The sequence below is a fragment of the Vicia villosa genome, linkage group LG3 (genome assembly GCF_029867415.1).
Source record: "Vicia villosa cultivar HV-30 ecotype Madison, WI linkage group LG3, Vvil1.0, whole genome shotgun sequence".
Taxonomy (NCBI): Eukaryota; Viridiplantae; Streptophyta; class Magnoliopsida; order Fabales; family Fabaceae; genus Vicia; species Vicia villosa.
The window spans coordinates 21,820,743-21,892,831 of record NC_081182.1 but is presented as its reverse complement, the minus strand read 5'-3'; the positions used below and the strand labels follow the sequence as shown (position 1 = coordinate 21,892,831).

General features: G+C 33.6%; 6 protein-coding genes across 9 annotated transcripts; 4 read left to right on the top strand and 2 right to left on the bottom strand.

The window, feature by feature from the left end:
* Positions 1 to 652: 652 nt before the first annotated feature.
* LOC131660621 (uncharacterized) lies at positions 653 to 3,856 on the bottom strand. The gene is made up of 4 exons (XM_058929899.1): positions 3,369 to 3,856; positions 3,115 to 3,273; positions 906 to 2,967; positions 653 to 755 (listed from the first exon to the last, which is right to left on the bottom strand). The coding sequence occupies exons 1-3, from the start codon at positions 3,729 to 3,731 to the stop codon at positions 1,852 to 1,854; spliced, it is 1,638 nt and encodes a 545-aa protein (XP_058785882.1). The 5' UTR covers positions 3,732 to 3,856; the 3' UTR covers positions 653 to 755; positions 906 to 1,851.
* A 17,134-nt stretch (positions 3,857 to 20,990) lies between these two features.
* LOC131660620 (G-type lectin S-receptor-like serine/threonine-protein kinase SD2-5) lies at positions 20,991 to 24,106 on the top strand. The gene has a single exon (XM_058929898.1). The coding sequence runs from the start codon at positions 21,390 to 21,392 to the stop codon at positions 23,853 to 23,855; it is 2,466 nt and encodes an 821-aa protein (XP_058785881.1). The 5' UTR covers positions 20,991 to 21,389; the 3' UTR covers positions 23,856 to 24,106.
* Positions 24,107 to 24,852: 746 nt separating this feature from the next.
* LOC131655115 (putative L-ascorbate peroxidase 6) lies at positions 24,853 to 28,187 on the top strand. 3 transcript variants are annotated; one of them, XR_009299658.1, is made up of 9 exons: positions 24,853 to 25,173; positions 25,286 to 25,413; positions 26,207 to 26,277; positions 26,421 to 26,463; positions 26,546 to 26,642; positions 26,938 to 27,021; positions 27,238 to 27,359; positions 27,487 to 27,668; positions 27,873 to 28,187. XR_009299658.1 is itself a non-coding variant. In XM_058925021.1 (9 exons), the coding sequence occupies exons 1-9, from the start codon at positions 24,902 to 24,904 to the stop codon at positions 27,973 to 27,975; spliced, it is 978 nt and encodes a 325-aa protein (XP_058781004.1). In that variant the 5' UTR covers positions 24,857 to 24,901; the 3' UTR covers positions 27,976 to 28,187. The 3 variants fall into 3 exon arrangements, 2 of the variants coding, with proteins under 2 accessions (XP_058781004.1, XP_058781003.1); XM_058925021.1 differs by having other exon boundaries at positions 24,857 to 25,173; positions 26,430 to 26,463; positions 27,487 to 27,553; XM_058925020.1 differs by having other exon boundaries at positions 24,863 to 25,173; positions 27,487 to 27,553.
* An 8,672-nt stretch (positions 28,188 to 36,859) lies between these two features.
* On the top strand, positions 36,860 to 41,627 carry LOC131660619 (protein WVD2-like 5). Of its 2 annotated transcripts, none has more exons than XM_058929897.1 (9): positions 36,860 to 37,174; positions 37,255 to 37,494; positions 37,581 to 37,838; positions 37,957 to 37,997; positions 38,121 to 38,192; positions 38,692 to 38,788; positions 38,885 to 38,956; positions 39,035 to 39,145; positions 40,483 to 41,627. In XM_058929897.1, the coding sequence occupies exons 2-9, from the start codon at positions 37,288 to 37,290 to the stop codon at positions 40,990 to 40,992; spliced, it is 1,368 nt and encodes a 455-aa protein (XP_058785880.1). In that variant the 5' UTR covers positions 36,860 to 37,174; positions 37,255 to 37,287; the 3' UTR covers positions 40,993 to 41,627. The 2 variants fall into 2 exon arrangements, with proteins under 2 accessions (XP_058785880.1, XP_058785879.1); XM_058929896.1 differs by having other exon boundaries at positions 36,861 to 37,174; positions 37,275 to 37,494; positions 40,483 to 41,624.
* A 4,678-nt stretch (positions 41,628 to 46,305) lies between these two features.
* Positions 46,306 to 50,361, top strand: LOC131657702 (uncharacterized). The gene is made up of 4 exons (XM_058927069.1): positions 46,306 to 47,880; positions 48,030 to 48,442; positions 48,544 to 48,733; positions 48,928 to 50,361. The coding sequence occupies exons 1-4, from the start codon at positions 46,306 to 46,308 to the stop codon at positions 50,359 to 50,361; spliced, it is 3,612 nt and encodes a 1,203-aa protein (XP_058783052.1).
* Positions 50,362 to 60,337: 9,976 nt separating this feature from the next.
* On the bottom strand, positions 60,338 to 63,915 carry LOC131660618 (EIN3-binding F-box protein 1-like). Its single transcript, XM_058929895.1, has 2 exons — positions 63,747 to 63,915; positions 60,338 to 63,040 (listed from the first exon to the last, which is right to left on the bottom strand). Exons 1-2 carry the CDS (start codon positions 63,769 to 63,771, stop codon positions 61,149 to 61,151), a joined length of 1,917 nt encoding a protein of 638 aa, XP_058785878.1. The 5' UTR covers positions 63,772 to 63,915; the 3' UTR covers positions 60,338 to 61,148.
* Between the last annotated feature and the right edge of the window lie 8,174 nt (positions 63,916 to 72,089).

Sequence of the window (72,089 nt, the reverse complement as noted above, 5' to 3'; positions counted from 1 at the left end):
GGGAAGGGTCCATCAAAAGACCCACCTATGTCAGTGCGAAACTCAACCTAGAAATGAAAAGCAAGGTGATCCAACTACTGAAGGAATACAAGGATTGTTTTGCTTGGGACTATGACGAAATGCCAGGGTTAAGTAGAGACCTCTTTGAATTAAAGCTACCTATAAAGGATTGCGAGAAGCTCATCAGCCAGACGCCGAGGAGATTCGCACCAGAGATTCTTTCCAAAATAAAAGAAGAGATCAAGAGACTCCTCCGTTGCAAATTCATTCGGAGTACAAGGTTTGTCGAATGGATTGCAAATATAGTACCTGTTATTAAAAAGAATGAGTCCTTAAGGGTTTGCATTGGTTTTTTGAGACTTGAATTTTGCAACCCCTAAGGACGAATACCCTATGCTTGTGACAAAAATGTTGGTTAAATCAGCTGCAGACTTCGAGTATCTCACCATGCTTGATGGATACTCTGGGTATAATCAGATATTCATTGTTGAAGAAGATGTGCCCAAAACAACTTTTTGGTTTAAAAAATGTTGGCGCAACTTACAAAAGAGCGATGAACTCTATATTTCATGATTTTATCGAGACTTTTATGCAGGTGTATATTGACGACATAGTGGTAAAATATTTATTTGACAAAAGTCATTTGGATTACCTTCGCCAATCATTCGAAAGAATGAGAAAATATGGTTTGAAGATGAATCCCCTTAAATGTGTCTTTTTTGTGTAGGCAGGAGATTTTTTTTAGGCTTTGTGGTCTACAAGAAGGGAATAGAGATTAATCAAAACAAGATGAAGACCATTGTGGAAACTAAAGCACCATCATCGAAGAAAGAGTTGCAGTCCCTACTTGAAAAAATAAATTTCTTAAGCAGATTTATTTTGAATTTAAGTGGGCGAACTCAAACCTTCTCTCCCCTTCTGCGGTTGAAACAAGGAGTCTTCAAATGGAGGCAGGAGCACCAAGAAGCGTTTGACAAGATCAAACAATACCTTGCTCAATGTTGCTACCGTGAAAAAACAACAGAGTCGTCACTGTTTTATATCGGAACCAGAATTATGCTTCATAAACCTACAAAGTTAGCACTTCGACGTCAGTTAACGAATTCAAAAAGGGATAGAGTAAAATTGCAAAAAATATAAATGTATCTTGAGTCCAAAAAGGGATGGTGTAAAATTGCAAAAAATATTAAACGTATGTATCTTGAGTCCAAAATGTATCTCTCGGGCGCAGAAGTATTTATCTTCAGTTCGAGCCGGTTGTTTGGCCTTCTTTGGAGCACTAACAAACCTCTTTTTATTGGGCTTCAAACGACTCATAACAATTCTATATATTGATCAGGTTATAATGAAAAATCTCTAAGTGTTTCTTTTACAAGTATATACTTAAAAACCTACAAGAAATCAAAGAAAATTAAATCAAAATTATTGCATCCGATGATTCTTCTTAATTCCTTATGCATGACTGAATGTCTTCTGATGGTGGAACTTTTGATGAAAAAAAAGTAATTAAGAGTTCCTCTTTATGCAGGTTTATACATCATACTATCATTCACCATGTAAAGATTGCACCAAGAACTAACACAAACTAGTTAATCAATGCACATTTAATGTCTCCCTTCTCTAAACTCTGAACAAATGGAAAATATTCAATGGTGGCTGCTGGACTACATGCTGAAAGATTTTAATTTTCCAACTTCACGCATTCGAAGATCATCGATCGTCCAACAACAAATGAACAACTAAAAATTCAAAATATAGTATAGAGACGAATTTCATAAAGTCAAAATACAAATTATTCGATCTTCGCCTAACTGTCAAAATTCTTTAAACGTGTGATCGCGTCTTTCCTAACTACAATCGCATACTAAAATGAAAATCAATCTGTAATTGCCGATGAAGATTAGGATTCGAAACAATCCATTTCTTCTCTTCTCTCTCTAACTGTCTAACTGATATCGCAGCAAGAAACCGTTTGATAAACTCTTTACAACACTCTTTTCCGCGACAAACTACCTCAAAACTTTCCTCACCTCTTGAATTACTACTCTTCACACCACCAACTTCATCTCTTTTCCCATACACAACACTTGATTCATCAAACTTCAGCACAAATGCTCTCTGACACCCTTCAAAAAGTCTCTCCCCCAAAGAATCAATGATATAGTAAGCATCAATCTCTACCTTCAAAATAAAGAAATGATCATTCCAACTAACTATGTAAATTCTCTCCTCAAAATCATCCATCTTGTTACTCTCTATCTCTTTCCAAATCTCATCAAAAGACATAGCTCCTTCTAAGCAACGAAACTTCTCCGGCGAGAAAAAACCTGTGTATGATTTCTGAGGTAGAACAGTTACAGGTCTCAAATTCGCATCTATGACTGTCTCTAAATCAAAATGTTTATCTGGAAAGAGCTTCGAGTAATAATCACTTTTGCATAATTTTCTCCACTCAGATGAACCTTGTGTGATGAGGCTGTCAAATTGTGTTCTTGTTGGTATACTACCATGATTAGAATGAAGCCAGTGAGCTATTAACGCAACTAAAACCGTGCATGCACTTTCACCCGAAGCCTTTTCACTTCGTTGATCAAAGGAAGCGAAAAACACGTTTGTTTTGAGCTTTGTTTGGCAATCTCTGCTTAAAATATAATTGGTTCCCCATTTACTTGCACTTCCATGGAGTGTGTTGAAATTTGGCTTTTTCTCTGAGGTTAGAAACGTGATTCTTGGCTCTTTCGGGCTGGTGCTAGATGAACTGCCACCGCTTGTTGTGGACTCGTTCGATGAATCGTCCGAGTCAAACACGGGAGAATCGTCTGATTCGAAAGAATCAAAGTTGATGCCATTGTTTTTGTTTGTCAAGCATGTTAAATATTTCACTTTTTCTATGATTCCGTGTTTCTTATCTGGCTTTACCGTGTTTTCAAAGGTTGTTCTTGCTGAGTCACATGACCTTAGACAAACCTGTAAAAAATAAATAAATAAACTAATCGATCGAACCGTACTCCTCTTTACCAAGTTAAGCGTCAATTACTACTGAAACAACTAATTATCGGTAATTTAAAATTACTAATAGTAATATTTAAAAAAAGAAAAGAAAATGGAGCATACCGAAAGGTTAGCTTCGAAGATTAAACCATTGACTTTCAACCGTATTGGAAGCTTCCTTTGAATATTGGATTCGTTCTTCATCTCCTCCATGTTAAGGGTCATAGAAACTTTTCCCACCACCGTCCTTCTATCTTTTGATTCTTCTACACCATCCTCGGACTATATACGTGAATGAAAACAAATAGTAAGACATTAATTGAATTGATGAAAAACAAAGGTAAAAACTAAAAACATAACAAGATGTTACTTCTTACATGATATAAGACATGAAATGCCACGTGGCATACATCTCTGAGTGCAAGATCAAAAACGCAGAGGTCGCGTTCATCCCAAACAAGAGAAGGAGTTTTCGCGGAAGTGATGAATCTACGACAGGGCGTGGTGTGAGTACAAGGTCGTTTTAAGGTACGATGATGAAATTGAAAGGGAATTATGGAACAAGAAGGAGGAGAGGAATTTTGATGATTTTCTTTCTTAACCCATGTTATCTCAATGGCTAATCTGTCGTTTACAGTAGTGGAAACTTTGGCTCCAAAAAGTCCTAGTTGAAGCTTTAATTGAGTCACCTTAACTGCGTGTTTGTTGCTCTGCCCTGAACCCAACCACCACTTCATCATCGTTATCACTCCTTGTTCTTGTTGCTAGCACAAGTTAACGTTATATTTGATCAAATGAACAAGCTATGATTGATAATATATTTGATATATAATGAACTAAAACATATAGGAATGAATAGACAAGTGTTCCAATGAATCTTAAATTGGCCATTCGCAATTACGACCGAGTAATTTATTATTATAGTACATATGTATTTTTTTTCTTTATAGAAAATAAAGAATTGAAGAATGCTATGGTTTGCACACTCTTAGTCAAATGGAACGAGTCACAATTTTTGTTTTCATATTTTCGTGTAAGAGGATCGATATGACCCTACCCATCACACACGCACACGCTTACATTACTTAACTGCTTATATTTAATTATTTAAGTTAGTTTAAAATTTATATTAATAACTTTTATTTATGTTATTATTTAGTTAGAATCTTATTAATATTTGGAGTTATAATTTTATTATTGATTATTGATGTTATATAATGTAGTTCAGAGACATTAAGAATGAATGAAATTAAATGAAAGTTTTTTTTTTGTTGATTAATTTGTTTCTTTCTTTAGTGTAAAATTTTACAACTTTTCTTTAATAATGTTCATATTTTGGAGTCTACCCGATGATGTCTCATTGACTTAAATTAGTTGATAATTGTTTGGACATATTAGATGCAGGGACGCTGATTCAAATTCGTCAACCATAATACTATTTGATAAAAAATTATAGCATTACTCACACTTACATTATTATTCTAACACTCTCCCTCAAGTGTTCTGGATATTTTGATACAAATAAGTTGATCTCGAATCAGGCTCTGATATTACTGTTGGAGAAGTTTTTCACTAGAGAGCATTGATACAAAGTATTGGACTAGACATCTTTGTGAAAGACACACCACTTGTCCACCTAAAACCTTAAGGTGATAGGTGAGTGGGTTCTCCCACTTATAAATGTTCAAGTCACCACATTCATATTCAATGTGGGACTATTTCCCCACTTACTCACACATGCATTATTATTTTAACAGTTTGATCTTATTGAATCTTATAAAATTAACTTGTAGGGACATTCAATTATAAACACATGTTTAGGTCATATATTGTTCGATGTGAGACTCTTAGCACACTCCTTCACACTTCGGACGAAATATAGTGTAAAAATATATGGTTGATGATCTGATAGCGAAAACTCAATAGCAGATATTCCATTAATTTTAAACAATGTTCTTGATACCATGTTAATAAATTGTGATTTACCTAACTCAAACATAAAAAACCGAATTGTAGTGTGAAAATTTCCCCTATTTATAAGCACATGTTCATACCATATATTATTTGATGCGAGACTTTTAACTATCTCTAATTACATATCTAACAATCACTAACATCAACAACATTGTAACCACCACTAGTCACCACCACATACTTCTATTATGACGATCACAAACCACCGCTCAGAACACGTTGATATCCACTCCCAACTACTTCCACATATATCACCATTCCAACCAGAGTAAGATCTTCTTCATTTTTTTCCCTTTTTCATTTTGTGTATTAATAAAATTTTGGAAATATTAATATAATAATGTGAATTAAATAGTTACATTTATTTTTTATACATTACATATGTCTCCAAAATTATAATAATAAAGAGTTAAAATGGAGAAGATCCTATCTCATTTCAACCACACAAAATAACCACTCTAATAACATGTGATGCATAAAACCATCATTTTTAATCATTATTATTACAATTATAATTAAATATTATACATTTGTAATATTTTAATTATTTTGTACGTGAGTTATTACTCTTTTTATATTCCCTCTATTCCTTTATAATTGTCACTTTTAAAGTTTTTCCACATAACAAGATAGCAATGATTATTGTTACTTTTTAAGTAATGATTATTATTTTTCCAATATTTCCCTAAACTTTTTAATACTTTATTTAACTTTTTTTCTTTCTATCATAATGATTAGGGGTAATTTTGACAAAACAACAAAAATATTTTCTTGAACTTTGAAATGTGACAATTAAAAAGAAACAATTTTTTTTTCACAAAAGTGACAATTATAAAGGAACGGAGGGAGTAGTATATTGTAAGTTTGTTATTCTAAAATGGATGTGATTTATTAAATATAAGCAATTATGTCGTCTGCTTTTGGAGGCTCCAAGGAACGATAATAGACCCATATGGCTCACTAATATTATGGACGATATTAAGAGCTAGACAGTTCACATCATGCCAACATAATATGACTTATGATAATCACATTATTAAAAGAATAAAGTTCTCGAGTTTAATTGTCGCACTAATGTCCAATTAAGATTAAGATATCTACCAACTTGTTTTATGAATGACATTTTTTACGGTAATAACAGTAAGTAGCTCAGCATTCTATTGAACATGTTGGGCTAAATCTAGAGCAAGTTGTATAGGTTTGATAGTTGGCAACCCGAAGAGCTAAAAACACAAATTTCACTTAGTAATTGACATTGACAAGACCAAATGGGTAAATAATTATGTTGTCAAAAATAAATATTGTTAACACACATTGGTCTGGTCCATTAAAAAAAGTTATTCACAATGGTTGTGCATTTGACCTTCATGCAGAACAAGAGACACGCACTCTCTCCGGATGCCTCTTTCCTTATTTTTAATCTTCTTCATTATTATTATTACTATTGCAAATATTAGTTCTTGTGAATAATGTTAGTAGAAGAATGTCTGCTTTAGCTTTCCCTTATAATAATCTAAGTGAAACTTAAGTAAAATTATATATATATATATATATATATATATATATATATATATATATATATATATATATATATATACATTTTATTATTTTATTATAACAGATTGTCGTCAAGAACAAATTAAAACTATGAGAAGTATTGAGTATTTTGAATAAACACAAGAAGTCCTACGAAAAAGAGAGAAGAAGGAAAAAGAAGAAAATTAGGATTGGTTAGAAGTGTTTTTTCTATTCACTTTCTCTTTTAGGGTTTATAGATTACAAAGCGAATAACAACAATCAACCTCTCAACAATCTGAGTGAACTAGTATATTTATAAACTACTAAGCTAACTTAAGCTACAAGCTAACTTTAACAATTGGGCTAAACAAACAGACTCAATTCAACATGCTAACAAACATAGCATTTAGACTACTGCATGCTTGAGCGTACCTCGACTACAGCTTTCGACATCAGCATGTGAACAAACTGCGACAACATGCTTAATCTTTGTCGAACCATGAAGCTACCCTTGTCGACACGAGTTCGGTCCAAAATCTCTTAAATCTCCACCTTGGAACAAACTCTAAAACATCAAAGGAACAAACTAGCTTTCTTCATGCAGCTTTATCAACTGTATACAGTGGAAAAAATTGCACCTTGGCAATGTCTTGGTGATCATATCAGCAACATTATATTCAGTCAAAACCTTCAGCACTTGGACTTTTTCATAGTCGATTATTTCTCTGACGAAATGCAGCCCTCACATCATTGTGCTTGATTCCCGCTCATGATAGGCCGAATTCTTCGACAAGTGTATTGCACTTTAGTTGTCTTATTTAACAATGATTGCTCGACCTTGAAGTTTCATCTCCTTAGAAAAACCTTCACGTCACAATGATTCTTTCACAACTTCAGTGAGGGCAATTTATTTTGATTAAGTGGTTGATAAGGCAACAACCTTTTGAAATGCCGCTTTCCAACTGATTGTTGTGCCAAACATGGTAAAGACATATCCAGAAATAGATTTTCTGAAAAACCAATACAACCTGCATAATCAAAGTCGACGTATCATTCTATTTCTACTTTGCTATCATCACAGGTTCCACCATAAATCAGGACTCTGCTCAGAGACCCATTTATGTAACTTATAGTCTAATTCAATGTTTGTCAGTGTTCCTTCCCATAATTGGACATATACATGCTGGCCTCGTACAGACCATAGCATACATCAAAGAACCTACTATACTAGCATAAGTAATGCTATTCATATATATTCTTTCAACTTCAGTACTCGGACTTTGAGTCGTACTTAGCTTGAATTAATGATTTGTAGGTGTCACGACAGGCTTTGAATTCGAATACCAAACTTGTCGAGAATCTTCTCCAGGTATGTCTATTGAGATAAGCATAATCTCGACTGTTTTCTATCTCTCTGAATGTCAATCCCAAGAATCCTACATTCGACTCTCAGATCTTTCATGTTGAACTCCTTATTGAGTCCAGTCTTTACCTTCATTACATTCTCGACACTATTGCTTGCTATGAGAATATCATCCACATAAAGCAACAAAATAACAAGTGAGCTTCTAGGTCAAAATCTGAAGTAAACACATTGGTCGAACTGGCTCCTAGTGAAACCTATTTATTCTATGAACTTGTCGAATCTCCTATTTCATTGTTGAGGAGATTATTTCAATCCATATAAAGATTTATTCAGCTTGCACACATAATCTTCCTTTCCATTCTCAACATACCCTTCATATTGCCTCATTAGGATTATTTTATCTAGATCACCATACAAGAAATCAGGCTTCACATCCATCTATTTCAGCTCTATGTCGAACTTTGCCACCATGGAAAGCATCATCCGAATGGATTTGTGCTTCACAATAGGTGAGAACACATCATTAAATTTGACTCCTTCTTTCTGAGTGAACCCCCTAGCAACCAATCTTGCCTTTCTATCTCTTCGACATCACTCCTCTGATTCTTTCTTTAACCTTGAAATCCACTTACAACTGACTAACATGGCCCCTGCATGGTTATCGATCAGCTCCTAAGTGTTATTATCATGAAGAGATTTCATATCGTCATCCATGGCTTTCATCCATTTAATCTTATTTTGACTCCTCATAACTTCCTTATAGTCTCTAGGTTCTTCATCCAGAACCTCACTTGCAGAGATTTGGGTATAGTTATAAGATTTGCATAACCAAGTCTTTGAGGTGGCTTGATGACTCTCCTCAACCTATCTCTTGCTAGAAAGTAGTCATTCTCTGTTTCCCCAGTTTCATCAGCAACTTTTGCTTCTTCTTCGACTTCATCGGGATTATGTATTTCAGCATCAATATGCTCCCTTCAACAGAAATATCTTCCTGTTCCAACTCTTCTTCATAGATTTTTGAATTTCAACCAGCATCATCAGTTTTCTTGAATGTCATTTCTACTTCATTGAAAACTACATCTCGACTTGTGATACACCTTCTGTAATCTGGCTCTAGGAACCACAACCTATAAGCTTTGACTCCTTTAGGGTACCCCATGAACATGCATCTCAAAGCTCTAGGTTCGACCTTGTCTTTCCTATGAGCATAGGCTACACAACCAAATACTCTAAGTCTGACGAGATTAGGAGGATATCCCGACCAGACTTCTTCAGGTGTCTTCATCCCCAAGGCAGTCATCAATTTATCAAATATGTTGTTGTCGAAACAACCTCAGCCGAAAACACCTTCTTAAATCCAACACTAACCAACATGCATCTAACTCTTTCTAGAATAGTTCGATTAAACATTTCAGCTAAACCATTTTGCTAGGAAGTACCTGTAGTAGTTTGTGCCTTGCAATACCAGATGCAACAAAATAGTTATCAAAAGCCTCATTGCAAAATTCAAGACCATTATATGTCCTCAACCTCTTGACTTTCTTGCCTGTTTGGTTTTCAATTAGAGTCTTTCAACTTTTTAAATTCTCAAAAGTTTCATCCTTAGTCTTCTGGATGAATACCCATAACTTTCTAAAATAATCATCAATTATTGATAGAAGATACGTTGCACCTGAATGTGAAGGACACCTTGTACCCCCCACCCCCCCCATAGATCAACATGAATATAGTCAAGGGATTCATGTGTTCTTTGTTTACCTTTGTTAAACTTCACCCTACAAGATTTACCAAATACACAAGGTTCACAAAACTCCTACTTTTCGACCTTGTCACCACATAGCATATTTTGTTTCAACAATTCGACCAGGCCTCTTTCGCTAACATGGATAAGTCTCTTTTGCCATAACTCAGTCTTCAACACAGGTATTATGGACAATACATCTGCTGAACCAGTTATAACCTCAACCTCAAGGGTATACAGGCCTTGCCTTTTGATGTCTCTCAAGACTACCTTCGACCCCTTATTACCCTTATGATACCTTGCTCTCCTTTGAAAACATATTCTTTCTTGTCTAATTTACCAGGAGAAATCAAATTTATCTTCAGATCGGGTACATAAATGACACTGGTTAACTGTTTTATTGACTCGTCATGGAGTTTGAATCTTACAAATTCAATTCTTGCAATTTTGCAGGCTTTGTTGTTTTCTAGCAGTATTGATCCACTATCTTTATCACAAAATTCCTCAAACACATCTTTGTTTGGAATCATGTGCCAAGTGCAACCTGAATCCATGATCCATTCCTTGCAAGAATTGCTGCTCAAAACTACAAGAACATCAGATGGTTCAAAATCATCTTGCACAATTGTTGCATTACCATTGTCCTTACCACCATGATTGTTCTATTGATCAGGGCACACCTTTCATGTGTGTCCCTCCTTCTTACAGTGATAACACCTAATTGAATAAGTATCACCACCACAAGATTTTTGTTGACATTTACCTTTCTTTTTTTTCAAACTTACCATCTTTCTTCGAGAATTTTCCCTTAACTGACAAACATTCACCAACAGATGATGGTTTATGCTCATTCCTCTCGTTCAAGTCATTTGAATACAAGGGGGATTGAACTTCTTCAAAAGTCAAGCAACCTCTTTCATACAAGATAATTTCTTTGAAGTGAGTATGAGAACATGGCAAAGCACACAACAACAACGATTGATCTTCAACATGAACTTCAATTTGGTTGCTTGAATAGGGAATTCTTGAAATGACGATGCTACTAGGTGAACAAATAGTTTATTGTGTGATTTGGATTATGGCGAGGGAAATAAATTATGAAGATGTTATGAATTGTTGAGTTTCTATATTTTATTTTTTGATTGCTCTTTCAATTTCTCATCTGCAGTGTTTTTTAACCCTTTCTATTTAATTTAATCCTTAGTTTTTATAGAAATTTACCGTTGCTAACTATCAATCATGAAGTAAAAAAAATACTTATAGAGGAATAGTTTCTGCAAAAGATTTATTGCTTAATTGTTCTGAAACTTGTAAATTTAATTGTGATAGACATGTGGATATTGAGAGGATTGGGGCAATGACCCCCCTTTTCCCTTCTTTTTGCAATTCATTTTTCTATGATTTTTGTTTACTTTCATCTTGCACAAGCAAGTAATTTAGCCGAGGAAATAGTTGAATAGTGGAAAATTTCAGGTGGAAATCAAATTTGGTGTGGTATAATCTAATGAATATATGTGAATTTTTTTTCATCAAACAATTATAAAACATGGTGTACTTGTGAGAGATACATTAGATCCCTTACCTTAGAAGTTTCTATGATAATGTCAATAAATTATTCTAGTACTTGCACAAATCCATACGTTATTGCGATAAAATCTAATAAAGTTTTTAAACCACTCTAACCGTACAATGGTTACCGATTAAAAAAACAAAAAACAAAACTTGTAATGCCATGGTGGTTATATGTCCGTAATTCTACCAAACATGGGAGAAAAGTTATGCAATCTAATCTACCATAATAACTCCAAACAAAGACAAATATTAACAAAATTCCTACAAATATTTCTTAAGAGATTAAAAAAAAGTTATCCTAAAAGTAATGTATCTTCATCAATACTTTAACTTTAGTAATCCAATATCGTGACTTTTGAGATGTTTCGAATTTTGAATCGTGATGAACCTATTACAAGGTTACCTTCTCTTGTTTGCAATTGACAATTACACATGGTGTTGGGTGTTTTCCTTAATAAATAGATTATATTAATAGAGAAATTGGAAAGTGAAAAAAGAGTTGTGGGGGCATAAGCATAACCACATGTCATGGTCAGCGCCGGTCCTTTGAATTTGGGTGCCTTGGGCGAATTAAAAGAATGGTACCCCTATAACTTTTTTTGAACAATAAATATATAAGGATAAAAAAACACATTTGACATTGTGCAAAAAGAACACAAGTATGGATCTTTAAATCAATATTTATACTACATCAAAACATTAACCACTATAAAGAGACTTATTATTCTTCTTCTTCTTATTTAAATATCATCATCTTAGCATTTTTTGTTGCAAAATCATTAATAATTTGTTCATAATCAAGTTTCTTCAAAAATTATTTTCAATTGAAATCAACGTAAGATTATTTAATCTATCTTGTGACATAGTAGATCTCAAATAAGATTTAATAACTTTAATTTAGAAGAACTTCTCTCAGCAGATGATGCAACACTGATAGGAATAGTTACTATTATTCTATAAGTTATGTATCATTAGGAAAATAATTAAGAATCTTTAAAGAACTCAATATAATATAGCTTGATTTTGATTCAACTGTTAAAGCTTCTCTAATAACTTTCAATTTTTCAAACAAAATTTCACCATCAAGATCAAGAGAATCGTCATGTTTTAAATAAGTTTCAAGATGTTTACGACATGCTTTCAAGTCCCTATCAAATAATGATCTAAGCCTTTCAATACTAACAAGAATCCAAAACTATTTTCATATGTGTTATACTGCTCTAATCTTCTATCAAGTGAGCCAGTTGTTTGATCTACAATATATAAGAAACAGTGATTTCAAAAAGACTCTTCAGCAGACTCAAGATTTAGTTGTGTGGGTTGAGATGGATTTTCATCATAATGTTGTTTTTTACGAATTTAACGTTTTTGAATAAACACACATTCAATCTCCATTTCATTCCCAATATTTTTTAGCACTAGCCTTAGCATTTATAAAGCTAGATTCTCTATATTCTTTTATTAATTTTGAGTTTGTAGTGCCCCTATATATTTGTTAGCTAGGATTTTTAAAAAAAAATAAATTTTAGCAAATACTTTTATAATAGAAAATTCTCTTTTATTATATATAGGGATAAAAAATTTGATGCCCCTAAAATTATGGGGCCCTGGGTTCCCGCCCCGCGAGCCCATGCTCAGGGCCACCCCTGGTCATGGTTATGCATATTTATAATTTGTTAATTATACTCTTATTTTATCAATAACTCCACTTTATATTTCTATAAAATTAATTATTTTTTAATTAGTTATTAGAAAAAAAGACAGAGTATTATTAGAGTTTGACCTAACTCACCATTCAAAACCGGTTGGTAAGGTGAGGAGTGTCCCTCTCTCCAACCAATGTGGGACTTTAGGATCTTCCTAATACACCCTCTCACGCCCAGCACTCTTTGGGCTTGGTGCGTGGATATTAATGGTGGGCGGCCCATGGTCCGATCGATAGGCTCTGATACCATATTAGAGTTTGACCTAACTCACCTTATAAAACCGGTTGGTAAGATGAGGAGTGTCCCTCTCTCCAACCAATGTGGGACTTTAGAATCTTCCTAATATGATTAAATTTATTTAGAAAGAGAAAATAAATGAGGGTATAATAAAAAAAATAACTCTAACAATCAATTATATTGGTTGAAGAGATTTATTCTAAAATGACACTTAAAAAGAGAAGTATTAATTATACAACCAACACCTTTTTGAAGACATATTTTTTAGTTGCATCAAAAAGTTTAAAATACTAAATTGATTTAGTTTTATTAATACTAAATTGATTTAGGTTTATTAATTAAAAGAAGTTGGATGTTTCGGTATCTTAAATTTAGTTGAGTAATAATATTTGTAAATAAAATTTATTTAAATTTAAAATTATTTATTAACAAAACAATATAAAAAATACACATACTTCAATTCAACCAAATTTTGTTTTACTTAATTATTCATTAAAAAAAAGTTTAAGAATGTTCTAATCAGCTTGTGAATCTAGGCAGCGTGGAAAATGTCAAATAGGAGGCAAAGTAGAAAAATGGACCCACACACTCATGCTACTTGAGTTAATTGCATAAGTTTTAAGGCTATTCTCATGTTTGTCCAACTCTGGCTTAAATTGCAGCGACGAATTTTGAATTAAAAAAAAATTTAAATAACTACTTTTTTAAATTATGTTTTAAATTAATCACTTTTCAAACAACACAAAATCATCCTGAAAAAGATACTCCATTGCATGTGGTGTTGTTACTTTGAAATTTTCGACATATATGTAAGACAAGGTATAAGGGTCAGTATTTTGAAAGCAGAGGTATGGATGCCTATGTTTTTTGTTGAAGGAGTCTTGGCCGACCCGAAAGTTCATTGCGTTTATTTGAGTTCATCAAAATATAGCGCCCATGGGTCTCAGTCGGATCTTTTCTATTGAAGAGCCGAAGTCATGTTGTTCTAAGGACTTGGAAAATTTTTGAGCTCTCTTGTTGCCATGAAGCGCAATCGAGATAGGTTTAAGTGGATAAGGACATACAGTTTTTTCAAAGACACGTGGAAGTTTGTGGGACAAAATTTTGCATGAATCAGAAAACATTGCGGAATTCGCTTAGTCGACCATTATATACAGTTATTTTAGGATATCTATATAAGTAGCTTTTGTTTCCAATTTTAGGGGTTCACATTTGTTACATTTCTTAAGAAACTCAAAGTATATGTGTCAAAGAGAGAAAAGAGTGTCATTTGGAAAATGTATGTATGCATTCCATATTATAAATTTCAAGCAACTTTATTTTTATTGCAAATTTAAAGTTTTTCTTTCTTAATTCATTTGTCAACATTTTACCCTTTTTTCACTTTACACTTTCCAGTCAATTTCCTAGTTTAGTTTTAAGAATTAAGTTTCGACAAATATTTTTAATTAAACTGAACATCTACATCACCACAAATAAACACAAAATTGATATGACTTTGGCACTATGTCCTAGAATTCCGTAGTTAATCCTGCAAGTAACCTTTAATAAAGAGACTAAAGGTTGTTTACCAAAATCCAGGGTAAACAAATTGGCACGCCTAGTGGGATCCTTGTGTCAAAGTTAACTTTTCTTATTAGTTGCATATAAAGTTCTTTGTTCTTAAAATTTATGAGTCTTAGTGTGCATGAGATTAATGAGTGGTAGAATTTCGAAAGATTACCCTAATAAGATGAACAGAAAGTGTACTAGGATGGTAAATCAAAGAAATAACAATAGTGGAGAACAACCAACTAACACAACAGAGAAAGGTACAATCGCTGCGAACTCGACTGATGCAATCGCTTCCACAGCCAGTATGGAAGCTATACCATCGACGGTGCAAAGTGTGGCAATATGGCTTGCTTGAAGTTTAAGGGCTTATCATCTTCAATCGATAGTGCATATTCCACTAAGTTTACCTGTGCATAGGCACCATTAACTTTTCATTAAACGTGACATCATTACTAATCATAAACTTAGAACCTCATACACTCCAAAGACATAGTCTTTGACCCTTTTGCATATCATAGCAAGATAACTTTCTTTGCTCTATTATCAATTTTATTATCCTTGATGTGATAATAGAATGTGTATTCAAAAATTTTGAGTATGTCATAATCAACATGTTCACCTGACAACACACTATAAGGTGTAACTCCGCTATTCTCGACTTAACATAGAATTAAAGAAAATACACCTTACTTTCTCAAGAAGTGTACTATCTGGTCTTTCCATGACTCCATTTTGTTATGGCGTGTCTTTTTCTGTCTAGTGTCTTACAATGCCTCCTCGTTCACAAAACTTTTTGAAATTTCCCTCAGTAAATTTTATACGTTTGTTGGACCTTATAGTTTTCAACTTTCTACCTGTTATGTTCTCAAACATTGCTTTCCAACACTTGAAAAATACCAAATACCTCATTCTTATGTTTGAAAAAGTAAATCCAAGAATACATAGAATGATCATAAAAAAATGTAACGAATTACATGGAACTACCCTTAGTTGGACCCCAAACATTAACAAGCACATAGTCTAACAATCCTATATTTTTGTGCTTTCTTTTAGAAAACTTCAAGTGATATGTTTTACCATGCACACAATGTTCACAAAATTCTATTTATAATTTCTTTGTGTTCTTTAATAAACCTTTCTCACCAAGCAATGATAGACCATTTTCGGACATATGCCCTAGACACACATGTCATATCCTCATGCATTCTATTTCATTTTTACTTCCACTGATTCTAATTGTCAAATCTCTTGTGAGAGTTTCACCTATAAGAGAATAAATATTTGTGTGACGAACTCCCTTCATCACAAGTAACGAACCACGTACAATTTTTAAAACTGCATCTTCAATAACTTTTTTCCAACCATTTTCCTATAGTACACCAAGATAAATAAGGTTTTTCTACAAATTTGGAACATGTCTCAGATTCATCAGAGTTCTTATTGTTCAATCATGCATCTTGATTTTTATTGTATCGTAGTCCATAATTTTGTAGACATGGTTGTTTCATAATAAAATAGTTCCACTATATGTACTTTGGTATGTAGTAAACCACTTCATATTTGGGTACATATGGTGTGAGGCTCATGAATCAAACATCCACTTACCAAAAATAGCATGGTTTGACTTTGAGACAAAGAAACAATCATCCTCATCATTTGAGACATAACTCGGCTATGATAATTCTTGTTGTTTTACTTCGAGACAGGGAAACTAAGGTCGGTCCTGACTTTTAAGAGGCACAGGGAAAATAACAAAAATGAACCCTAGTAAAAAAACTGAGCAATTAATCAAAATTATAGCCGTCTCATACAATTATTTTTTATAATTTTTTTGTGTGTAAAATTCGTTTATTCGCCAAGTTTTGTCATGTCTGAAAATTATTAAATCAATCATATGTGTTAGTTCGTACGAATTAAAAATAAAAATATTTTTAAATTTTTATTTTAAAAGATCCTCGAAATTTTAATACATTATGCTAAAGTTTCAATTACACTTATACAAAATAGACCATAATACTCACTTACATGTACATATATTTTTAGTACAAACATATATAATATATGTTATTTTTAGTATATATCTTCAAAAGAATACTATAGTAGCATAAATAAAATTGAAATAATAAAAAAATATAAAATATTATAAATACTAAGTTAAGAGGTGTGGATATGGTATAACACATTTATTTCAATAATTTTTAAATGAATTAATCGTTTTATGAGGCTTTTTTATTAAAAAAAACAATTAATTGAAAAAAAGTGGAGACAACATTTGAATTCACTACCTTGGGTAACTAAACAATTTCTTTTCCACTTGGCTACGATAAACAAATGATTGACATGAAATAATAACATTTGATTGGTTGAGGGTATCGGTATCCATCTAAACTCAAGGGTACCGGAGTGTTCAATTCTTTGGTACCCATGAATTCAAGTTGGGTACAGGTACCTTTAGCGTAAACTGTTATTAAATATTAATTTATTTTAAAATAAATTAATATAGGTAAGTGACATGACATGAAATAATAACATTTGATTGGTTGAGGGTACCGGTACCCATCTAAACTCAAAGGTACGGAGTGTTCACCTAAATATATACATGCTTAACGTATTTTATATCTTTAAAACAACTACTTCCTCCGTTTTTTATTATAAGTCGTTTTAAACTTTTCACACAGTTTAAGAAAAATAATAATTGTTGTATGAGATTGAGAAATTACGAAGGTTTTTACAAAATTATCCTTCATTAATGACATATGGAAGATAAATTTATATAATTGAAAGGAGAGAGAATAATAAATATTTTAGGATATAATAGGAAAAGTAGCATTAATTATTTATTGGAATTGTAAAATGACTTATATTTAAATACAATTTTTTTCTTCAAAACGACTTATAATAAAAAACGGAGGGAGTAATATATAATCTGGTTATTACTGTTGTTGGCATGTTTCTTAAATAATACCATCTTATTTGGACAATTTGCTTTAAATGTCCAAGAACGCCATATTTAAAGCACATTCTTTTTACATGAGCGCTAGATTTTGATATAGACTTCTTTTCCTACCTTATTATCCTCTTTCATTAGTCCTTCCTCTATTAACAAACAATCTTTGAGCTTGTTTTCTATGTTCTCTTCCACTGCTCGACGTCCCACTTGTAGCAATCTTTCAAAGACCATCTGCTAAAAGTTGTATTTTAGTCTCATTCAGGGTTAAAGTATCACCCACATGTATCAATGTTTGAACCATATTTTCGTAGGACTTTGGTAATGAAAGTAATAACATGAGTGTTTAGTCTTCTTCATCAATCTTAACTTTTTAAGTATGATATAATCCTATCAAACCTGTTTATATAATTTCAGATTGAGGTGCCTTCCTCCATCTTGCATGTATACAATTTGGATTTCAAGTAGATCCGATTTGTTAGACTTTTTGTCATGAAATTATTGTTTAACTTTGTTGTCGTTGCTTCTTCATTTACCAAGAATGAAACATCTCTCTCAATTCATAACATTATGGCGGCTTGTGCTTCAAGAACTATTTCTCAATCCTCATCCTTCATATTCACATGTTTCTTTTTATTTTCCTACTAATGCTTTGTGCTAATATTGTGAAATAAAGTGTTTAATATGCATTCTCCAAAGGAAAAAAATCAATTTTTTCATTGAATTTTTCAAATTTATATTTACCAACCTTGATTGATCCACTAGTATAAGCCATTATATTATATAACCAAATATAAAATAAAAATTTATCATTCTACACTTTTATAATTGACTCTTATACCAATTGTTAGCAGCAATATAAATTTAGTTTTTAATGATAATATGAAATACAACCTTCATTGAAGTTGAACAAGAAAATAATATAGTATGACCAATAAACTGTATGAAGAAATATAAATTTTAAAAAAGAAAGATTAATTTATTATAAGATAAAGATTCACTTTGTTATATTATGTATATTTGTTGTTGTTATCGACAAATGATATAAAAAATTATATATTATAATGATTAATGAATTTTTTGGTCCCCTAAATATTTCAGATTTCGTTTTTAGTCCCTCTAAATATTTTTTTCAAAGAATAGTCCCTTTAAAAATTTTCATCCACACTTTTGATCCCTCCTGCTAACGTCCGTTAACAGAGCTGACGTGACACTACGACGTGACAAAGATGCTGATGGATGTCACGTGGAATTTGATCCCCATTTTAGATTTATTATATAAATTTTATTTATAGCGACAGAAAAATCCATCCGTAACATGAACATCATATAAAAACCCAGAATTTGTAGCTAATCCTTAGTTAATTTGTAACTAATTCCTAACTAATTCAAAGACGTCATTTTTATGATCTACAATTTAGTTTTTTTCATGATTTTTTACAAGAAAGTTTATCATATTATAAGGATATCTCTCACCAAAATTTAATTTTTTTTAGATAAATTAAATATGAATTTTTTTATGAATCAATTTTTTTTTAAAACGAAAACAAGAAAAACTTAGCATATTATTGATTTTTAGGCTAATATTTTTTCAGGGAGTTATATCATAACATATATAAAATATCTTCAAATATTCATGGCATTTCGAATAAGTTTCGATTTATTTTGATTTTTTTATCGAAACACATATAAATGTATTTTTTCAAGTGACGAAATGAGAAATTTAACCCTATTGATTGTAAAATGTTTGACATGCTTTAATTTTTTTCACATTAATGTATCAAGTTATAAGGATCTCTCCCACAAAAATTGATTTTTTTTTTGCATGAGGTTAATTAAATAATAATTTTTTAAACTCTGGTATTCCACGAAACAGAAACAACGCAATATTGAAATATGGTTGATTTTTTAGCTAATATTTTGCAAGGAATTAGATGATAACACATAAAAATTATCTGCAAAGTTTCATGACATAAATCTCGATTTATTAATCAAAATAAATCGAGACTGATTCGGAATGAAATAAAATTTTGTAGATATTTTATATATGTTATGATATAACTCCCTGAAAAGTAATAGCCTAAAAATCAATCATATGCTAACATTTTCTTTGTTTCCGTTTTAAAGAAAATCGACTCGTAAAAAAAATCATATTTAATTCTTCTCAAGTAAAAAAAAACTAAATTTTTGTGAGAGATATCCTTATAATGTGATAAACTTTCTTGTATGAAAAAAAACAAATTCTAAGTCATAAAAATGATGTCTTTGAATTAGTTAGGAATTAGTTACAAATTAGCTACGGATTAGCTACAAATTCTGGGTTTTTATATGATGTTCATGTTAGCGATGGATTTTGCAACGGAATATTTGTCGCTATAAATAAAATTTATTTAAAAAATATAAAATGGAAACCAAATGCCATGTGGCATCCATGTCAGCATCTTTGCCACAGATGCAGTGTCACGTCAGCTATGTTAACGGATGTTAGCATGAGAGACAAAAAATGTGGATGGAAAATTTTAGAGAGACTATTCTTTGAAGAAAATATTAGAGGGACTAAAAACAAAATCCAAAATATTTAAAGGGCCCAAAAAATTTATTAACCCTAGTAAGAGAACCAAATCACACAAATTACACGTAAATAGAAGAGTTTAAATCTACTTTCTTTCTTATTATTTATTACTCCTTAATTTCATGTGAGTGATTTACATTTTTCTTTTCATCTTTTTATATGTAGCTTTTTGTCAAATATTTCCACAATTTTTCTTTAAAATAAAATACAATCAAAACCATTAAATTATAAAAATGTGAATCAAAGCAATAATAGAGAAATAAATACATAAACTACACCTACATAATGGAAATAGAAGAAAACAAATCTCCACAATATCTAAACATTAACTATAACTAAATGTCAACTCTAAGTTAGTTGTGACACTTATAGTCCATGTGTGATTATACCGTACTTGTATAAATGCTTCATTAATAACAATACAAAATAGACTCGTATACACTTTTCAGTTTCCATTCATTTGAGTCTTTTCTCCCGTGTTCCAATAGTGTATTTTCTCCAACCGCAAAATCATGTTGTATTTATCTTGATAAAATTAATAAATAATACTCCACATACACAGGGGTGATGAAATGCAATAGTCACCTCACCTAGATAAACAAACAACAAGTTATTAAAAATTAATAAATTAAAATAATGTAGCCACCACTTTTTCCCATACTCACATAGAAAAAGCAACGGTTCATGGATCCGTCAATTCGTCAACGCGCTCACAACTAGTAAATACAAAAACAATTAAAATAAGAACACTTGTACGAAACAAAGACGACGAAGAAGAATAAAAAGTGAAAACCACTCCCATTAATGTGTTTCACGGTTACAACAAACAAACCACCTTTCAAAAGACGGTGATGTAACTAAAGTCAAAGTCAGATCTATGTTTCATGAAACCCTAAACACAATTCATCTATACAAAACTAACTTATAAGACGAAAAATTTATCTGACCAATCTATGATCAGATGATCAGTCTTATCTCATCTATATAAAACCGACTTTATAACTCATATATTGTCCGAGATGAGTCCTACCTGACAAGCCCGGTTCAAGCCCCAGCCCGGTTCAAGCCCAAGCCCGGTTCAAATTCTCATCTACTTCATTCATTGCGCCCATATCCATCCATTTACTCTGCCAGCTAACACTCTTCTACTTTCTCTGCTTCTCTTCCCTCTTTCAAACTAATTCCATTTTACAAATTTCCATAATCAAAACATGGTAAAAAAACATTTGTTTTCCTCCTACGTTGTTGTTGTTTTGTCTATCTCAATCCTCTTCATGTCAAAACCATGTTTCTGTGGTATTCAATACATCGGCAAAATCTTACCTGGTACACAAGGTTCACAGATGAATTGGATTGACAGAGAGGGTAAATTCCTCCTCTCAAAAAACCTAAATTTCGCTTTTGGTTTCATGACCACCGTCAACGACTCCACCAAGTTTCTACTAGTAATCCTCCACGTATCAAGCTCCACCGTGATTTGGACTGCAAATAGAGCAAAACCTGTTTCCAATTCTGATAACTTCGTCTTTGATCAAAAAGGAAATGCTTTTTTATCAAAAGATGGTGTTTTGATTTGGTCTACAAACACAATTAACAAAGGGGTTTCTTCAATGGTGTTGCAGGATAATGGAAACTTGGTTTTGCTTGGGGGTGATAATAACAGTACGGTGATTTGGCAGAGTTTTGATTTTCCGACTGATACTTTGTTGCCTCAACAGGTTTTCAAAAAGGGGATGAAGCTTACTAGTGAGCCTGGTTCGAATAGTTTGGTTTATGCTCTTGAGATTGAATCTGGGAATGTTGTTCTTTCTGCTGGGTTTAGAGTACCACAGGTTTATTGGACTATGCAGAAGGATAACCGGAAGACGGTTGATAAGGATGGTGATGTCGTGGTTTCGGCGAATCTTAGTGATAACTCTTGGAGATTTTATGATGAGAAGAAGTCTTTGTTGTGGCAGTTCATATTCTCGGCTGATGCGGGTGATAATGCGACATGGATTGCTGTTTTGGGATGGGATGGTGTTATTAGTTTCAAGAATCTCAACAGTGGTGGATCGGACGGTGATTCTTCGACAAGGATACCGCAGGATCCTTGTGGTACACCGGAGCCTTGTGATCCTTACAGTGTATGCACGGCTAATCGCAGTAGCAGGTGTAGCTGTCTTTCTGTTGTTCCTAGTTGTAAACCTGGTTTTGTTTCTCCTTGTGATGATGGTAAACCAGAAAAATCTGTTGAACTTTTGAAAGGTGATGATGGGATTAGTTACTTTGCTCTTGATTATCTGCAGCCATTTTCGAAAACTGATTTGGCTGGGTGTCAAACTTCGTGTCGTGGTAATTGCTCTTGTCTTGCAATGTTCTTTCATAAGAGTTCAGGAAACTGTTTCCTTCTGGAGAGTGTAGGAAGTTTTCAGAAATCTGGTAATGGTGATTCTGGTTATGTTTCTTACATTAAGGTATCGAGTGATGGAGGCGAAAAAGGAAGTGGAGTTAGACCTACACACATCGTTGTCATTGTTGTTATTGTTGTATTAACTTTGTTTGTGATTTCTGTTCTGATCTTTGTTGGGGTAAGATACTACAGGAAAAAGAAAATGTTACCTGAATCTCCAAGGGAGAATTCAGAAGAGGACAATTTCTTGGAGAATTTAACCGGTATGCCAATACGTTACCGATACAAAGATCTTGAAGTTGCAACTAATAACTTCTCAGTGAAGCTTGGTCAAGGAGGTTTTGGCTCAGTTTATAAAGGAGTTCTACCTGATGGAACTCAATTAGCCGTGAAGCAACTGGAAGGTATTGGTCAAGGGAAGAAAGAGTTCAGAGCCGAAGTTAGCATCATTGGAAGCATTCATCATCTTAATTTGGTAAGGCTTAAAGGCTTTTGCGCAGACGGAACTCATAGGCTTTTAGTTTACGAGTATATGGCAAATAACTCGTTGGATAAATGGATATTCAAGAAGAAAAAAGGCGAATTTCTTTTGGATTGGGATACAAGGTATAACATAGCAGTGGGAACAGCGAAAGGGCTAGCGTATCTGCACGAAGATTGTGACTCAAAGATTGTTCATTGTGACATCAAGCCAGAAAACGTACTTCTCGACGATCATTTCATGGCTAAAGTTTCCGATTTCGGTTTAGCCAAGCTGATGAACCGAGAACAAAGCCATGTCTTCACAACGCTAAGAGGAACACGCGGCTACCTCGCACCAGAGTGGATAACAAACTACGCTATATCAGAGAAAAGCGACGTATACAGCTACGGAATGGTGTTGCTAGAGATTATCGGCGGAAGGAAGAACTACGATACTAACGAGACTTCGGAGAAAAACTATTTCCCGAGTTTCGCTTTCAAGATGATGGAGGAAGGTAAAATGCGAGATATACTCGATTCTGAGCTGCAAATTGATGAGCATGATGATAGGGTGCATTGTGCTATAAGGGTTGCATTGTGGTGTATACAAGAAGACATGTCAATGAGACCATCAATGACAAAGGTTGTTCAAATGTTGGAAGGTCTTTGTACTGTTCCTAAACCACCAACTAGTTCTTATTTGGGTTCTAGACTTTATGCAACTGTGTTTAAATCATCTAGTGAAGGAGGAAATTCTTCTGGTCCATCAGATTGTAATAGTGATGCTTATCTATCTGCAGTTCGTCTTTCTGGCCCCAGATAACAGTAACTATAATTCTGTATTTTCCTTTCTTTTTTTTGGTGTTATAATGTAATATATTGAGAAAATTGATATGTAAATCCTGAGCTATTCAGTCTTGGTTACTCTTGTATAGGCTTGTATGTTTGTATGATGTAAATTTTGTTTTTTAATTTCCTCAAATTTTGTAGTATTAGCCTATATTCTATAACATTAAATTAAATTTTAATGCCACTAGATTTATGGCGTTCATCATATCAACCACTTGTGTTTGAATATGGTTTTTCATTTCACCTAACTCGCTTAAAAAAAATTTAATATTGTTAAAAATAAGAATTACTTAGTTTTGTTAACCCACGTTGGATAGCTTGAATTACAAGTTATATATAAATTGAGGAAAATAAAAAAAGAATAAAAAGTACTTGAAAAAGAATAGTATTTTTGAAATGGAATTTGAGTGTGTTACATGTTGTATCATGATCATACTACTAACTAGTAACTACATAATTATAATTAGTAGTAAGCACATGCACATCTCTAATTAGTAATATCCATATGTATAACTATTCACCACATATATGTCTATCATTAACCACATATAATATATGTATAATTTTCAACAACCACTTCTAACTTTTAAAATTGAAATACACATCTAATACCATGTTAACTAGTGTGTCTAAAGTAAAATATAATCTCGTTAAATTAGTTAAGTAGTTAGTTAGTTATGCACTGTTTAAAGTAAAATATATTTCTCGTTAAATTAATTCAATTGATAGTTATGCAAAAACATCAAATATAATAATACAGTTTCGAATCTACGACATCCGACTTATTTCATCTTTAAAAGGTAAAATTCCAACCAATAAACTAATTGAAAAAAAAAAAAAACCTAAAATCAATTATTGAGTGTGCATTAAGAGATGGTACACTACCCACTCTAGAGTGCATCCCCATGTAGGTAAGAGATTATTGCAAGTAGAGTTAAAAAAAAAGGAGATGGCGGCTTATGAAGAGTTAGATATATATAATATCCAATAAAATAAAATAAAATAAAAAAGATAGAGATAATGCGTTCAATTGTGACTAACCGTATTGTGCAGTGCTCCATCGCTACCGCACCAGGTGGTGAAACTAATTCTCCCGCCAAATTGCAACCACCCTCTTTCTCAACCCTAAAGTTCCGCTCCGATAGGTCCAACGACCATGCTTCTTCAGGTGATGTAGGGGTTTCGAGTAGTAGGAGAGGTGTAATATGCAGCATCGCCACTTTGCCATGTCTTCTTCCATTCACTCACATCTTTGGTTCTCTCCCGGCCTCCGCCGTGCCGCCGCCGCCGCCGTAAGCACCCAATCATATTCTGCATTCAAATGATTATTGGAGGAATTCACTAACATTCATTGCTTGTTTGATGTAATATTTGTATTTTGTTTTGCTTTTTCGCCTAATGTAGACCGGGTGGAGATGAATATGTTCGAATTAAACAAGAATTGGGGAAGGTATTGTCAAAGGGAAAGGCCGCCGGTGTGCTTCGTTTGGTTTTTCATGATGCTGGAACTTTTGAAATTGATGACAATACAGGTATTTATTTCAGCTGAAATTTAATAGTTGTTCACTTGATTTCTTGATCACTTAGTTTTGCATTCAGCACTAGGCTCCAGAGTCGTCTCAAACATCTAAGAGGTCCTGTGTAAGAAGCTGAAGTTAGATTCAGTTGAGTTGTACATTTTTAAGGGGTCCTATTTAACTGTTAATTAATTGTGGAATATGTTTATGGAGACCCTTTTTGCATAGCTTAATCATGAAAAAGTGTGAGACCCTGTGCTTTAGGTCGCTTTGCACACACTCAACGACAGCCCTACTAGGCCCTAAACTATGTAAAACTCCAGTGTTAATCCATTAAGTAGTGACTACTTGTTCAAATGTAATGTAAAGTAATTATTCTCACGGCTGATTAGTTCTCAAACCATGTTATCATGTGATTCAAGCCTTTGCTCAGTAATTGCTCGAAGTCTGGGCAAAGAAATTAAATTTGAAACACTGGTCTTTTGTTATGCTTTCTGCTAGAGCCAGTTGATTTAGTTGTTATATTTGGTTATAGGTTGTTATTAGTTAGTTAGTTAGTTAAGATTTGCTAGTTGGTCATGATCACTATATAAAGTGTATCATGTATTCATTGTGACAACCATCTTATCATTGAATCAATACAAAACAATTCAATCATCTCTTATTTTATTTCTCTCTCTCTTAGGCTCAACCATGTTTCTCAACACTTTCTTGGTAGTAGTTTCATCACCAGCAATTGTGTATTTCAATAATTATTTTTTCAAATTTTTAAAAAATGTGTATGTTCATGTTGTTGTTGTTGTTGCAGGTGGCATGAATGGTTCTATAGTCTACGAACTTGAAAGACCTGAAAATGCTGGTCTGAAAAAATCAGTAAAGGCATGCTCTGTCTCACTATTTTCTCAGACCCCTTCTTGTAATACTTGAGTGGCTTCTTTGAATTTATTGATCAAGTTAGATTTCTTATATTTTATCTATATGGCCAAACTAACGACTCAGTGGACTTATCACATATTGTTTAGGTTCTGCAGAAAGCCAAGACTCAGATAGATGCGATCCATCCAGGTCCTTGTTTTCTCTGATAATTGCTGCTAATAGTAAGTGTTGATTTGGTCTTGATCAACAGATTTTAGTTTACCTTTGTTAGTATCCTGGGCGGACGTTATTGCGGTGGCTGGAGCGGAAGCTGTTGAAGTATGTGGTGGTCCTACTATCCAAGTTTCGCTCGGAAGACAAGATTCTCTGTAAGATGATGATTGTCTAGTACTCTCTAGTCAGTATATATGATATGACAACTGACAAGCAACTGACCATTTCTCGTAATGATGACAAACAACAAGTTATATGTTAGGCTCTCTCCAGATATTATTACTTAATCTACTTGTGGACTATGTTCATGCTGTTTTATTAAAAATGATCAACCTTTTTGGTGAAGAACTAGAAAGAAACAGCTTCATGTAGATTTAACTCATTTGTTGTTAGATAATAAAAACCTGGTTTTGTCTTCTGTCTATAATATTTCAATCATTTTAATGGTAGGGGGCCTGATCCTGAAGGGAAACTTCCTGAAGAAACCCTTGATGCTTCTGGTTTGAAAAGATGCTTCCAGAAAAAAGGCTTCTCGTGAGTATGAGATGAAATCCCATTTACTTAGCATTTGTATTTGGCCTCAATGATTGTTTGCCTGAAATTTCCATTCAATATAGTGATTACTGAACAGAATTATTGACTGTGTGCTAATATTTGTCAATGGGAGAAAATCTTCTTCATATTATTGCACCAGAATTCGTTTTGCTCATTCTCATTTATTGACATCCAATTGAAACTTTTCTTTCACAGAACACAAGAACTGGTAGCTTTGTCTGGAGCTCACACTCTTGGAAGTAAGGGTTTTGGAAGCCCTACTTCTTTTGACAATTCGTATTATAAGGTTCTGTTGGAAAAGCCACCAACGCCTTCAGGTAAAGTAACAACTTATTTCATTTAAAAGTTTGCTTTGTCGAACATATTTAAATTTATTAGCTGTTCTTGTCACTTTTTGATATTAATGATGTTTTTGTTCTCGTCTGCTGGTTTTCTTTCATACAGGCGGTATGTCGACTATGATTGGTCTTCCTTCAGATCACGCACTTGTCGAGGATGATGAATGCTTAAGGTTCTTTATGGTTTAACAAGCACATATATTACAATTAAATAAAGTTGACTCCATTGCATTTAATTTTTGTGAAGTAGGCAAGCACTAGGATCTCAATTATTCTAGAAAATAAGAGGTAATGCTGCAGATAGTCTATCAATTGGTCCCTCGGATTACTCGGTCATAGGGCCGGATACCATGTTTTCAAAGAAAAACTTAGGATAGCCTTTATTCGGTAGTAAATGACTAAAACTCCACTTGCATGTGATGATTATATTTCTGCTTATTTCCTTTCTTACCTCATTGTGCATTACTTACAAGAACTTCATTTATTGAACAGATGGATTAAAAAGTACGCAGACAATGAGGATATGTTCTTTGAAGATTTCAAAAATGCGTATGTCAAGCTGGTGAATTCTGGTGTGAGGTGGAGTGGCTTATAATTCAGGAGTTGAAAGTTCCAACTTACATTCAAAGGACACCTTGATTATTACTATTCAAGGAGCTGTGTTAAAATTTTGATTATCAAGATGTACATCATTAAATTTGTGTACCGAAGTGTTTAAATTTGTTGGTTTGGTTGACATGCTTCGATCTTCTTACTCTGGTTCAAACCAGCATACAAATACAAAGGACAAAGAAACCATTATTGTTAGTTTCAAGGTTTTGAAAATATGCCACTGAAAAAATTTATGAGTCGTGGAGTAGTAGGTCGTTCTCTTTAAAACACTTCACGGTACTGTTTAAAATTATGCAAATCAGTCACTCAACCACGATGCATCCAGGATAAAACAACACAGTATTATAATGTAGAATTACTACTTTCACTGTAGATAATCGGTCTATAATTACACTCTGATGACACTATGACCGGTCGAATATGGTATAAATATCACTATCAGTATTTGATTTTAGTACCAGCCGTAGATGATGCGAAGAAGCCACTTGAAAATAAAAAATAAAAAAACAAAAGAAAATTATAGATGAAGTGGAGACGAGAGGGAGTAGAAAGATTTCGAAATGTGAAAATTCGATGCGAAAATCTTGATTTATATATGAAATTCTAACCCGAATGGAAGAAAACGTGGAGGAATGTAGCGGATCTGTCCCAAAATTAGCCGTTATGGAACTCAGTCAGCAAGAAAACGTGGAAGGTACGGTAAAAATCGGTCAACAATTAGGATTAACGTGGAATGCAAGGCAAACTCGATCTAAGTTTGGGGTTACCATTAAACAGCACGCAAATTAATTAATTAATAAATTTCACCAACCTCGCGTCCGACCCGAATCAAATCGTCCGAACAGACGGCGGTGGTCGTGCTTGTGATGGTTCATGGTGGTGCGTCCTCACCCTTTCACAAAATTGCGTACCCCTGTGGCACACCCCAAGAGACCAACATTTCATATATAAGTACTACTAAAGTGTGGTATCCCTCCAATGTGAGACTTTAATGAACTTTTTTAAATTCACCTCTACACATACTAGCTCTTACAACAATCTTTTTCAATTCTCCACTAATCCACTAATTTCCAACAACCCCGCATGAATTTAAAAAAGTTATTTTAGAAGTAACGTCAAACATTTCTAAGATTGTGCATAAACAAAGGTTTCTACGACTTGAACCTTTGTGTAGCAAGTAGGATTCTAATTCAACAAGAAATGCACATTTGTCTTGAACACTATCTCAGACATCAAACTCGCACACAATCTTTTTTTAAAGTGTATTCTAAAAATTCGTGCTTTAATGGCCCTGCATGTCTATCCTAGTTTAGTGAAGACTCCAGAAATTCTCCCTCGAAATATCATAAGAACTGGCCTAAGTTCCACAATCACATATGTGAGTCTATCAAGAGTACTTATGTAGCTAGATACTCCCTAGGGATGGCAACGGGTACCCATGGACACAGATAGTAGTTTCCCGTTACCCGTCCCGTTTAGTAAATATGATACCCGTACCCGCCCCATACCCGTGGGGATATCCGTTAGACGGGTATCCGTAGATTTTGAGATATCCGCAGATATTTACGGGTATCCATGGATACTATTATTTAAATATTTTTTAAAAAATATATATATAATTAAATAAAATTTTCTATTTCTTTTAAAGACAACAAAATAATTTCAGTTTAACATAATATAATAATAATAATAATAATAATAATAATAATAATAATAATAATAATAATAATAATAATAACAAACATAAGTCACATTCGTTTTGTTTCTTCTTTTATCAAATAATTAAATTAGATTAAAAAAATAATAATAGTTTCATATTCAACAAAATAATAATAATAATAATAATAATAATAATAATAATAATAATAATAATAGTAATAATAATAACAATAATTTTAGATCAAACAACCAATTTTGTTAATGATTAACAGATACGGATACCCGCGGGTACGGGTACCATCAAATCCATATCCATACCCATGAATAAATGGATAACTATTTATCTGTTTATTTTACTCATGGATACCCATTAAGCCATCCTACTCGTGCCCGTGATGGGTTTTACCCGCGGGTCTCCACGGGTACGATTTTTTTTGCCATCCCTCGTACTCCCTCATACAGAGTATAAATCTTATTAAAAATTTATATTTTCTCATCCTCTTATCGCTTAAGGATTCATGTTTCTCTTATTTATAATAGCATGATAACCTCATATACTCATAACTTGTTATTACCCATTGAACCTTTTTTTTTTGGAATATTCAGTCTATTAGGTCGAGTTACCATCATGAACAACTCAATTCTCTATAGGCATTAGTCTCATCTTGTTGAATGTGTTATGAACTTTCTCTCTAGCTAATTTTCTCGTCAAAGGATCTACTAAATTTTCATCATGTGTATTTGATACACTCTTACAACTCCTCGAGAGATACAATCTCTAACAGTGATGTGCTTCCTTCTTATTTGACATCTCTTACCATTATAATAACGATTCTCAATTTTTGCAATAGTTGTGGTACTACTGTTGTGGATCAATACAATTGTCATAGGTTTTTCCCGTGAAGAAATATGAGCTAGTAAGCATCATAACCAACTTGCTTATTCACTAGCAATAATTAATTCTATCATTTCAGACTCCATCATGGACTGAGTCAATATAATCTGCTTCTTAGATTTCCAAGATACACCTCCTTCAACTATACTGAATATATAACCATTAGTTGTTTCAAAATCATCTAATTATGTGCTCAAATATACATCAATGTATCCTTCAAGTGCAACACAAAATCTATGATAATGAAAATCGAGATTCATGGTCCTCTTAAGGTATCACATGACTCTCTCAATAGCTTGCAAATGCTCATTATTCGGTTTACTTGTAAACCTGCACAATAATCCGATGACATATTCAATGTCGGGGTTAGTGAAATCAGTGGCATGCCTAAGATTGCCAATGATTCTCGCATATTCAGTTTGTCTAACATTGTCACCAGGGTTCTTAAACAGTTTAACACTTGGATCGTATGGTGTGTAAGTAGGTTTACAATCAAAGTATCTATTTATAGTTCTTTAAGATAGTCTCCTCATAGTGAAACTGGTCCAAAGCAATTCCTTGTTCAGATCTAGTGATCTTGATACCAATAATCACACTAGCTTCTTTGAGGTTTTTCATATCAAAGTTGTTGCACAACAATGATTTCACATATGAGTAAGTCGTCTACGTAGAGACATATGATAGTGCAACTTCCATTTTTAAATTTGTAATAAACGCATTTGTCACTTTAATTCATTTTGTATCCCATTCGATATCATTAAGTTATAAAACTTTTCATGCCATTGCTTTGGAGATTATTTTAGACCATACTAAGACTTATTTAACTTACTTTGTTTTCTTTCTCATGAACCACAAACCCTTCTTGTTGGTCCATATAGTTGTCTTCTTCTAAGCCACCCTTTAAAAAAATCGTTTTAAAATTCATTTGGTGTACTATTAAGTTATAAATAGAAGCAATTGAAATCAATACCATAATGGATGTAATTCTAGTGACCAGAGAAAAGTATCAAATAAATTTATTTATTTATTTATTTGCCTAAAACCTTTGGCTACAAGGAGAACCTTGTACTTATTAAATATTCTATCAGGTTTTAGTTTATTTTCAAAAACCAATTAAAACCGATTGGTTTGCAACCAGGAGACAAGTCTACCAAGTGACAAGTCCTGTTAGATTTTAGAGAATCTATCTCATTGTTAATAGCTTCTTCCTACAAATATGTATCCAAAGATGACAAGGACTCTTGGAGATTTGTTGGATCTTCTTCTATAGTATAGGTTGCATAATTAGACCCATAGTATTTAGCAACTCTTACTCTTTTACTTCATCAAAAGTTTTGTTTCTACTTTATTGTTGCTTTTGGTGCTTTTTATCACAAGAATATGATTTGATTCAGTGCCCCCACTATATCTCGATTTGAAAGGAAATTTGTCTTCATATAATTCAATATCATTTGATTCCATGACCACTTTAGCATTTAGGTCATTACACTTATATGTATTACTATTTGCTGAATACCCAATGAATACACATTTATAGGCTCCACTAGCAAGTTTAACTCGCTTTGGATCTGTAATTCAGACTTAAGCCAAACAATCCAAAGTTTTAATATAATAAAAGTTTGGTTATTTTTTCTTAAATATCTCATAAAGAGAGATCTTATTTTTAGACTTGTAAACTCTATTCTGGACAATAGCAAACAATCAATAAAAATTCCCCCACTAGTGAGATGTAACACCTAAATTCAACATAATAACAACAACCAATTCAGTAAGAGTTCTATTCTTTCTTTCTATTTTACCATTCATTTTAAGAGAATATGGTGTAGTCATTTTGTGTAAAATTCCATGTTTTTTATTATAAATTCATTTAATAAACTAAAATCATATTAAGTTCTCATATCAAGACGAAGTCTCTTAATTCTAACTAAATTGATTTTCAATTTCATTCACATAAATCTTAAACTTGTCAAGCACTTCACTTTTATTCTTCAGTAGGTACACATAAGTATACTCATAGCAATCGTCAATAAAAAGTGATAAAATAACGTTTACCATTTCTAGTTAAAGTGCCATCTAGTTCACATATATCAGAGTGTATAAGATCTAAGGGAACAAAATCTCTAATAAGTGATTTATGCGAAGTCTTAGTTTTTTTAGCTTGATTGCAATGTTCACATTTTTCTAACTCATTGAAGTTTAATTTTGTGATAATGCCTAAATTACTTAAATTAGAAATAATACGCTTATTAACATGACAAAATATAGCATGTCAAATATTAAAATCACACAAAGAGTAAACATAATGGGAAATTTTATTCAATTCAACATTCAACTAAAAGATGCCAACAGTGGCATACCCTTTTCCCAAAAAAATATCATTCTCAGTGATGGTGTACAAATATGCCCATATAGACTAACTAAAACCTGCCTTATTTAGAAGAAAATCAGAAACAAGATTCTTTCTAATCTCAAAAACATGAATGACATCTTTAAGATTAAAGTCTTTTCAGAGGTGAAATTCAGCTTCACGTCTTCAATTCCAACAACATTTTCTTATCTTCATCATTCGTGTATATTTGAACATAACACAATCATAACAAACATGACGAGATGCGCCAATGTTTATCCACTAACCATGTTGATTTCAGTGATCAAAGCAGTAAATTTCTCATCAGTCAAGTTAACCTATGCACTTGGGCAATCAATAGGTTTAGGCACGTTCTTACTTCTCTTAGCCATAAGATCAGGATTTCCACAGTTAAAGCATGTGAAAACAAGACGGTCATTTCTTTGAGATGGTAGATGTTGCCTAGCAATTAAGGCTCCAAAAGGGTTCTTATTCTTAATTCGACTCACGTCATTGCGGTTCTGATTCTTTAATGGTTTGTCACATGGCTTCAGAACTACAATAGATAAGGTCTATATGTACAGTCTCGAAAATGGGCCTTTGATCACTTCTCACAACAGTGTTGTTGATTATGACTTGCACCTTGAATCTGCTTGCCTTTTGTTGGAGAACCTCTAGGTTTCAATTATTGATTGAGCTTTCCTGAATCTTTGTGATGCTATCAGGCTTGCTCTCTTTCCCTTTGAATCTTTTCCAGACCATTCTTTACAACATACCATTGTTGTAGCACTTCATCACAGGTGTTAAACTTGTTATGAGACACATTATGTTCTATCTCCCTTCCTAGTCCAAACTTAAACTAATCAAGTCCCCCCTTTCATTTGGTGCATACATTGCTTGGTTAGAATAAATGGTCATGTCTTCAAACTTTTCAACAAACTCAGCAACTGACATGTTACCTGCCTAAGTTGTTGGAATTCCAACTCTTTCTATGTTCGCAAACTGTCTAGGATATACTTATCCAAAAAGACCGGTTTAAAATGCTCCCAATCCTTTGGGATGTTCCTTGCCGTCATATACGCCGCCATACTGTCCCACTATCTTTCTAATGCTCCCCTCAACATATGGGTAGCAAAAGTGAGTTTCTCTTTATCCGTACACGGGGTTACTTTGAAGATCATTTCCACCCTTTTTAGCCAGCCTTGTCCAACTAGATGGTCATGGCTACCCGCAATCTCTAGTGGGTTCATTCTATAGAATTCTCGGAACTATTGTTTTCCTACCTCTTGTTGTGGAGGGTGAGGTGGTTGTTGTTGGTTCCCTTGCATTTGTTGTATCATTTACATCATAAACTCTTCATGTTATTATTAATGTTGTTGCATTTGTAGCTGATCTTGTGGATGTTGATGCATCATTTGTTTCATAGTACAAAAACTAGGGGTGACTAAGGCCAGTTCGTAACGAGGGCTACGACCCATACTGGACCCTAAGGTTGTACATTCTCCTTTAAAAACACGCACTCAATCAAATTTCCATTTATATATAAAGTGGTAACCAAATTTTTGATCAAAAATATTTTCATTCAGTTTGACATCTTGAGTGTCTAGATATTGATATTTCATTTTCAATTCACCTGTTTCTTTGTCAATAGAGGATGCTTTATCGAAAGAGAACAAATAATCCTCTAATCATGCTCATGTAACCCAGATCACTCTCGCATCGGTCCACTTCCTCTAGACCACCAGTCATTGGTCCAACCTCAAATGGTTTTCTAACCAGTGTTGTGTGAACCTCTCCTTGCAAGATCGAGACGAAGTTCCATCAAAGGTCTCTGAAATGGGACAAACACATGCCATTTTATTGTCTACCTTTATCAAGGGCATGATGGGAACATAACAATATTTGAAATTATTAAGAGAGTCAATGAAAGCCTAAAAAACTTTCAACGACTTTTTGAAGGATACAACACGTTAGGGATCCCTAGACTTTGCAATTTCTAAGACAAGAGAGAAGATGTTAAACAAGACATGAAAAAATGTCAAGATGTTGAGATACACATAAAGATATTGGAAGGCTTGGATGAAGGCTCAGTCGTTGGGAATAACACCAATGAAAGTTTTTTTAAGAGCCTCTGTTCAAACTTCATAAAAGAATAATTTGAATACGACCTAGAAATATAGTCACCACTTTTTGGGACACCCATAACCTAGTCTACAAAGTTACCCACTTCTAAGAAGGGATGATAAGGGTACAAACTGACCAATTCAAAGTATATATAAGGTATCTCCAAGTAATCTATGTGTACATGAGGGCTAATTGCAATTATCACTGGATCCATAATCTGTCTACCATGGGGATATTTGAAAGTTTTTCCTGTCTCTAATCTGTCTACATAAAAAGAAAGTATTAGTTAAGGAAAAAAGCCACGTTTATCTATCCTTTCACCTTGTGTTAAAGAGGTGAAATTACCCCATAACCTAAAACCCTTCCATAAGAAAAGTTCAAACATTAAAATATAACAAATCAAAACAAATAGAAATTCCTAAAGTTGTTACAAATGCACAAAATTATAACACTCTCATCCATTAGACTTTGGGGTAACACCTAGGCGGCGCCACCACCCATGCAGATGGAAACAACCATCAAACACTCGGTTTAAGGATACCAAGGTGGCACATGGCCATTGATGACCACTGTTGAAATAAATACATATTATTTAATACAAAAAATGCTAGATAGTAAAACAAGTTAACAACAACAATGAGCTCACTACAAATAATAAACCAAAGTAGCATAAAATAAAAAGTCACTAATAAACGAAGGGATGCAATGTAAAAAAAAGAAGGAACATAACCAAGATCAATAGTAGAGTTCTCTAGAGAACAACAAGGAGTTTGCATTTCAATATAATTTTCAAGAAAAAACCATATGAAACCCAAAATCCCAAGGAAAGAGAAAATTGGAAAAAAGAATAATAAGAGAATAACCTCAATTTCCCCATTCTCAACTAGTTCAAGAATAACAAAAATCGATGAATCTAACAGTTAAAAAATTAAGAGTCTAGAAGGTTGCCAATAAACCAATACATTGACACCATATCATCCTAGAGGAATTTTATTTCTCATTAAAAAGTTGAGAGACACATAGTTAGATAATTTCCAAATTATTTTCTAACAAAAATATATGATAGCAAGATATGATACAATGTTCTGATCCTAAGAAACCCCAAAGGGTGAAGAACGCCTGGAGTTTGTGACATATGCCTTAAAACGTGTCTGAATAGTTCATGAAAAGTCAACTATTCAGGCTAATAATCAAAATCTCACCATATTATCTCAAACCAAACATAATCGCCAATATTTCATCCAACTTGTAAGGGAATACAACCTTTCCCACATTCGTCAATTGACGTAGCCTTTCCACAAGATCGAAGACAATCAATAATCTAGTCCAAACAACTAAGACTTAAGGGGTAACTATTCTAGACTAAGCCAAAACCTAATCAACATGAAACTGTGTCACCAAAATCTAGTCTAATGAAGCGTACCAATAGCTTGAAACGTCTTCCAGACACACTCGACCATAATTAAAAATCCTAAAAACTATTAGATAATAAAGCTCATAAGATCCTCTAACATATGTGCTTTGAGACCGTCATATTTAAATTTTTTTTTAAAACCTCTAACCATTGGAGTACTATATAGTCTATCGAACAATTCAAAACCACTACTAATTTGATTATTATTTGATTGTTAGAGGATTTATTAATACACCTCCATCCCCTAAAACATCATTGTCATCATTACCATCCAATCTTCTTTGATCCACCTAGATAAGTTACCTTAAATTGAAGTACACATCCACAATTTAATCTTAAAAAATATACATATAAAATGTTTTAGCTAATATTAAATCATTTATAATTTTCAATATTTAAAATAAACTCTTATATTTCTTACACCTCTCCCCATTTACTAAACCGTGAAGGCCGTGTAGACAACCGCAAAGCGTGACTTTGTATGACTAGAAATCCAGCGGAGATAGCGACACGATCTGACCTGTAAATTCAACTCTCTCTTCCTTTCTATAATAACAAAAAAACAACACTCTTTTCACTCTCTCTTCTCTACTCTCCACTCCTCTCTCTTTCATTTCTCTCATAAACCAATTAAAAATAAACAAAAACAAATCCTCAACAACAGTTTCAATCTTCCGGATCTTGTTATCGGACCCGGATCCTCAGATCTCAGCCCGCTATGCTCTTCTGATACTTCACCTCAGGTTAGTTAGTAACCGCTTTTCGTTATAATGTAGTTACTATTTTATCCTTTTATTTGATTTGTTTGTTTCTGTGTTCATAGTTCATACCCTAATTTTGCAGCTTGGTGTGAAAGATGGATCCGAGTGATTTTTCATTGGTAGATGGTTTTGAAGAAGCGGTGAATGTTGATTCAAATGTAGACTCCGTTGTTACTGAAACTGAAGAAAGTGGAATGGTGACGAACGGAGATGTTGAAAATTTTGATGATGATTTGTGTAAGGAAGAATTGAAAGAAGGATTGAATGGGAAAGTAGAGGGAAACAATGTTGAAATTTTGAAGGTGAGATTAATTATTTAATTTTACATTCGCACGCTCGATTTATTGTTTTTCTTATTTGAATGTGTTTGTGTTTTTGTGAATTGTAGGACGAGGACGGTGAAATCGGAGATGAAACGGAGAAATTGAAATCTAGAACATCGAATGGTCCGGTGAAGGATAAGAAAGTGAAACAACTGAGTGGTAAAGGTGTGAATGCAGGTTTGGTGAGAAAGAGCAAAGTCGGGAAAGATGAAGAGGTGGCAGCAGCAGCGGCTGTTTCGAATGGTACTTTGAGTTTAGACTCGAATCCGAGACAGGCGGTTAAGAGCAGAGCGTTGAACGACAAGCAGACTCGATTGAACAAGGTAAATGTTACGTTTAATTGTGCTTCCTCGGTTTGTTCTTTTAGCTTTTTGGATTTGTGCGATGAAATTGTAGTGTTGGCGTTTGCTGATACTTTTTTTTTTTTGCAATTTCTCTCAGCAAGCTGGAAAGTCTGATGCAGCGTCTTCTGAAGCACCAATGTATGAAATGCTTTTTGTATTCGTTTTGAATTGTTTGTAATATTTTTTCTGACAAAAGAATATGGTATGGATATTCTATCATCTTAATTATTTGATGTGTGGATTGTAATTTATTGGATACAGGGAGAAGACTAGACCTCAATTGATAAAGAAAGAACCCCTTGATAATCTTCAAGGAAATGCTGACTTATCTTCGTATCCTTTTTTTGTGGTCAAGTTTTTATTCTTCTTTCTTGTGATTGGAAGGAAATAGGGAGCAAAGAGAGATTTCTGTATATAATATAAATAGTAAGTTTATGTGTAAATTACATTTCCCATGGATACTTGAATCATACTATTTTTTGGAGTTGAAAATGATATACGCTACATTTAGTATATTTTTAACGCAAATAAGGTTCTTAGGGACATCATTGACACCTAGTTTTGAACCCTGCAACTAATTGTAGGACATCTAAAAAATGACAAGGGAGAAAACAACATTCCTAAAATATTTGTTTAAATTAAAATAGACTAGAGTGTAGCACCTATTCATCTCTCAAGAGAAGGGTTAAATTTTTAAACTTAGAAGGAATGGTAGTGTGATTGATGTAGGCATATCTTACGGGAGGAGAGTGTAACTTATTGTAAATTTATTTTTGAGAATGATATAGTTTACGATTGTGGTTTAGTGGTTTATCCTTAATCCACTTATAAGTCCTACAACAGAAGATGGCAAGCCTCGCAGAATGGGGACAATGCCAACTTATGGATTTAGTTTCAAATGTAATGAGCGAGCTGAGAGAAGAAAAGAGGTAAATAATTGTTATTTGCTTCTCTCTTGGGTTATCCTGATGGTTTCCTTTGAATAAGTTTGTAGTTATAAAATAATTTCATATTTTGGTGGCCAGTTTTACTCTAAGCTCGAGGAAAGGATTCATGCGAAGGAAGTGGAGGAGAGCAACATGCAAGCAAAAACCAAGGTGATAATATATGATAGCTAGGCTGAAAACTTGTGCTAATTCCTTTTAAACATATCAACCTTTGATTTCTTTTTATAGGAGAGCCAAGAAGCTGAGATTAGGAGGCTTAGGAAAAAACTAGCATTTAAAGCAACTCCAATGCCAAGCTTCTACCAGGAACCTCCTCCTTCTCGGGTGGAGTTGAAGAAGGTTAGTTTCTGTTTATGGGCATACATGGATATGCCTATCTTCCTGATTGCATGCAAACCTGTTGTGTGTAATCTGTCTAATTATGTTCGGTTTTTTTATTTTTAACTAGAGAAATGTATTTCTTGTTGGCATGTCAATACCCAACTCACAAGTACACTGATGTCCATGCACCCACACATATACAACTTTGCCACTCTTCTGAATTTATTTGGAAAGAACATTATTTACTGATTGAAGCTTCTCACTGTTTCCATTTCACTCTATCTATTGGTGTCTGTCTAATCAAATGTCTTGTTCTGAAATACTCCATTGTTACATATGATTGGTTTCCACTCATTATACAGATTCTCATTCGTGTATAGATATTAATTACTCTCTGGTGATGTATTTCTAGTCAATGCATATTGTATATATTCTTTAGTTATGCTACCAAAATGCTTGTTGGATTTAAAAATGAGATGGAAATATGGAATGTTCATGTCTTGAGTATGTTATTAACATTATAAAACATGTATTTTCTTGGGTACGTTGGACCAAAATTAATAGGCAAGTAAAATTAAAAGCATTAAGCCTGTTATATTATACATAAGTTCATAATATCACTGCATATATTAGATATTTTTTAACTACGATTTCAATCAATGAATCTGATGATTTATTTTATAAGAATAAGGACTTTCAATTAGCATGTTAAATATTCTTTTCAGTTACCTCATTGATCTTCATCTGGAACCTTTAGATTTGGTCTGTGCTTTGGTGGCCTGTACATATCCTGTGGGTTCTGAAATTTAGGTAGTTTTGCTATTTCCAAACTGATTTTGATATTCTATCTGATTCTTAAATTGAGTAGTAGTTCTTAATTTGTCATTCTAGATGGCTTTTTACTTCTTTAGGCATAGGTGTGTGGTAAAGTGCATCTAAACTGTTTTTGCTTATGTATCCAAATGCCACAGCAACTTCACCTCAGAACTGCTTAGCTCCAGTTAGAGATGTTTAAAGTTAGCTAGTAGGTTAAACTTTATTGTCAGTGTTAGATAATTGAGCAGAACTAACAAGAACCTTTACATATATTGTATTTATATAGCAATGTTATGCTGGTCTAATCAAATGAACCCCAATTGAAGTTGCTCAAGAACTTGTTACTGACTTTCGAAATGTAACTATAAAGTGATGTTCTTAACTTATCGTTGGTCTTGTAGTTTTGACCTTTTTTTTGCTCTGAAACTGTTATATTGTCCATGAACTTTTTCGAGTTAGCAAATTTGTCCAAAGTTTTTTTGTCGAAAGAGTTTGTCTATGATTTCGAAATTGAAATTCCTTTGGACTTGTGAATTTAGATACCAACTACAAGAGCAAAATCTCCCAAGCTTGGTCGTAAGAAGAATTCAACATCTTCAGAGCTAGAAGAAAACACCAGAAGCAATGCTCAACAATGTCGTTTAAGTCTGGATGAGAAATTATCTCAGAATACCCCCACTAAAGGAATTAGTCCCGTTCACCCAAAGAAGCCACAACGAAAATCTCTCCCTCCTCGACTGACTCCTGAAAGGATCAGTTCATCCAATACATCAGCTGCACGGACTCCGTCTAAGACGGTGAATGATGAGAAAGCCTCCTTATCTAGTGTAACAACTGATGTTACCACCTTGTCTATTGCAACAAAGGAAGAGACTGTTGAAGCAGCTGCAGCTATTGAGGAGAACAATGCCTTGTCCGACAAGACAAGTGAAACCCCATCTCTTAACATAGATCCAGGTGAAGTAGAATCCTACGAGAATGGGGATATAGTCATTGAAGACAAACCACAGCTTGCCTTGGTACAAGAGCCTATAGCAGCAGAGTATTAAGCAAGCAGCAGGGAACATATAACCAGGTGTTGCTATCAGAGGTATTGATTCATCACGTGAATATTATAGAAGCATATGATTGAGATTATTTGACAATGAAGGCTTGCATAATTATCGTTTGTGATGTCATTTTGCCACAAGTGGCATTGTATCTTTTGTGTCTGCTCCCAAAGCTAGCTGGTTTTGTCCATATGACTCTCTTTCCTCCTTGCAGCATTGTATGTAATAATTATAAATATTTGTCAAATTGTTCCAGATGATGTGAATTTGGTATGCAACACTTGTGTCTGTTTGGTGACATGTTAGCGAAAATTTTGAGAATGTTTACCATAAATGGTTCCATTACATTTTGTTTAGGCCTTAAACAGTTGGCATTGCCTCATGAAATTAGCTGTTTGTGTAGTGGACACCACCCTGATTAGTCATATTACAGCTATGCTTTGTTATGCAACAAGTTTTATTGTCACTATCATAATTTATTTTTTAACTCTTATATAGCAACATATGCACATGTTCCACGCACAAAAGTGCTATGATATAACAACATATGCACATGTGATGTGCCTAAGGCCTAGTGCACGTCAAGCTCGAGTCAAGTTTGGGTTAGACTAAACCTTTTTTTTTTTAATTTATAAAATTGAGAAGACTATGGGTGTTTGTTTCTACATTGAGAAAAAATGATTACTAAAATTAAGTAAAATTGATTTTGATTAGAAGTTACTTGAATATAAAATCATTTATGTTTGAATATATTTAGGAACCTGAAATATAGAGCATATGATTTGGCGTATATCAAATGAAAAAATAACTTTGATTAATAATGTTTGATCTTTTTTGAATATATTTTTTTGTTATTAGGTAATTTCATTTAAATTTTGCAATTGTTTATCTAATATCACAATGAATTAACAAAACAAAATAGTTATGTTCAATGTCTTGATGCTTAATCATCTTCTTCAATCACAATTCCTTAATGTCTTAGGCGAGTTCATAAATGAAAGAAGGTTTTTATCGATCATTGATTCTTAATATCACAAATCTACTGATATCATATGTCTAGATCTATTAGATGTCAAACAATATAATTAGGGCTATAGTTAATAATCATTCATGATTTGTGATCAATTAAAACACTCCTTAATGTATGAAAGCATTAAGAACAAACTATATTGAATTATGTTAGCAAGACAATTGCATATATTAACACAAAGCAAACTACATCGTTCGGGAAACACAATAAATTCATCTCCAAATGCGTAATCTAAGGAAGCTTAGTTACTCATGGTATAATCATTCATAGTAAAAAATTTAGAGAAGAAATACATGAATTATAATGAAAGAATTGCATTTCAATGGTGAAAAAACTCCTGCCTTGCACCTCTAGAACTCACAGTCGCCTCTCCATGAATAGTATTTCGAACCCTTATCAATTGCACCAGATTTCACTTAAATAGGGATTTTGAATTGCGTAAATCTTGCCACTGCGACAATACATTGCGCCACAACTTCTTAATTAGTTGGCGTGGTATATTGATTTCAGGCAAATTGTGCCACAACGCCTTCTAATCGTAGCATGATTTTATCAAAAAAATTCTTTGGAGTTTTCATCATACGACCGCGCTACAATGCCTTCCTATCATGCCACGATTTCAATAGGTTCTTTTATGTTTTCATCACAGAGTCAGGACACGATCCTTCCTAATCGTGACACACCTTTAGTAGAGTGAATTCTTCTTCTCTTTTAGTCTTTGTGTACTGCCTTCGCATCACTTCTCGTCACGGTAGCCTTCACCATATGAGAACATCGTAAAGTTTTCTGGTAGCATGATTTTGATGTGAGTTGAGACTTTTCCCAATTAGCTCAATTTTTGTATAATTTGCTACAAAGTCATTCAATGTTAACAAAAAAGGGATTAAAACAATATAAAACCTTATTAAATATGATATTATGATTAGGGATGATAATTGGACTCATCCCTAGTGGGTACCCGAAAAAAGTGACCCATAATAGATAGGATAAAACTCGCAAAAATGGATACGGGCATGGGCATGTGCAATCACCCACTAAATTTTGCGGGTATGTGCGGGTATAAGTACATTAATATCCACCCCACCCCATACCCACACAATGTATATTTATATAATTTTATTATTATTATTATTATTATTATTATTATTATTATTATTATTATTATTATTATTATTATTATTATTATTATTATTATTATTATTATTATTATTATTATTATTATATACACATGCTTATCAATTTTATTTATATAATACATTACTATTAAACTTGTAGCATTTGAATATCAATGTTTGTTAATTTCTTAACTCAACAATAACATTCTTAAAAACTTAAATTGACATGATAAAATTTTAATTGATCAAATTTTTTATTAGAAGTGCGGGTAAATGGGTATGAGTAAGAGTACTTAGGTACCTAGAGGGTATTGAGCACGGATACAAATATTGGTGCCCATGTGGGTATGGACTCAGGTACGAGGATTTTTTTAAACCGCGGGCATGAAGACAGGTACTAAAGTACCATACCCATTGCCAATATATATATATATATATATATATATATATATATATATATATATATATATATATATATATATATATATATATATATATATATATATATATATATATACACACACACACATGTTGAATACACTTATTGATAACTCTACCGTGGACCGGTCAGAGTCGTAATGTTTATCTCAATGTATATTGTATGAAAAGTATGTCTCTATGTTTGATGATCACTAGTTTGTATAAGGTCTCTTAGGCTCCGAGTCCTTTATGACAAATTTATTTATCATTATAATGCATGCCTCCCTGTTTGGATAAATATTGTAAATTATGATGCATGTCTCCCTGTTTGGATAAATATTGTAAATGTGAAAAGCTAAAAATGATGAAGTTGCAGATATTGAGAAAGCAATTCGAGATGACTCAGATGAAGGAAGATTAATGAGTCTCAGAATACTTTTCACTCGTGGTGCTGTTAATGAGCCAAATGAAGGTGTGTGGTGAATCAATCAATGATTTGCAAAATATTGAGAAAGTGTTGAGATCTATGACTGCAAATTTTGTTTGCATTATCGTGTCCATTGAAGAGTTCAAGAACCTAGCTGAGATGAAATTGGAAGAACTTCAAGCTTCATTGGAGGCTCATGAGATGAGGCTGAAGAAGAGAAACCCAAAAGGGGAGAATGTGGCTGAACAGGCAATGCAAGCAAGATTCACCAAGGAATCTAGAAAAAAGAAAGCCAAATAGAGAATTTTTTTTGCTAGTGATGAGAAGTCAAACAAGAATTCATAGAATCACTATGATTCAACCAAGAAAAATATGGGAGGTGCAGTGCTACACCTGTCAAGTATTTGGGCATTATGCTGGAGACTATCGAAGAAAGAACGAAGCACGAGCGAAAGATAGCGATGAAGCATAGTATGCACATGTTAGAGATAGTGATTCTGATGATGTGCTACTTATGGCCAACATTCAGTCGAACACTGAGCAAACCAACACGTGGTACCTAGATTTAGGATACAACAACCATATGAGTAATAATAAAAATTGGTTCACCGTGTTAGATGAATCAGTTAAGAAAGTGATACAGTTTGCAGATGGCAGACACGCCACATAAGGTGGAAAATGAGACATATCTGTGTTCAGAAAGGATGGTCGAAAAAGCCAGTATCACTGATGTATTGTAAGTACCTTTGATGACAAGTAATTTGATAAGCATATGTCAATTACTTGCAAAAGGGCACAACATGAAGCTATGAAGCTGAAAAACTATCCGATGAAGGTGCATGATGGTGAGGGAAGACTGTTTTTCAAAGCACCATTTGATGACAACAAGACCTTTAAAATAGAGATTAACACGGTTGATCATCAATGTCTTACTTCGATTGTAGAAGAAGACAAGAATTGACCACATATATTAGCCTGTTAGGTAAAGAACACGAGATGAAAGGTCCATTAGACTTATTGAATTAATGAATCATGAAAGATAAATTCAATACAAATGGAAAGGCGAAGTGTTGTATATATACATTTTGGTTGTAATAGACTAACAAACTCTAACTCTGTAAAACTAACCAAACTAATAGAAAAAGTAGTTAAGCTATTAACAAAACTATTAAGGTTGAGAATCAAGTTTCTAATATAAATTTTTATATTGGTAAAAAATGCACTGGATGTTAAATCCATGTTTTGTTTGTTATCCAAGCATTTTTATAGAAAAATATACTAATGACACAATTATAAGACAATAGCATATTTTGTGGCTTAATCTCCGCCAATAATTTCTTTATTGTGATTGTGAATAATGGTTGGTCATGGTTAAAATCCACAATTTTAATTTTAAATAACGTAGAAATTATTTATTGTTTAATATCAGCAAAACTATAATTGATTAGTGGCATCAGATTGCGATCTAGCCAAATAATTTAGCTCAAGTGATTAGGTAGAACAATTCTTAACCATGCTTTACTCACTGCTCAACCAAACTTTAGATTATAGTTCCATTTGGATGATATGGTTGATGCATACAAAAATGTGATCTCTGATATGGCCGGAATGATCTCATAACAATATCCGAGCATGATATTCAAAACAAAGATGAGTTGAAAACTCAAAATTTATTCATGTTAATAAAAGTTTCGAGTTCTACTAGATATAAATTATTTATTAAAAACAATTTTTTAATTAGCACATAGCCGAACTTTGAGAAGAACGTATTTTGAAGATCCAAGTCTATACTACTAAACCAACTTTTAAGGGTTTGTCATTGACAATTTATAATCCTTATTTTCAATTTCAGTTGTATTATGAAAAAATCCTATATCTAATCAGGTGTACATTAAGCATAACCATACTCTCAAAATTGATATCATAATTAATGTTATGGATCAGCAGCCCAGGCCCATTAGAGAAAGAAGAAAATCAGTTTTATTAAAAGATTTTATTATGTAATAGTTATTGGTGTCTCTTTTATTTTTAGAATCAAGTGGCCCATGACCCATTTAGTTTATTAAACCCTAGTATAAAAGGTTGTAAGAGCTACCATTGTTGGTTATGAAAAGAAAAGTTGTTTTTATTTTATCTCTTATGCAATTTAGATCTAACTCTAGCCTAGCATAATCTAACATTGGTGCTTTCAAGCTTGAAAACCCAATCCTCCCATGGCTCCCCTTAAACCCCCCAATCCTTCTTCTAAGGAAATATTAGACTAAGCTATTCAAATCTCCACTCTCCACTTAAACAATGCAATGCAAGAAACCCAAGAACAAATGGATGTGAGATTTTCTCAAATTTCTTCAGATTTATCCACCCTCAATACAAGGTTAGACAATGAAAAAGTTGTTGAAGACTCTAGGTATGAATCTCTCATGGCTATCCTTACAAAAATCTCTCTTCAAAAGGAGCTACAACAAGCTATGGGTGCTAGCTCCACTACTGTTCATGGAACAGTAAATCTGTCTGGTACTGTTCACGGAACAGTAAATCCCGCCGTTACTGTTCATGGATCAGTCAATTCAGCAGGTATTATACTCAACCCTAGCTCTATTCCTAGGGTATCAACACCTGTTTCTCACGTTATTTCACCCTCTCACACACCAATCAGACACTCAGCAACTTTTTCCACCACAAACCCTCATCCTACACCAACAAGAAACCTTACAACACCCATTCCATCACATTTTCCACCTTATCCTCCCATCCCATCCATTTTATCCTCCATCCAGCCCTTCAATATACCTTTGTCCCAACCTATTCCCTTTCACCAAATTCCCCAACCAATTTCCTATCCAAATCTGTCCCATATTCCACCTTTACCACCCATGAGAACCCCAAAACTTGAACTCCCTATGTTTGATGGTGCTGAACCCCTTGATTGGCTATTTCAAGCGGATCAATTCTTTAATTTTTATAATATGCCCCCCGAAAATCGTATGTCATTGATTTCATTTTACATGAAGGGTGATGCCTTATCTTGGTTTAAATGGATGCATCAAAGTCATTTATTATCAGATTGGTTTTCATTTACCAAAGCTTTGGAATTACGTTTTGGTCCGTCAACTTTTGATAACCATCAAGCTGAGTTATTTAAATTAAAACAGGATGGTTCAGTGGTTGATTATCAAACAAAATTTGAGAAGTTAGGAAACCAAGTTGTTGGGTTACCACCGGATGCAATTTTAAATTGTTTTATTTCTGGTTTATCAAGTGATATTCGCAATGAAATGGCCATTCATAAACCTACCAGCATTTCTCAAGCAATCGGGTTAGCAAAACTCATTGAATCTAAATTGAAAGACTCTAAACCAAAATTCAATAAACCATTTGCAAGTCAGTACCTTAAACCTACTGCCTCCCCAGCCGGCCCAATCCCAAAACCTCAAACAAGCCCAACATTTCTTCCATCCAGAACAATCCCAAAACTTCAAACAAACCCAACACCTTCTAAATTTCCCATCAAACGTCTTAGTCAGGCTCAACTACAAGAAAGAAGAGCCCAAGGGCTTTGCTTTAATTGTGATGATAAATTTGTAACCGGTCATAAGTGTTCTACCAGCAGATTTTTGTTATTAATGGCAGAAGAAGACCCTATTGATGATCAACTTAATGCTACTGAATTTGCAGAAATTGAAAGTGAACCAGAATTGCAAGACACTTATTTTCAGCTTTCTACTCAAGCATTAACGGGTCAATTTTCACCACAGACCCTAAAATACAAAGGATTCATAAAGGGTTTTCCCGTTTCTGTCTTGATTGATACAGGAAGCACACATAATATCATGCAACCACGCATAGCTCACCACCTAAATCTCACGGCTACACCTATTACTCAGTTTTTAGTTATGGTAGGTGACGGTTCTCACCTACATTGTGAAGGCATTTGCAGCAATGTAAAACTTATGCTCCACAACAAGCCATTTCATCTTCCATTTTACTTACTTCCAATAGAGGGTGCTGATGTAGTGCTTGGCTGCGTACCCTTGCCCCAATACAGGCTAATTTCTCAATCCCATCTATCACTTTTAACCATAATAACCAGCCTATGACCCTAACAGGAGACCCTAAATCACTCCCTACTTCAACCACCTTCCACCAATTCCGCCAGCTTGTTCACACAGATGCAATTGCATCCTTACACCTAATGTTTCTCCAACCTATGGATTCTAACCCACCTCCCAACAACATTACCAATCTGCAAGTAGACAATTCTTCCTCCGAACTTCCTGTTGAAATTTCACACCTTTTACAGCGCTATAACCCAATTTTCCAGCAACCAAAAGGCCTTCCCCCAAACCTCCCCCATGACCACCACATTACTTTAATCCCTCATACACCCCCGGTTAACGTCAAACCATATAGATACCCTCACTCACAAAAGGATGCAATGACTAAACTTATCCAAGAGATGCTAACATAAGGTACTATTACACCTAGTAGTAGCCCCTTTTCTTCCTCGGTACTGTTAGTAAAAAAAAAGATGGATCATGGCGTTTTTTTGTTGATTATAGAGCACTCAATGCTGTTACAGTCAAAGACAGATTTCCCATACCCACTATAGACGAACTGCTAGATGAACTTAATATTGCTACCATTTTTTCCAAGTTAGATTTACGCTCAGGCTATCACCAGATCCGCGTTGCATCGGAAGATACATATAAAACAGCTTTTCGCACTTTTGATGGGCACTATGAGTTTCTCGTAATGCCCTTCGGTCTCACAAACGCCCCTTCTACATTTCAGCAGCAATGAATGATTTGTTGCGACCATACCTACGGAAATTTGTTTTAGTATTTTTTGATGACATATTGATTTACAGCTCTAATTTTTCTGATCACTTACAGCATTTGCAGGTTGTTCTAGATTTACTACATTGACATTCATTTTTTGTGAAGCTTTCTAAGTGTGTGTTTGCAGCAGCGCAAATAGATTACTTAGGCCATGTAATTTCAGCAAGCAATGTTGCACCTGATCCAGAGAAGATAAAAGCTATAGTGGACTGGCCACAACCACGTTCGCTCACGACTCTCCGTGGTTTTTTAGGTCTCACCGGATTCTATAGACGATTTGTTCGAAACTACGCCACTCTCGCCGCTCCTCTCACTGATTTACTGCGTTCCACTATATTTTCATGGAGTACTGAGGCACAGTTGGCCTTTACAACATTAAAGCACAAGATGACCGACATGCCGGTTCTTGCCTTGCCAGATTTTACACAGATTTTTACAATTGAAACAGACGCATCTGGAGTTGCCATTGGTGTTGTTCTCTCTCAAGCTGGCCATCCTATTGCTTTCTTCAGCAAGAAACTATGTCCCAGAATGCAACAAGCTTCCGCCTATGTGAGGGAAATGTACGCTATTACAGAATCAATCAAGAAATGGCGCCAGTACCTAGTAGGCCAACACTTTCACATTTATACAGACCAGAAGAGTTTAAAGAGTTTAATACTTCAGAAGATTCAGACACCAGAACAACAAAAGTGGACATCAAAATTACAAGGATTTAATTTTGATGTATTTTACAAACCTGGTCGTTCTAATCTGGTTGCCGATGCACTCAGCAGACAATTTCCCTCTGATGCTTCTTTACCTTTAATAGTATCTTCTCCAGTTCCAGACATTCTACACAAGCTTCAACAATTTTATGCGACTACAATAGAGGGACAACATTTAATGAGACAGAATCAAGATGCACTTCACACAACAGCAGGGTACAGAATCAAAAGAGGCCTCTTATACTACAAAGATAAATTGTTTGTACCTAACCTGTTTGGATTTAGGGATGGAATCTTTCATGAGTATCACAGTACTTCGACTTCTAGTCACTCCGGAGTGAAAGCGACAGTTTCCCGAATCTCCAATTCTTTTGCTTGGCCTGGCCTGTATGGGGAAGTCAAACAATTTGTTAAACATTGTTCTACATGCCAGCATAACAAATATATCACTCAGAAAAAAGGATTGTTACAACCTTTGCCGATCCCTCATCAGGTGTGGGAAGATCTGACCATGGATTTTGTCATACACTTGCCAAACTCTTTTGGCCACACGGTTATTTGGGTTATCTGTGACCGCCTCAGTAAGTTTGTTCATTTTCTCGCACTACCAACCAAATTCACTGCAAAGGATCTAGCATCTCGTTTTGCTGTTGAAATTTTTCGCTTGCATGGTACACCCAGATCTATCGTTTCTGACCGCGATCCCCTGTTCCTCAGCACTTTCTGGAAAACATTTTTTAAGGTTCATGGAACTTCGTTAAACTACAGCACTGCATACCATCCAGAAACGGACAGACAGACGAAAGTAGTTAACAGATCTTTAGAGATGTAGCTTCGCTGCTTTGTTAGCGACCACCCTCGTCAGTGGCATAAGTTCCTACACCTTGCTGAGTTTTGGTACAATACTTCGTTCCATACAGCCACCAAAATGTCACCCTTCAGAGCCTTGTATGGTCGGGATCCTCCCAACATGTTAGACTATATTGTTGGCTCCGCCCCTGAACCATTGGTGGATGAGACTCTGCAACAACGTCAACAAATAGTGACTCAGTTAAAACAGAACCTAAAGACCAGTAGGATTCAAATGGAGAAACAAGCAACTACGAAACGAAATGATTACCAGTTTCAAGAGGGTGATTTGTAACACCCATAATTTCAGTTTATTAATTTAATTTGGATTTAAATTAAATAATTGGAATTTGAGAATTTAAATTGGATTTAATTGGAAAAATGAGGGAGTAAGAGCTATTGGGCTTATGGTGTGGTGATAGTAAAAGAGGGGTGCTAATTAGTTAGGCCTTTTACTAAGTTGTGGTTAATTTATTTTATTTTATTTTTCATAAAATAAGAAAAAGGAACCAATTGGGGAGAAAGGAAGAACACGTGAAAAGAGCAAGAGAAGAGGAAGAGGCAAGAACGTGAAACCGGAAGGAGAGCATTCAAGAAATTCATCGAGGTAAGGGGGGAATCTTCCTTTTAGTATCTCTTATGTGATCTTAGGTAATAGGTAGATTGATGTATGGTTTGGTTCAATAATATAATGGGATTGTTAGGTTAGAGTACTCTCATTTGGATTGAATTGATGATGATGGTGTGAACTATTTGGCTAATAATGATGTTTTATGGTGTATAATTGACTGTGTGATGATTATATGCCTGTATGTGATGTCTGGAATCGTTTTTGGGTGAAAAGGATGTGAAATCGCAAGTCTGAACGCAGACCCGTAATTATGCAAAATCGCCAGGTCGCGCCGCGAACCTCTGTTTGCGCCGCGAACCGTTGGGCAGAAAACCAGGAAGTTGTGTTACGCTCAGGTCGCGCCGCGTCCATGTGTTGGCGCCGCGAAGGCGTAACTTTTTCTCGTTCCGCGCCGCGAACCTGGTTGGCGCCGCGTGCTGTTAGTGACGGAACAGTTCTTTATAAATGCGTAACTTTCAAACTGTAGGTCCGTTTTTAGTGCCGTTTTGGGCATTGTGCAAGTAATTAAATGTTTTATATGATGAATGATGAATGTAGGCAGTGGCCGACTTTATTTCTATAAAGCTTGATTTAATTACTTGATGAAAATTTGACATTGTGTGCATATGGGATAGGTGTAACAATGTAATTGATGTGATGATGAATTGGTTGTGATTATTATTATGATTGTGATGAATGCATGACTATTTGAATGATGTTGAAAACATGTACATACTTATTCGGTGATGTGGTGATGATATGAGTTGTTCATCATGGTTCGGTGTATTTTAAGTATGTTATATGTGTTTCATTCATTCATATGCATTGATGTTGGATCCCGGTGATGTTTGGATCGTTGGTGGACATATTTCCCATTGTGTGGAAATTGTGTCGGTGGGCCGTATCTCGATGAGGCGTAGATCGGTTAGGTGGATTGATTCCACGGTTTATTGGTACCACATGCATAGTGTCAGTTGTGTCATATGCATTCTGTCATAAAATGATTGTATGGATTTCTGTAGTGTGTGTTGTAATCTATTATTGTGTGAATTAATAATGGATGTGAATCTGAATATGTATAATTGGGTGAACGGTATATTATGATGCTTGTTGCTTATGAATTGCATAATATTTACTAATTGCGAATGAGACTCACCCTTACATGTTGTCATTTTCAGATTGAGGAGTAGCGGCATTAGTGCTTGGTGAGGATGACTCGTAGAGTTTATCCGTTTACGTTGGGTCGTGTCGGTCATGCTCTGATCTGTAACACTGGGGAATGATAGTTATAGAGTTTTTATGAAATTATCCATTTTATTCGGTGTTGAATTACGATTCCATTTGGTTGTATTTGATGATGTTTAGTATTCCGCTGTGATAAACATGATTATGTTTTGGTGAACCGTTTCCTAATGAAGCATGACTTTGACCTTAGTTGATTTAATTATTTTGAATAATTGTGGCACCCTTGTGCATATGTTTTTACTCTGATTAACTATTAAAAATTGCCGCGGGGTTTAGAAGGGTGTTACAATAGTGGTATCAGAGCATAGTCGGTCGTTTGAGTCAGAGTCTTAGTGTTAGTTAATCCCTCGTATGGGAATAATGTAAGGTTGACACTATCGATACATCTTGTTCTAATGAATATTGTTTTATATTTAGCAGAACAATGGCTGGAAGAGGAGGAAGAAACGACGATGCAATTGCTGAGGCTCTGGGCATGATTGCTGGTGTACTGGGAGGGAATGCTAATGGGGCTGGTATTGGTGCTGACAGGCAGCTGAACAGTTTTCAGCGGAACAATCCTCCATTGTTCAAGGGCACACATGATCCTGAAGGTGCTCAGAAATGGCTTAAGGAGATCGAGAGGATTTTCAGAGTCATCGATTGTGCTGAGAACCTGAAAGTGAGGTATGGTACTCATATGTTGTCCGAAGAAGCTGATGACTGGTGGATGGCTACCAGGCTGAATTGGATGCTGATGGTGTAGCTGTTTCCTGGGCTGTGTTCAAGAGAGAGTTTCTGAGGAGGTATTTTCCTGAAGACGTTCGAGGCAGGAAAGAGATTGAATTTTTGGAGCTGACTCAGGGTAATATGACGGTACCAGAGTATGCTTCGAAATTTGTCGAGTTGGCGAAGTACTACGTTCACTACAACAATGACGAGGCTAGTGAATTCTCAAAGTGCATCAAGTTTGAGAATGGTCTTCGTGATGAGATCAAGCAGGGGATCAGGTACCAGAGAATTTGGCGATTTGTCGATTTGGTGGACTGTAGTAGGATTTTTGAAGAGGATAACCTTAAGCTGAAGTCATCTCACTCTCGCGAGCTGGTTGACAAGAAAGGTAAGAAGCCTATGGATAGAGGTAAGCCATATGGTAGAGGAAATCCTAGAGCTGGGGATTGGAAGAGGCCTAGTGGGGGAGATTCTGGTGCTCCCGTTAGGTGCTACAACTGTGGTGAGACTGGGCATAGAAGGAATGAGTGCAAGAGTGGAGAGAAGAAATGCTTCAAGTGTGGTAAGGCGGGTCATGTTGCTTCAGATTGTAGGATGAAGATTGTGACTTGCTACAATTGCAGCGAAGAGGGTCACATCAGTCCGCACTGCACTAAACCGAAGAAGGATCAGGTTGGTGGAAAAGTCTTTGCCTTGTCTGGGTCAGAGACTACTCCAGAAGATCGTCTAATTAAAGGTACGTGTTTCATCCATGACACACCTTTAGTTGCTATTATAGATACTGGAGCGACTCATTCGTTCATTTCATTAAACTGTGCTAAACGATTGGGATTAGAAATATCTGTTATTCATGGAAGTATGGTTATTGACACTCCGGCGTCGGGTTCAGTAACTACTTCTTCTGCTTGTTTGAACTGTCCTGTTGACATATTTGGTAGAAAGTTTGGAATGGATTTAGTGTGCCTTCCTCTTGAAGGACTTGACGTCATTTTGGGGATGAATTGGTTGCAATTTAATCGAGTTCATATCAATTGTTTTACGAAGACGGTTATCTTCCCTGAAGAGGTTAGTGTTGAGGATTTGACTATGTCAGTCAAACAGATGAATTTAGCTGTCAATGATGGAGCAGTGGTATTTATGCTGTGTTCTTCGATGGAAGTGAAAGGGGGCGATAGCACTGGTGAGCTACGGGTAGTGAATGAGTATCCGGAAGTGTTTCCAGAAGATGTTAGTGAGTTGCCACCTGAAAGAGAAGTGGAGTTCGCTATAGAATTAATTCCTGGAACTAGTCCTGTGTCGATGGCACCGTATCGCATGTCGGCATCAGAATTGGTTGAACTAAAGAAACAGTTAGAAGAATTGTTGGAGAAGAAGTTTATTCATCCTAGTGTGTCACCGTGGGGTGCGCCGGTACTGTTGGTTAAGAAGAAAGAAGGTTCAATGAGGCTATGTGTTGATTATAGACAACTGAACAAAGTGACAATCAAGAATCGATACCCTTTGCCGAGGATTGACGACTTGATGGACCAGTTGGTTGGAGCTTGTGTGTTTAGCAAGATTGATCTGAGGTCTGGATATCACCAAATTCGTGTGAAGGCAGAAGATATTCAGAAGACGGCATTCCGAACGAGGTATGGACACTATGAATATCCTGTTATGCCATTTGGTGTTACTAATGCACCTGGTGTTTTCATGGAGTATATGAACAGGATATTTCACCCGTATCTTGACAAGTTCGTGGTAGTGTTCATTGACGACATTCTGATTTACTCGAAGAGTGATGAAGAATATGCAGATCATTTAAGAGTGGTGTTGGAATTATTGAAGGAGAAGAAATTGCATGTGAAATTGTCTAAATGTGAATTCTGGTTGGAGGAAGTAAGTTTTCTTGGCCATGTAATTACGAAGGACGGTATCGCAGTGGATCCTATGAAGGTAGAAGCAGTATCTTAGTGGGAGACGCCGAAGAATGCTTCAGAGATTCGTAGTTTTCTTGGTCTGGCAGGTTACTATAGAAAGTTCATTGAGGGATTTTCGAAGTTGGCATTACCAATGACTAAGTTAACAAGAAAGGGGCAAGTATTTGTATGGGATTCAGAATGTGAAAAAGGTTTTCAAGAGTTGAAGAAGAGGTTGACGAGTGCTCCGATCTTAATTTTGCCTAATCCAGCGAAGTCTTTCAATGTGTACTGTGATGCTTCACTGATGGGTTTAGGTGGTGTTTTGATGCAAGATAAGCAGGTAGTGGCCTATGCTTCAAGACAGTTGAAAATTCATGAGAAGAATCATCCGACTCATGATTTGGAATTGGCGGCTGTGGTGTTTGTGTTGAAGTTGTGGAGACATTGTCAAATTTGTTGTATTTCTTTTGAAAGAGTGTTGACATATATGAGGGCACATGGTGAATCTGTGTCAAGACCCTCATGTCGGCAGAATCTCTCTCTCTCTCTCCCTATTCATGACATGACTCTACAAATAGTAACTTATAGCCATTTAATTTAACTAATAATAATTATTTTTTTATAAGCAAGTCTGAATATCTAGCCATTACTATGTGCTAATTTAAACAAATAATTTAATTACTAGTGATTTAATAGCTCTGAAAACTCAATCCAACGTGTCAATCTAAATAACGTCAATTTTGTGATGCGCTGTTCAATTGTAATCAGGGCGGTCCTATCCGTTTAGAGACTATCTCTCTTAAAAAAAAATGTTTAAGACTCACTCAATTTTATAAAATTGATTTGTAAGAAAACGATTAACTCTACTTATAAATATATATTTAAAACATATATTATTTGATGTTAAACTTTTAACACACCTTATCATTATAAAGAATAGTGGATAATGCGATAACAAAAATCTGATAGCAGATAAAATATGTAATTAGATTTAATTCAATCTAATAAAATCGACTTGAAATGTAAGAATTATTCCCACTTATAAACACATATTGATGTCATATATTAACCGATTTGAAACTCTTAACTATCTCATTATCTCTGTGGTTTTGATTATAACAAAGTATTTAAAGAATAATTAGGTAGATCAATGCGTGTTCAATTGTGAAGGTACAAAGATCAATATACTTATTGAAAGTCTGTTCTGAAACTGCACTAAACATTGAAAGAGAAGCTCTTAAGAGACACGTTCTGAAGATGGGAATATGAAGAATCAACTTCTTATCTAGCCACCTTTTGATGATCAGAACCTGAAGTCTCCAGACTCTGATTAAGTCAGCTTCTGAAGATCGAGCCAACCTCTAATGAGTCAGAGTTTGAAGGATCAGAAGCTAAGACTCAGACTTTGAAGGACCAAAACCTGAACCCAATTAAAGCTCAAAAACCAGGGATTTTCTGGCAGGTCTCTATGAGACTCTAACGTCAATTTATCCTATTATGGTCACGCGAATACTTAACAGAAAGTTGTAAAAGCCTGAAGTTTTACAACTGATAATTCCTTTTTATAAGAAAGGAGTTTTAAACGAGCTTGCAACGACATTAAGCCTTTTAAGAAGCTTTGCAACAGATCTATTGATGCTTCTCTTTAAAGACTCTCTTGTGCTTGAAAGCTCTTTACAATGACTCTTTCATGGAACTTTATAAAAGGAGCTGAAGATTTGGAGAAATATACAACATTACGCCTTGACAAGAAAAAGAGAGCACAAGCTAACATAGAACTTCTTACCAATTGTACATTTTTAAAAGTTCTTAAGTCTTAGAGTTTTCTGTGATGTAATTTTGTTTACACCTTTGATTGTATATCAAGTGTAATTATCACTCTATCACTATCATTTATTTGTTAGATAGATTGTTAGAATTCTCTTGCTTGTATGCTTGAGCAATTGGAAGTTTCATGCTTGCGTGTTTGAACAATTGGAAGTATCTTGCCTACGTGTTTGAGCATTTGTAAGTCTCTTGTCTGTGTACTTGGGCAATCAGAAGTCTCTTGCTTGTGTGCTTGAGCATTGAAAGTCTCTTGCTTGTGTGCTTAAGCATTAAAGTCTCTTACTTGTATGTTTGGGCATTGAAAGATCTCTTGGAAGTGTAATGGGACTGAACTACTCCTAATTTGTAGGAGGAACCGGGATAGTTATTTGTGTGTTGTCTTTCTCTCTTATTTATTGCTAATTAATACTATCTACTATTATCTCTATCAAGCTAAGACTCACATTTTGTCCTTGTGACCAAAATCTGATAAGAGATTTTAATAGAAAAGAAGCAAAAGTCAACACAATTCAACTCCCCTTCTTGTGTTTTTCCCTACCTTTAATTTTGTCCTTCCCTTCTCCAAAAGAAACTAACAGCTCGATTGCACCATATAGAAAGGTAGAGAAATCATTTTGAACGCTAATAGACTCTCTCCTTTATAGGCTTCAAATCTTGATCGTGTAATCCTAATATTCTAAAGATTTTGATGTACATTAAATCACATGAGCTCTCATCATCAATGAAGATTCTTGATACTGAATGATTTTCTATGGAGGCGATAATTACCAACAGAAGTGTCTCAGTATTAGTTCCATCTACTTTCTCATTATCTCGAAATCATAAGATATGCTAGTCATCTTCATGCCTTTCATTTGCCACCGACGAGTTGAAGGAGTTTTGAGATGGAGTCTCTTTCTCAATGGATGAGCGAGCTGCCATCTATTGAATCAACAAAAAGGAAAAGGAAAGATATTGAGGTTGGGATATGTGATGTGTTTTCGGCAAATGGATCGATCCTCATCTTCTTCTTCAAGTAAGCTCAGTGTTGACTTTAGTGATTTTTGAATTATAGAGATCTGATTGTGGACTTCGTAGGAATCAAATGTTGATTGCCACAAATGATGCTAATATTTTGTTATGAAACCATAAATGTGTAAAGAAGTCTTTGTGTAATGGAGCAAGTTTTCGATACGACTGGGAAGTGGTAAACCTGCAAGGTTAACATTCCAAAACTCAAATCAATTACTGAGTGAAAGGTAATGTGGAAGTAAATTAGGGTTATAACAAACATTAAGTCTTGTGTAGGATCACTTACATATGAAGAACATTTAGAATTTCCTTTCTTTTCAACGTGGTATGCGGGAAACTATTAGATCATATCCAACTACGAAAAACAATCAATAATGTGGATTATGTACAAGTCTTGAGATAGTGGGTAGGGGTGGAAATAGGCTAGGTTAGGCTTCAGAAGGCCTGAACCTGACATACGATAAACTTAAAAGGCCTAAGTCTGGCCTATGGCCTATCATAGACTCAATTTTTTGGTCTGGTCTGGCCTTGTTAAAAGTCTGGTCTGGCATGGAAGCCTATTTAAAAGGCTTAATCTCATTAAAGTTTTCAATTAATCCATATTACTTAAGAAGCCTTATAGGTCGGCCTATATATGCATATATAAGACGACATATTTAGCTTTTGTTCTAATGTTTATGCATACATAGGCTAGTCTATTTAACCTTTTTTTCTAATATATATGCATAGATGAGCCAACCTATTTAGCATATCTCTAATATATATGATAATATAAGCCGACCTATAAGACTTCATACGTTTTTTTAATAGCATAAGTCTGACCTATTTAATAAAATAGACTTTAAAAAAAGCCTAAGTCTGACCTCTTTATTAAATAGGTCTGACCTGATCTTAAATAGGCTAAGCTATAGGTCTCTGTAGGCCGGCCTGACCTATTCCCACCCCTAATAGTGGGTGCACTCTACTTCTAATTCTTTATGATTTTCGATAAGATTGGACCTATACATTATTCTGCTTCTAAAAGATTAAAAAAAAAGGAATATTCACTGACAGTGTAAAAATATTTTGCACTGTCAACCAATCACAATCATGTATCCAATAAAAACACAATTTTAATTTTAAAAAACTAATATGACATGACAAGTGTAAAGATTTTCATTGACTGTATGTGTAAAGTTAGTTTACACCGTCTGTGCACTATTTTTAAACTCAAAGACAAATATTTATTCATGCATAAAAGTTTAGTAAAATTATTGTAAATATTTTAATTTTTTTTAAAGTAACTTTTTATTATTTATAAAAAATATATAAAAACTCTCTTAAATTTTTGACAATTTTATTAAACAAAATTCATAAAAACTGTCAACCAATCACAATCATGTATCCAATAAAAACACAATTTTAATTTTAAAAAACTAATATGACATGACAAGTGTAAAGATTTTCATTGACTGTATGTGTAAAGTTAGTTTACACAGTCTGTGCACTATTTTTAAACTCAAAGACAAACATTTATTCATGCATAAAAGTTTAGTAAAATTATTGTAAATATTTTAATTTTTTTTAAAGTAATTTTTTATTATTTATAAAAAATATATAAAAACTCTCTTATATTTTTGACAATTTTATTAAACAAAATTCATAAAAATAAATGAATTGAAACCCATCTTCCCCACGACAAATTTTTTAACAGGATTTGTTCCCTAAACATAGGCTCTCTGTCACACAATCTGAACATGATCCTATCCCCAGGCCCCACCTGATCACAATCCTACAATTACAACCAATTAAAAAATTCAATAAAATAAAAATAAAACCAGTAGAGTATATTTTGTAACATATCTCGGCGATGATCCTTCCGAACTTTAAAAAAAGAATAAGGCATAAATCTCTTGATTGAGCCGTAGGTTAAAAAGCTTTGATCATAACACAACAAACATCAAAGAACCTTTTGATTCATTGGACTTGGATATCCTTCTCAACCACTCAAGATTTTCCACTAAAACCTCATCAATCCAGTTGTTGAACAAATTAAAAGTGCTTGCATAATTGAATTCAACACCATATTTTGTCTTTCATCAAACTCTTTATAGAAAAAAAAAAAAATATATATATATATATATATATATATATATATATATATATATATATATATATATATATATATATATATATATATATATATATATATATATTTTTAAAAGTGCATTTATTTTTATATTTCTAAATAAACAAAGGTTGGCCCAGTTGTGTACTATTGATGTGGAAACTTCGTGGACAAGGGTAATATTTCACTCCAAAACTTGAAAAAAGAGGGAAAAACGTGTGGTGGCTTCATAAATAATGCACCAATTATTGCTTTACGTTATGATAATACACATGTGAAGTACATGTGCCATCTTAGAGTCTATGAACCTAACCATTTTATTTTAAAAGTTTTGTTCTTTTCTTAATTCTACATCTAAAAATTAAGTTAGCTTAAAATCTGATAAAATCAAAGTTAGGCCAAGTCAACTATTGATATTATATTGAGTCAAGAAAATAATGTGGCAGTATAAAATAAACAGTGGTAGAGAAAGACCATTTCCACATTCTAGATATTAAAATATATTAGTAGTGATATCATCAGCGACATAATTTTGAGAAAGAGACAATAAAAGTACAAATCATTTATTTATTAATATTCATACAGTACAAAGGGCAAGTATCAGAATTATTACATAATATAAAATAGAAGTTACAATGACAAGTTCAGAATATATGAAGCCAAGAGATAAAAAATCCAGAGCTTTGGTAGAAAAAGACAATCCTTCTCCAAAGAAAAAGGATTGTCATGACAGAACTAGATAGTTACTGCCATGGCCAAAACCCTAGAAAAAACAAATGGCCTCATATAACTCTTAACTGCCAATAGTAACCAAGATAACAATATCACATAAGCTGGACTTCAACATCTTCAACCTCTTCAACATGCCCTTTGACTAAACTGCGACGCCAAACATCGAGTATAGAACGGAGTTCAAATACGCGAAAAATAAGCTAAACACCAACCACTCTGGACAAACTTTGGTACAGACTGCTGTGATGAAATTGGAAATGACGAAGAAACATGGTGGCAAAACCGATACCAAGCGGAGCTTAAGACATCAGGTGCCAACACAAGAAAGAAACCTAAAACCAGAACTCGGTAGCTATGTTCTCAGAGATAAACAGCCATTCTAAAAGCGACGTCCTAGCAATAGGATGCCAAAAACTTTAAACAGATTTCCTTCTAATTTTAAGGAAACCTGTAAAAACAAAGATTGAATAACTGCTTGCTCTGGAAAAAGAGAACCGAGTACTGCTGTGACCAAGACCCACCGATAATTAATGGACCCAAAAACACTACCATGCGACACTGATTATCAAATCTGGACCGCATGCTATCCAGATTAGAAGTATAGATAGATAGATAAGGCTACCTCCTCAGAAGAGGATGTCACATACCCAGAGACTTTCAATAAGCTTGTCAACCGTGCAGCTGCTGATCGCCTTGCAATTTTTTATATTTAATCCCTCGAGAGAATCGCCCAGTTTTTTCAAAGCGGGCATGCTCTTGTTTGTAACCAAGGGGCAGCCTGCCAAAGAAAGTACATCCAAATTGGGCAGGACTACACGGGCAAGGGCAGCAATTCCTGCATCAGTGATAGCGCACCTGGAAACATCAAGATCTGTGAGTGCTGGACAGCTGCCTGCAATTTCTGTCAAGCTAGAATCACCGACTCTTCTGCAGCCGTTGAGGTTTAACACTTTGAGAGTCTTTCTGTGCAACTTGACCATGGACGAAACTCCTGCATCTGTCAGATTAATGCAACGGCTTAGATTAACATTAACCAAACTGGACTTAGACCTCTCAAGCAGATAAAGAAACCCTGTGTCTGTTATTCCCTCAAGTGCAATCAACTCAAGACGCTGAAGCTGAGGACATAGCTTTCCAAGGATGGCAAGTGTAGAGTTACCAACCCCCGGGCAGTTACGGATTGATAGTGACGAAATTGATTCACAGTGAGATATTGCAGTCAATTCCAGTTTCAGATCTTTGATCCCATAGCAGCTCACAAGAGTAAGAGCCTTCAATTTTGAACCACAGTTGTAAAGGAGACCGAAAAGCCCAAATTGGGTAACCCTGTGGCACTCTTCCAAATGTAGGCTCACAATTGATGGGGCAGCCTTGGAGAATGATACCAGCCCATTGTCGGACAGAAAAGCACACTTATAAAGCTGAAAGTTTTTCACATTTGGACAACCCTTTCCGATTGCGCCAAGCCCAATATCTGTTACTCCAGAGCACGACCCAATTGTGAGTGAGGTTAGTTTCTGCAGTGCATGGCCATTACCCATCACCCAGAATCCCTTCTCAGTGACATATGAGAGGGAATTTAGGGTAAGATCGGTAATAGCAAATCCATATTGTCCAATAACTGCTAGAGAGTAATCAGAAACAGCTAGCGACTCAAGTGTCATCTTTGTTAGACCAAAGGATGCTGAAGATACCATGCCAACAATTCCCATATCACCAACTCTTGGACAGTTCTTAATTGATATAGACCTTAGATTGGGACAAAACTTCCCAATAGCTGGTAGACCTTCATTACCGATATTAGGACACGACTCGATCGATAACTCGGTCAGCTTTGGGCAGTTCTGTGCAATGGCAATTAAAGCCTTGTCAGAAATATTTTGTAACTTGCAAAGGTCAAGCTTCTCTAACTTGTGACAACCATTAGCAATCTCAATCAAGCCTTCATCGTTAACGGTATCAACATCCCAAAGAGTGAAAATCTTTAGAGAAGGGCAGCCATGAGCAACTGCCTTGAGACCTGCATTAGTCAACGCAGAATCTGAATTGCATCCATTGATCGAAAGCTTTCCCAATCCTCCTCGAGATGCTGTGCCAACAGCAACAGCAGCTAGTCTAACATCTGACGCCTTTTTCCCTTCCAATCTACGAGAAAGACACCCTTCATCACCAAATCCTTGATCGCCATTTCCGCTACCAAGATCCTTGCAAATTTCATCCTTGCAGATATTGCTTAGATGCATAAGCCAGCGCTTGGATACCGAAGCACACAAACTCCTATCTTGGCCAGCAGGCAACCTTCTAAGAATCTCAAAGAGGCATTCATCCGGCAATGTTTCAATAGATGCATCTGGCTTCGGCTCAAACCACTTATCTCCACTGAAATCAAACGGAACACTGACGCGAGATCTCTTCTGACGAGGCTTGTAAGCATATTTTTGACAGCCAAGTGACAAGAAGAGACCAGCTTCCTTGGGATTAAGGTATACTGACCTCCCAGTACAAAAATCATCACTCCCTGAGAAACCAAACACAAACATGGTCAATATAATAAATAAACTCACATACAAAAAAAATAAAAATTCCTCAAGCAAAAAACTATAGAATTATCTTGTATGAGTAAAAGATTTCAACATAAAACAAAACAAAAAGTGAAAATTGAACCTATATTGTATAAATAGTAAAAGATTTGAACACAACACACAAAATTGAACAAACAATATGAACTATATATGTTGATGAAATCTAACAAATCAATTATGAAGCACCGACAACTCTGAAAAAAGGCGTGTTCGTATCTGTGTCGGTATCAGACAGACACTTGTGATTACGTTTAATTTATTCATTTTTTTCAAAATATTACCGGTGTCGCCGTGTCAGTGTCGGAGTCAAACTCGGAGTGTCCGTGCTTCATATTCATTAGTAAACCAACAGTGAACAAAATAATTGATCTCATATGCATACAAAATCATCTCATACATGAACATGATCCAATTTTCACAAAAGAACAATAACTATTACCAACAAAATCATCTCTTACCACTAAAAACAATTCCATACTAAATTTCATCAGATCCATAAAAAAAACTAAATTCAATTTTCAAAGCATAGTAAAAATTCACAACAAATCCAAACCAAAAAAAATTAACATAAAAAAAAAAAAAAAACTAAAATTAGTCATCAAACTAACAGAATCAAATCCACAAATCAGATCAAAGGCTTACCGGTAAAGCCAAAAACCTTAGACATGAGTAAAATCCAGAAAAGAATCCTCCAAAGAGAAAGAAAAAGATTAATATAAGAAAGATTAAGAACTCTTGAGAGCAAAAAAGCATGAGAGAAAACCCTATGGGATAGGGTAAAAAAAAGAGAGAGAAAAGAAAAATGAATGTGAGATGGTTGTGAAAGAGTTGGGTTTTATTGGGCAGCTGATTGTTAGGAAAGTGTTCAAGTGCAATGTATACAAAGTGGGGTTTCTTTTTTGGAGTATTATTCTTCCACCAAATCAATACCACAAACCAGACCCTGGTTTTCTTTTTCAGTTTTTTTTATTTTTATTTTTGGTAAATTACTTTTCCTTTTTCTTTATTTAGTTCAACTATTTGTTTTTTTGAAATTGTAAATACAAAGAACCTTGCAAGAAAAATAACTGCAGTTGTTTTGGAAAAAATACACTATTTATCTTTACCATATCTTGGTAATTAATTTTAATATTTATTGATTTATTAACTAATTCAATGCTTTACAAAACCGTTTGCTTTAGTTTCTTTATATAAAATAATTAATTTTAGGAATGTTTATCTTTTATGTTTATCCAAAAAAAATTAAATATGCAATGTTCATGTTTTTGAAAAACCAACAAATATTTTACTTTTTGAAGTAATCTAGAATGCTTATCTAGAATGCTGAGTCAAATATTCAATAGATTTTTGGACAGTAAATTATTAGTATTGGTTTACAAGAGAGTTATTTAATATTAATAAGATGAATTTGATGATATTTAATTTTGTTTTAATTTAATAAGTTTATTGATAATCACATGAAAACCATCTTCTGCTTTTGAGCAAAACAGTGAGCTTGACAAATATATTAATTAGGGTAAAAATGTAATGAAATTTATGTGTAATTTAACATTGTTCACAGTTCAAAAAAATTCTAAAGAAAGCAAATTAAATTTGAAACATAAATAAACTTTTAAAAAGGATTCAAAAAAATTAATAAGTACGATCTTAACATTTGTTTTATAGAATTATTTGTAAAATATATTTTAATTGGATTTGAGTTTTACACTCAAAATTGATTGAACAAGAATTTAATTGATTTATTATGAAAAATAAAGTATTTGAATTAAATGCAAAATATTTTAATTTTGAAAAAAAATAAATGACTTGAAAGTTAGATTAGAGACTTGATAATTATTTGAAATTAGAATTGAATGGGTAAAAAATATTTAAAAAATATTTTAAATTAAAAAGTTGAAAATAAAATAATCAATTTAAATTAAAATTGCAAAAATTGAAAAGAATTTGTTAACACTTAAGCTTTGCAAGATAGAAAAAGTAGTAGAAAATCTGACGAATTGAAATACTTCATTTCATAAAAAAATGTTTAGAAATAAATCGTAGCAATCAGTTTAAATAATCTAATAAGAAATTAATTAGTGGAGAAAAATACTCTAACTAACTCTACTAATATCAAGCAAACTACTAACTAATTCTACTAATATCTAAGAGATTAATTAGAATTTAACAATGTTAAAGTTTAAATAAAGTATAAGAATAAGATTATAACTTAGAAAATGGGTATCTTCCTAGAATGAATATCATTCAATCAAAGTCTGTGAACTAGATTGTTGAAAGGTCCCAAATGTAAAGGCTTTATGAAAAAGTCAACTACTTGGTTGAGGGAGTCAACGACCATAAGGTGAATTGTTCTTGTTCAGACTTTGTCATGGACAACATGACAATTTATCTCTATATACGTGCTTTGTGCGCTTATGAAAGACATAATTTAAGGCAATGTGAATTGCACTTCTATTATCATACAAGAGGGTGACTAGTTTTTTATGAAGTATAGAAAAGTCTTTGAGTAGTTACAACAGTCATTTGGCATCACATAAGGTGTTAGACAATGCTCTATATTCCGCTTTAGAGGAGGAGCAAGAAACAATGTGATGTTTCTTGCCTTTCTAAGAGATGAGTGAAGATCCTAAGAAAAAGCACAATCATGTGGTTGAGCGTCTTGTGATAAGATAACCTCCCTTATCAAAATCTCCAAAACAAGTAAGTGTGAAGTCTCATTTGTTCTCGAAGAATAGTCTAGGGGTTGTGTATTTTTTATGTAGCGGAAAATCCTTATGGTAGCTTGCATATGTATCTCTCTAGGATTGGAAAGGAATTGACTGAGTCTTGCATACCAAAAACTTATGTTAAGGCATGAATAAGTTAGGTAAATAAATTTACCAACTAGACTTTTGTATTGGGTTGGATTCATAAGTAATTTGACATTCTAAAATGTTAAGTTGTGATTATGATTCTTACTTGAGATTGCTTAGGTCTTTTATGCTTAAAATTTGAATCCATAACAGTTTGATGTGAGTGAACTCATGCAGATTGTTACAAGTAAGAACTAAGCCATCAACATAAACTAGAATGGAAATAAATTAAGTGTTAGTTTTCATAGTGAATAAAAAGTAGTCTAATTTGGATTGAGAGAAACCTAATTCAATAAAGGTATAAGTTAATTTATGATGTCATTGTATACTAACTTGTTTAAGACCATAAAGTGATATGTTATGCGTGCAAACAAAGTTTATGTTTATGACTTTTATCCTAAGAGGTATTTTCATATAAACTTCTTCTTTTATGCAAGGGTCAAAGATGCCATGGTAATATATACCCTCTGTTTAGTTGAACCTTTTAGCAATAAGGTGTGCCTTGTGTCTTCCTATGGTGCAATTAGCTAGAAATTTTAGTTTGAAAATCCACTTACAATCAATTATTTTTTAGGGGGGAGGAAACGACAGAGGAATATCATGTGGATTCTATAGTAAAAGATAAATTAAGGTTAAAGGTTATGTGACTATTAAAAAAATTAGAGTAAGAGATGAAATCATAAAGGTAAGGAACGTTACTTGTATTAGTAACGGAGGAAGGAAAGAAAATACCTTGAATCATTAAACACTGGTAATCCTGAAGATAGTTACAACATTTGGATATTTTAGTTGTTTTTCTAGTAGGATGGAGGTGGATTGTCAAATGGAGGTGGAGTGGAATTAGGGTTAATGAGTAAATTTAAAATAGGAGGGGGTGGGTTGTGGTAATGTACATTTGGTTCGTCTATGTAATCTAGGGATAAATTATTGGTTGAGTGAAAGATAGGTTTAGGTGTGGTGATGTTTTATGGTTTGGTGGTGAAATAAGGAAATACATGCTCAAAGAAAATGGAGTCTCTAGATAGGAAAAGATGTTTATTGTGAAGGTCAAAGAGAATGTGGCCTTTAACACGGTGTTTATTGCTTAAGCAAATACATTTTCGAGAACAAGGGCTAAGTTTGGTTATATGTCATTTAGAACTAGTGTCATAATCTAAACGACCAAAAGTTTAATGTAATCAGAATTTTGATTAAAAAAAATAAAGTGAAAGGTGTATTATACTGCAAAAATTTAGAAGGAAGATTATTGATTAAAAACAAATCATGGAAAATGATTGATTTACAATTTTGTCTCATGTTTGAGGATAATCCTTAAGTTTTAGTGCCAATTAAGAAAATTTGTCTTATAAGAATTTATCATGTCAAGGATTGATTTAAAAATTTTGTTTGAGGTTTTTGTTGACATGGTAATATACATTTCAATAATTGTGAAGATATAAGTATCAATAAAAATATATTGAATTAGGTCTTTAATTAAGTACACTCCCACTATTTTACTCAAACCAAATAACCATCATCATTTAATTCAAAAAATAATGTTGGAAAATTTTCTAGTGGATCAAGATACATATTTCACTTTGTTTTAAGCTAGTGGTAGGATGAATACATAAAATTCAATTATTTCGGTAGGAACTTCTTCCAATTGTATCTAATACAACTCTCGAGTTATATTAGTTGGGTGAATAACTCATTATTCCAATCCATAATATGAATTATTCTCAACCCTTGTTTCAAAACATATATAATCTTATTATAATTAGTTTAGTTAAGTTAAGTTAAACTCGTTGTTTATTAATTAAATAATACTTTTATCCCATCACATCTAACTAATATAGAACATGCACCTCGAGGTGGGCAGAACCTACATTATTTGATACTAGACTTGATGAGAGCTAAATATTAGAAAGCTTAAATTTAATACTTATTTTAAGAGAATTTGTAATTAATTTGATCTCATATGGATTAACATATATTCACATGTAATAACATACTTTTAAAATAAAATGATACAATCATGACCCATCATGTAATTTTTTTTCACAAGCCGACGAGAGAACCTAAACTAAACCTAAGAACGATTTATGCTTCTCTAAATTAGACCTCCGTGATTGTCCTCTTATTTTTGTTCATTGTATTACATAAAATAATACTTGTTTTACATATGAGAAAATGAGATGAAAAAAATGAAATTATATATAAAAAATAAAGAGAAAGGAACGACACATATGTCATATAAAAAATTCCAAAACAAAGGAAAAGAAAAACTAAGGCCATAACCAGGGGCGATTCCATTGCCCAGCTAGCCCGGGCACGCGCTCGGGCTTAACCTCTATTTTCTTTGTACTCCCCCCAACCTAATAGCCAAATTATTAGACAAAACCAGAGACAAAATTGGTAAAAATATGGTGTGAAAATTAAAACGAGAGAGAGTATGGCTAGGGTTTCACAAAATAAATTTTTATCAAGTGTAAATACTTTAGCATAAGGATTCTATTTATTGAACTACTTGTGTGGATTGCAAACTGAATAATTCCACTTAAGCACATCACACCTTATAATGTAACATATTTCACTTAAGTACATTGTATGTTATGGTGTACTGTATTACAATTAAGTGCATTGTACTTTATGGTGTTAATGCATTCCATTTAAGCACATTGTACCTATTGTAACATTTGACTGTCATAATTTTATAGGCAACATGTGTTGTAAGATGTCATGATATTGTGTGAGATATCTTGTGTCATAGACGTAAACCCTAATGGGTTTTGAAGCTGGGCTTTGTTGCTATTTAAGGAGTTCTCAATTGTTAATATTCAGACCTTGTGCAATAAACCTATGCGTGTTTATTTGTTTGAGTCTATTTGTTTTGTTTTGTTATACACTATTCTTAACTCTTATTCCTATGTTAAGGAATAAATTATTTTTCTTTGTAGTTTGTTTCATCATTCTTAATCTATTGTAATTGTTCAAACCCTATGGAGAGTGCTTGAGATAAAGTGAGAGAGTTCTCATATTTCGGGGGTCTTGAATAGAAATCGCGGGTAGTATTAAGAAAACTGACATCGAACTAGGAGAGTTCAAATCAGGGCAATTTGCATTTTTGACAATTAAGAGTGAATTTCCTTTATAGGGTTAACGCCCTCCAAACGAAGGTGACTTGGCACATAACTAGGTTAACAATTCCTTGTATCATTTTACTTATCGTTATTATTTTAATGATTTCGTACTACTCTTGTCATACACATTGTTATGATATTGTGTCTGACAGCTTGACATTCAACGAATAGTACTTCACTTAGCATCAAAGCACGCACCCTATTCCGGTTGGGTGAGTTATATGGAATTTATACATTTTGTTCAAAATGGGAAATGCTAAAGAAGGAGGATATATAAATCGGCCACCTATTTTAGATGACACAAACTATGATTATTGGAAAGCCCGTATGGTTGTTTTCCATTATTCCTTCATTTCATCCCGTAAGATCTGACCCATTTTCCTATTCATTGAAAGGTAAGGTACGAAATAAATAAGATTGATTTTTTTGATCAAAAGTACTATATGAAATTGAAACACTTGTGTATATTTTAAAAATTGATAGACATTTATTTTTATATAATCAACTATATCAATTTATAGAAGATGTAACATATGCCCTAAATTTTCCTTCAATATTAATAATATTTACACTACATTAGAGACTATTCAATAATTAGATAATGAATCAATTATTCTCATTTTAAATAAACCACAACGTTCCATGTGACACTATTACTTTATCAAATTTCCTCCGTGTTTCCTTTTCTCATACTTTCTTACTTTTACTTTAATTTTTTTCTTGCTCCATTTTCTCTTTCCCTTTCTATTTTTCTCTAAGGATAAATAAAAAGAATTTAACCCCTTTTTAACGGAAGGAAGAGGAACACATCAATATGTTGAATTTTAAAAATACAAATTTAGTCAAAATAAAAAAGAACACAATAAATTATTTTATCGAATTGCATAATACTCGATAGTCTACTGACAACTAGCTTTCCATCTCACATGTCACTTTAATCACATTACCGATTATCTTTTTAATAAAAAATTGTCTTTATTTGAGAGACAATATTTTTATTTCTAAATGTCAATTTTTTATATTCTCCATCTCACAAATACTTTTTTTTTCTTTTTGTATGATTATTTAATACAATTGAGTTTATATAATTATTGTTCATTTTATAATTATGTTTCTTAATTTAAATTTACATGTGTATCTAAATATATTTTATATTGTATCAAATAGGATAATACTCAATAGTCATACAGACACTAAAATTTCCATCTCACTGGTCACTATCGCCACAATACCTATTTTATTTTTAAACAACGTTAATAAATTTATATGATCATTATTCATTTTAAAATTAAGTCATTTCAATTTTACATGTGTATCTAAATATATTGTATACCATTTTAAATTGGATAATACTCAATAGTCGTGCAGGTAACTAACTTTTTATCTCACGTGTGATTATCTGTATAATACCTATTTTATCATTAATTAACAATTGCATTTATTTGAGAGACAAAACATTATCTAAAAATGTAAAAAAAAAATTCTCTTTCCATCTCACATGTCCTTTTTATTCTTTTTGTACTTTTATTTAATACAATTGAGTTTATATAAGCATTATTTCCTTTATCATTAAGTAAATCATTTCAAATTTAAACGAATATTTAAATACATGTTATATTGTATCAAATATATTTACTCGTGTGGGCGCACAAGCAACTTACTATATATATATATATATATATATATATATATATATATATATATATATATATATATATATATATATATATATGATTTAATGACATCAAATCTTAACTGTTAATAGTACTTGATCAAACGGACATATAAGTAGCCTATTTTTTAGGAGAAAAATAGGCTATATATATTGCTTTATTATTTTATTTAATATCACCGTTTGATCAATTCTTTTAACAGTTGAGATTTGATGTCAAATTAAACTTTGACACCTTAGTGTCATTTGATAAGATCAAATGACAGATAGATATTAAACTTTAACAGTTGAGATTCGTCCACAAAAAAGTTTAATATCTATCTGTCTATTGCCTCTTGAAACATATCCCTAAAAGTATACCCTAGATTTCTTTTTCACTTTTTCATTTTTGGTAACATCTTTTCAATTTACAGGTACCATTTTATTTTTTCTGTTAATTGTTTATTATTTACTACTATTGATTGTTTATTTGACAACTGGATTCACAATTTATTTTTTGCAATACAATGAACCATGCCAAAAAATTAAACTTAAATTGTTTTGAAAAATACAAATTAATTTTCATCACTTTGATTTGTACTATTTGTTAAATACATAACATTTGTAACAATTTATTTTGTTTTTTATAAAATGATTTGATTTTATATTTGGAAATATCACATTAAGAAAAAATACCGATGTCCATGTTTATCAAAATAAAAATGCAATATCCGTACTTTTAGAAAACCGGAAAATATTATTTACTTTAAAGAAATAAAGAATATCGAGTCAAAAGAAATCAATAAATATAGAATATGTAAAATATAATAATAATAATAATAATAATAATAATAATAATAATAATAATAATAAATAATTCAATATAGTTATTGACGTAACAAATTATAATTTTTTATCAGAGACATAATGAATTATGGCTTAAATAGTCTTTTGCTCCCTGTAAGTTGACGAGTATTTATTTTCCGTCCTTGTATCTTATTTTTCTTGGATAAAGTCCTTAAATGTTGGATTTCACTTGGTTTTTAGTCCCTAAAATTAAAATCCACAGTAAAATTATTAGGTTTCCTACATATTGTCTTTTGTATTTTTTTGCGTATTTCATCTTTAGGGACTAAAACCAAAAGAATTTTAATATTCAGAGATTATTGCCAATAAAAAAGATACAAAGAAGAAAACCAAAAATACGCCAACTTACAAGAACAAAAAACTATTTAAGCCATGAATTATTCAATACTAATAAATAAATGAAATAGTTATAGTTTACATGTTTAATTTGACATGAATTAAATTCGGTTTTAATTAATTAATCATGTCCTTGTTCATTTATAATATAATTAAAAAT

Coding starts and splice junctions, on each gene's coding strand:
- LOC131660618 (XM_058929895.1), bottom strand. CDS start 63,771: ATGTCTAAGGTTTTTGGCTTTACCG. Junction 63,041..63,746: donor TAAGGTTTTTGGCTTTACCG/GTAAGCCTTTGA, acceptor TTGGTTTCTCAG/GGAGTGATGATTTTTGTACT.
- LOC131657702 (XM_058927069.1), top strand. CDS start 46,306: ATGGATGTGAGATTTTCTCAAATTTCTTCAGATTTATCCACCCTCAAT. Junction 48,443..48,543: donor ACTAAACTTATCCAAGAGAT/GCTAACATAAGG, acceptor TGTTGATTATAG/AGCACTCAATGCTGTTACAG. Junction 48,734..48,927: donor ATGGGCACTATGAGTTTCTC/GTAATGCCCTTC, acceptor TTTTTTGTGAAG/CTTTCTAAGTGTGTGTTTGC.
- LOC131655115 (XM_058925020.1), top strand. CDS start 24,902: ATGCGTTCAATTGTGACTAACCGTATTGTGCAGTGCTCCATCGCTACC. Junction 25,414..26,206: donor TGAAATTGATGACAATACAG/GTATTTATTTCA, acceptor TTGTTGTTGCAG/GTGGCATGAATGGTTCTATA. Junction 26,643..26,937: donor CTCGGAAGACAAGATTCTCT/GTAAGATGATGA, acceptor TTTTAATGGTAG/GGGGCCTGATCCTGAAGGGA.
- LOC131660620 (XM_058929898.1), top strand. CDS start 21,390: ATGGTAAAAAAACATTTGTTTTCCTCCTACGTTGTTGTTGTTTTGTCT.
- LOC131660621 (XM_058929899.1), bottom strand. CDS start 3,731: ATGATGAAGTGGTGGTTGGGTTCAGGGCAGAGCAACAAACACGCAGTT. Junction 3,274..3,368: donor CATTTCATGTCTTATATCAT/GTAAGAAGTAAC, acceptor TCACGTATATAG/TCCGAGGATGGTGTAGAAGA. Junction 2,968..3,114: donor TCTTCGAAGCTAACCTTTCG/GTATGCTCCATT, acceptor TATTTTTTACAG/GTTTGTCTAAGGTCATGTGA.
- LOC131660619 (XM_058929897.1), top strand. CDS start 37,288: ATGGATCCGAGTGATTTTTCATTGGTAGATGGTTTTGAAGAAGCGGTG. Junction 37,495..37,580: donor ACAATGTTGAAATTTTGAAG/GTGAGATTAATT, acceptor TGTGAATTGTAG/GACGAGGACGGTGAAATCGG. Junction 38,789..38,884: donor GAGCTGAGAGAAGAAAAGAG/GTAAATAATTGT, acceptor TTTGGTGGCCAG/TTTTACTCTAAGCTCGAGGA.